Raw genomic sequence first — 60,948 nt, forward strand, 5'->3', positions numbered from 1 at the left:
AAAAACTCACGTCCAACAACATAAAGCATATATTTAAATGTTTCCTTCTTTCTCTTGCTAACATAGACTTTTCTTGAACACCAAGCATATCAAGATAGAATCACAAGTACCTTGGTTAACATTTCTACTAAAAAGAACCTCTAATTTTAACTTGTTGACAGCTTAACCCGAGATAAGAGCTAAAACAATATCCTTAATATTGGCGCGTTCTTTGATTGAAGCCCTATCAAAGAAAAGACAATCATAGATGATAAGGTGCTCCCTAATTTTTTTTAACTCCATGTATATCCTATCCACCTTCATCTTTTCTAATCATAGATGATAGACCTTATGCAAAAATGATCAAGAGATACAGAGAGAGGGTCCCTATAATGTAACCTTGTCTCAAGCTTAATAGTGCCCACCTATTTACTATTCATAAGACCAAAATAGTTAACAATGTTGAAGCAGGACCCTTTATAAGCAAAATGTTTTAATAACAACAAACTTTTAAGAAGAAAATTCTAAGTTCTTTAGACCTATGCTACTAATGGTTTTCCTTGAGTGCTTCCAAAGAATCAAGACTTAGTCAAAAAGCATGGATAAAAGGTGTGAAGCATTGACCAACGATAAAGGTTTCTTAATTCTAAAGCTTGTCCAACTACAAAAGCAAAAAACCAAAAGCAGTAGGACATTAGAAGCTACACATGACTTAAAAGCATGATCTAGAGGTAGCATTAGTCAAGGGGTAGACATTAGAAGCTACACATGACTTAAAATTCATCAGAAGATGCAATGTAAAAACAACAATGAAGACATTTGTGTCTACATAGTCAAGAAGCACACACCAGAAGTTGTGAGGAACAAAGTCATGCACTAGTGTACTAATGCAATATCATGACAAACTCCTCTAAAATCAATGATCAAATATGAAGAAAAGAGCTAGTCACGTACTACTATTCCTATATTAATAAGTTAACCGTGAGAAACAAAAATGAGTCTCTAACATCTGCAATGTTAACAAAAGGATCTACACCATTATGTAGAAGACTCACTTTTCTAAAAGAGTAGCAAAACTCATGACTATGCTGGAGAAAGGACGAGTCATGAGTCACTAACAACAGTAAACACAAACTTTAATATTTCAACATTCAAGTTGTGTGCAAGTTATTTCAACTAAGGAAGAAGGAGTCATTTGTGTGATGGTGATGACTCATAACTGATCTCCTTGGCCTCCAAGCCTCTCTAGACAAGAAGTAACAAATCTCTTTGATCTCTAAGACAAGGTGCAATAAGTCCTCTTTAAGGCTCTATATAAGGATATTGAAGTACAACTAAAGTTCTTTGCTATGAAGGAAAATAGTATAGAAGTGGTATAGTTCAGGATCCTTATTACAAATATATATCATTAGCTTTTGATGTAATACTTCCTTAGCCTAGACTCTCTAGAAGTTTAGAGCCAAATCTATCTAGCCATAGAGAGTCTGTAAACAACTTAAAAAAAGCTTACTAATAAGTTTTCCCTGAGTGATGTATTTGGTACTTGTCCATAAATAGAACTCGTTTAGGATTGGGAACCTCAGAAAAGAAATCAGTGGATTCTTACTTTTAAAGGTGATAGAGAGTTATTCAAAGAGCATAAGGACCTAGAAGCACTTCATGAGTTGAAGGGTCCAATGACAAGGTCTAGAGCCAAGCTTCTACAAGAAGAGATGACCAAGAGGATCAAGGATGGACTACTCATCAAAGGCAAGGAAAGAGAAAATCACAAGGAGCTAAATTGGAGCACATTGCAGATTGTTGAATAGCTTGCTTAGTCGCACCAGCTCGCTAAGTGCAATTCCACAATTAGGCTTAGCGCGAATGTCTAGCTTAGTGCAATTCCAACCCAAGGAGAAATTACGCATAGCCCGAGATATTCAGCTTAGTGCAATTCCAACCCGAGGAGAATTGGGCTTAGCACAAGATGTCTAGCTTAGCCCAATTCTAGCCTGAGGAGAATTGGGCTTAGCGCGAAGTGTTCAGTGTGAATTTATGAAAATTCTTAACTCTTGTTTATTTGTGTAATGGGTTTGACTTGATGTAAATAGGCCTTATTAGAAGCTTAGTTATCTTCTTAAGCCTAGTTCTATAAATACTCAGAAACTCTTAATTGTCGGAACATTTTACGTAATTGAAATTAAGCTTGTTCTTAGAGAGAGCTTACCCTCTTTTTTGGCTTTTGACTGGAAACCAAATTGATTCTTATCAAGGAAGCTATTCCTTTGTGGTGAATCTTCCTTCAACTTATCAATTCTTTGCAGATAGTGGTGTCATTTTGTTTATCTTCTTCGTCTTCTCCATCTTTTTGGATTTTCTATTCTTGTGTTCTTTGAAGGCCAACAATGGTGATCTTGAATTTGCATCCGGAACGATCTGAACCGAGTGTCCATGGCTTGGATTGCATCACGTGGTATCAAAGCTTGAATCTGAAGAGCAGTTCGAAAATATATCCATCAATTAGGTGCAGCTTATCATTTTTGTTTTTGAGTTTTTCTGAAAAATGAGAAATTGATTTTCATTTAATTCTTGTTTGTTTGTGTTTAATTGTGTGTTTCTTGTGTGTTTTTTAGTTAATCTGGCATGTTCCTTCAATTTCCCTATCTTTTTTTGAATTTGGAGTTGATTTGGTCATAATCTGAGTTTGGGTTGTTCTTCATGAAATTCATAGCACTGCTGGAAAAAATTGTGACTTTTATCCAAAAAAAATTATGTTGGAGAGCATCGGGACATTTGTGAAAATATAAAAAAGTTTCTGGTCCTTAAAGAGAAAAATACGAGGGAACAAAGTGCAAAAAGGATAACATATTTTGGGTCAAAATTAAGGACCCAAGTGCAAAAAAAAGTTAAAAAAGAATTACAAAAAAAATTTAACGATCCTCTGTGTGCTTATTGTTGTTTTTTAATACTTTCATTTGTTTTGCATAATTGCAGTGGTTTATACTCAGCCAAAAAAAATATTTTTTTTACAACATTAGAGAAGAAAATTTTTTAATTCTTATATCTTCCTATTTATTTTTTCTTTGGCATTCCATTTTGAGCTTTTACTGCTTGTCTTCTAAACTTCCAAGATTTTGTCTTAGAGTTTTCTTTCTTCTTTGACCTCTTAAGTCAAGTTTGGATTTGTTTCATCTTTCACTTTGGATACTCCTTGAATTGAAGTCTTTGGTTGATCTCAAGGACTAAAAAAGAGTAAAATAGTGGAAAAAGACAAGAGTGAACATTATAGAAAAAGTCTTATAAGTGTGAAACACGAGTGTTGAAGAGTGTAAACACTTAGTGAGTGGTAAGGTCCAATATTTGTTTTTACTAACCTTTTTCTTGTAGCAATGGTTTCTGAAAGTGATAGTGATTCACCTTCCCCTAGATCCGCTAAGCTAATGGCTTCATTGGCTAAGCAAATGGATAAGTTGCAAATAAATATTGAGAGGAGAATGGGAAAGAGGTTTGATGAGATACAAAAAAGCACTCAAGAGTTGAGTGGAAAAATGGAAGACATAGAGAGGAGGAGGCATCATTGATCACCTTATTCTTCTCAAGGGACTAATGATGGCTATGAAGAAGGTAGAAGGCATAAGCATAGGAGGAATATGGATGTCATGGATGATGTAAAGGTTAAAATTCCCAAGTTCCTAGGTACTTATGATCTGCAGGCTTACCTTGATTGGGAAATGAAAGTGGACCAAATTTTCAATTGCAACAATTTTAGTGAAGAAAAGAAAATGCAGTTGGCTAGCTTAGAATTTGAAGGTATTCATTGGTGTGGTGGAATCAAATCCAAGTGGATAGAGAAAGATTGAGAAGACATAGAATGGACATTTGGGTGGTCATGAAGAGAATCATGAGGGAGAGATTTGTCCCACCTCACTATGTAAGGAAAATGCATAACAAATTATAAAGGCTCTATCAAGGAAGTAAAAATGTTGATGATTATTACAAGGAGATGGAGATTTCTTTGATAAGAGCTAACATTGAAGAGGCTAATGAGGCTACAATGGCTAGATTTTTGAATGGCTTGAATAGGGACATTCAAGATGTTGTAAAGCTTCAAAGCTACAACAATATTGATGAACTTATACATAAGGTTGTGAAAGTGGATCAACAATTGAAGAGGAAACAAACCTACAAGAAGACTTCTTACACTTATTCATCTTGGAAGGATAAAGACACCTCCAAGAAGGAGGGTTCTTTTTCACAATATCTTGAAAAGAAGTCTTCAAGAGATAATCCTACTTCTCCTACTTAACCCCCTCCCAATAAAACTAGTTCCATTAAATGTTTTAAGTGTTTGAGAAAGGGTCATATTACATCCCAATGTCCTAACAAAAGGACCATGATTGTGTTAGAGAAAATAAAGGTGGATAGTGAGTCTTCTAGGAGTACTCCTAGTTCCTCTAGTGAAGGGAAGGATGTTGGTTTTCTTCCACCGGAAGAGAGAGATCTTTTGATGGTAAGGAGACTCATGGGAAGCTTATACAAAGATCGAGATGTTACACAAAGAGAAAACATGTTTCATTCTAGATGTTTGCTGAATGGAAAGGTTTGTTCTTTAATCATTGATGGTGGAAGTTGTACCAATGTTGCAAGCACTAGATTAGTGGAGAAGCTTGGTTTAAAAACTACCCCTCACCCTAAGCCTTATAAGTTGCAATGGTTGAGTAACAATGATGAGTTGGTTGTGGATAAGCAAGTGTTACTTAGATTCTTCATTGGAAAGTATGTTGATGACGTGCTTTATGATATAGTTCCCATGTAAGCCAGACATGTGTTGCTTGGGAGACCTTGACAATATGATAGAGATGTTGTCCATAATGGGGTCACCAATCATTATTCTTTCTTGCATAAAGGTAAAAAGACAGTTTTTTCACCTTTGCCTCTAAGTGAGGTGTGTGAGGATAAAATAAAAATGAGATTGAAAAGAGAAAGAGAAAAAAAAATCCAAGAAGGAAAAAGTCCTTTGAGAGAGAAGAGCCAACAAGAAAAAGAAGGCAAAAAGAGTGACAAGAAAGAACAAAAGAAAAGAGTAAAAAATAATTAGTGATAAAAGAGAGTTTGTTCATCAAACCTAAAGAGGTAAAAAGAGTGATGCTAACTAGACAACCTATGTATTTACTCATTCCAAATTACATGTGTTTGTCTTCTAGTGCCCTTGAGTTGCCTTAAGGTTTTGATAAACTCTTAAAGGAGTCTGAGGATGTCTTTCCACAAGACATTCCCCATGGCTTGTCTCCTTTAAGAGGAATTGAGTATCAAATAGATCTTGTTTCGAGAGCTTCACTTCCTAATAGGGTTACCTATAGGAGTAATCCGGAAGAGACAAAGAAGATCCAAAAGCAAGTTAAAGGGTTGATACAAAGAGGATGGGTGAAAGAATGCTTAAGCCCATATGCAATGTCGGTCATCCTAGTCCCCAAGAAAGATGGCATGTGGAGGATGTGCACAGATTATAGACCCATCAACAACATCACCGTGAGGTATAGACATCCTATCTCCAGACCTAATGATATGTTGGATGAACTTCATGGTTCTTGTGTTTTCTCTAAATAAATCTGAAAAGTGGTTACCATCAAATTAGAATGAGAGAAGGTGATGAATGAAAAACAGTTTTTAAAACTAAGTTTGGACTTTATGAGTGGTTGGTCATGCCTTTTGGCCTAACCAATGCACCAAGCACTTTTATGCGACTCATGAACCATGTTTTGAGGCACTTTATTGGCAAATTTGTGGTTGTTTACTTTGATGATATCTTGATTGATAGCTTAACAATGGATGACCACTTATACTATGTTAAGAGTGTCTTGAAAGTGCTTAGACATGAAAAGTTGTTTGGTAATAGGGATAAATGTGCGCATTTTGCACTAATCAAGTAGTGTTTCTAGGATTTGTTATGAGTGCTAAGGGAGTCTAAGTGTATAATGAGAAAATTAAAGCTATTAGAGATTGACCCATACCCAAAAATGTGAGTGATGTGAGGAGTTTCCATGGGTTGACTAGTTTCTATAGCAGATTTGTCAAAGATTTTAGCACCATAGCATCTCCATTGAATGACATTGTTATGAAAAATGTGGAATTTACATGGGAGAGTGAGCAAGAGAAAACCTTCAATACATTGTAGGAAAAGTTGACAAATGCATCCATTCTTGATTTGCCAAAATTTTCAAAATCTTTTGAAATTGAATGTGATGCATCCAATTTTGGCATAGGTGTTGTATTGTTACAAGAAGGTCATCCAATTTCTTATTTAAGTGATAAAATTAAGGGTGCCATCTTGAACTATTCCACCTATGGCAAGGAACTTTGTGCACTTATTAGATCTTTGCAAACTTGGCAACACTACCTCTTTCCTAAGGAGTTTGTGATTCATAGTGACCATGAGTCACTCAAACATTTGAAAAGACAAGGAAAACTTAATAAGAGGCATGTCAAATGGGTATAGTTCTTGGAACAATTTCCTTATGTGATTAAACACAAGCAAGGCAAGGCTAATGTTGTGGCTGATGCACTTTCAAGGAGATATGCTCTAATTTCCATGCTTGAAAAAAAAGATGTTTGGATTTGATCACATAAAAGATTTGTATTCTCAAGACCATGACTTATCTAAATTGTTTGATTTTTTTGAAAAGGGTTCTCATCAAGGTTTCTTTAGGCATGAAGGATAATTGTTTAAAAATAACAGATTGTGTTTGCCTTAAAGTTCCTTGCGTGAACTCATGATTTGTAAAGCTCATAAAGGGGGGTTAATGGGACATTTTGAAGTTGAAAAGACTTTGAACATTTTGCATGAACATTTATTTTGGCCTAAAATGAAACATGATGTTATCAAGTTTTGTTCTAATTGCATTGTATGACATAAGGCAAAGTCCAAAGTCATGCATCATGGTTTGTATACTCCATTGCCAATTCCTACCTCCCCTTGGACCAACATTTCCATGGATTTTGTACTTGGTATTCCAAGGTCCGAGAGGGCCAAGGATTTGATTTTTGTGGTTGTTGATAGGTTTTCCAATATGGCACACTTCATTCCATGTCACAAGGTGGACGACGCTTGTCATGTGGTAGATCTTTTCTTCAAAGAGGTAGTGCGTCTTCATGGATTGCCTAGGAGCATTGTGTCTAATAGGGATTCCAAGTTTTTGAGCCATTTTTGGAAAACATTGTAAGGAAAACTTGGAACCAAACTTTTTTTCTCCACCACTTGCCATCCTCAAACTGATGGGAAAATCGACGTAGTGAATAGAACACTCTTACAACTCCTAAGATGTTTCGTCAAAGGTAATTTGAAAACTTGGGAAGAGTGGTTACCTCATGTTGAATTTGCCTATAACAGGGTAACCGACTCTACCACTTCTTTTTTTCCTTTTGAGGTTACTTATGGTTTTAATCCTTTATCTCCTCTTAATTTAATTCCCTTACCTAATGATTCTTCTATTTTGAGTAAGGATGGGCTTTCTAGAGCCACTTTTGTTAAGGACCTTCACGAAAGGGTGAGAAATCAAATTGAGAAGAGGATGGAGCAATATGCATGTCAAGCAAACAAAGGGAGAAAGTCCATCGTATTTAAACCCGAAGATTGAGTTTGGGTACATCTAAGGAAGGATAGGTTTCCTTCACAGAGGAAATCTAAACTCCAACCTAGGGGTGATGAACCTTTCAAGGTCCTTGAGAGGATTAATGACAATGCCTACATGATTGACTTGCCAAGTGAGTATGGGGTGAGTTCCACTTTCAACGTCATTGATCTTTCTTCTTGTGATGTAGGTGTTTTAGATGCACATCCGAGGATGGATTCTTCTCAAGAAAGAGGGGATGATAGGGGACTATCCCAAGAGCATAATTCAAGGATGGATTATTTTCAAGAAGGAGGGGATGATAGAGGGTTATCCAAAGAGCATAAGGACCTAGAATCACTACATAAGTTGAAAGGTCCAATGACAAGGTCTAGAGCCAAGTTTTTATAAGAAGAGATGGCCAAAAGGATCAAGGATGGACTATTCATCAAAGGAAAGGAAAGAGAAAATCACAAGCAACTAAATTGGAGCACCTTGAAGATTGTTGAACAGCTCGCTTAGCCACACCAACTTGCTAAGCATAATTCTAGCAATAGGGCTTAGCGCGAATGTCTGGCTTAGCACAATTCTAACCCGAGGAGAAATTGGGCTTAGCACGTGATGTCTGGCTTAGCACTATTCTAACCCGAGGAGAATTGGGCTTAGCACGAAATGTCTGGCTTAACGCAAACCTTCAACGTGAATTTATGAAAATTCTTAATTCTTGTTTATTTGTGTAATGGGCTTAAGCTTGATGTAATTAGGCCTTATTAGAGGCTTAGTTATCTTCTTAAGCCTAATTCTATAAATACTCAGAAACTCTTAATTGTAGGAACTTTTTACATAATTGAAATTAAGTTTGTGCTTAGAGAAAACTTAGCCTCTTCTTTGGTTTTTGACTGAAAACAAAATTGATTCTTATCAAGGAAGCTATTCCTTTGTGAGGAATCCTCCTTCGACTTATCGATTCTTTGTGGATCGTGGTGTCGTTCTGTTCACCTTCTTCATCTTCTCCATCTTTTTTTTATTTTTTGTTCTTATGTTCTTTGAAGGCCAACAATGATGATCTTGAATTTGCATCTGGAACGATTTGTACCGAGCATCCATGGCTTGGATTGCATAAGAAGGTTGTGAGTGACCATGACAGGTTATTGTGAGAGTCAAATAGTAGGTTTTATTATGGGTTGGAAGCCTGGAGATGCTTTTCAAAAGAATACATGGGTAGAGGTTTTAACAATGATATATCTTTGATATAAAATTATTAGAAATTTTTGCAAACAACTCTTCAAGTCCAAAAAAAATTCCTACTCACATACAAAAAAGATATATAAAATAGATTCTACCTCCCTAACTCTAAATTTTCTTGAGTAGTTTCTAAATTAGTATACGATACTATCTTTGTGTGATATTTACTAGAAAAACTATTTTAAACAAAGTGCTATCAAAGGATAATGATTGCTCCTAACAAAGCTTCTTGAAGTTAGAACTCTAATATATCTTGAAAACTTCAAAAGTGCATGTTATTATGCAAAAAATCATAATTGGTTAGGTGTCACTATTCAACCCCCTACTAGTGACCTTCTGATTCACTTAAAAAAATTGTCACACAAAGAATGACCAAATTAATTTGTTGTTGGTCATATCCTAACTTACACATCATGGCTTCTAAAAACTCCTAATCAACTATGAATGCCTTGCTAATATCAATTTTAAAAGTAATCTCCCCTTACTTCCTACACGTCTTACATGTCAAATAATGAATGATCTTTGTAGCAACCAAAGAGTTATCAAGATAGATTTATATTCTGTAAAAGCATATTACTCCTTATAAACACATTTGGAGATGACTATTATGAGCATACTAGCTAAATCCTTTGATTAATTTTTGTAAACAACATTATAAATAGCTATAGGTTTCATATCTTTCATTGAACTAGGATTGTCACATTTGGGATTAAGTACTAGATTTGTATCATTTATTGTAGCAGACAAAACTTCCCTCTCTCAAGCCATTGAGAACATGCATTTGATACATTTGTGCCACAAATATCCCAAAAGTGTTGATAGAATGCAGAATTCAACCCATCTAGACCCAAAGATTGGTTGGATGCATGCTAAAAAAAGCCTTATTGAACTTTGCATGTGTAAAAGGAACTAATAGTCCAACATTTTCTAAAATAGTAAGTCAAACATGCATTGTATTGATAACTAGCTCATAAACACCTGTACAATTAGATTTCTAGCTTCAAGAGATGTGGCACCAAGGGGTGGTGACTACCACCATGTGATGATAAGCCCCTCTTCAATATTTTTTCATGTCTTTCCATATTGCTTATACTAAAATGGCTTATGCGTCTTCCAATGTAGATGTTTGAGCTTTTATGCCCATTAAATCTTTCCATAAGCTTTTAAGTCTTTAAGGACTCATTACCACCACAAAATTAGCCTATGCGAAACCTTCCTACAACAAAAAAAAACACATAAAAAAGTCCTAGATAGAAAAACTAAGGGGGTGTTTGGTTTGACTGTTTTCTGTTTTCATTTTCAGTGAAAACAAAAAATGGTGATGAAGAAGTGTTTGGTTGGATTTTTGAAAACATTTTCAATGAAAATGAAAACAGGAAACAACCAGAAAATGAAAACAATAAAATTTTGTTTTCAGTGTTTTCAGTTCAAAACAGAAACCTCATTTTGGATAAAATGAAAATGCGATGGCAAGGAATGTAATTTTAAGCAAATCTAAAAATACAAAAAGACAAGAAGTTAACATATCATAAATTTTTAGTATTTTTATTTCCTGAAAACAGAAAACAAGAAGTCAAACCAAACATATTTTCAGAATTCTAATCTTTTGAAAATGAAAACAGTTTTTAGAAAATGAAAACATAAAATGAAAATGCAAACCAAACACAGCCTAAAGAAATCTCATATGAGAACCTCAATTAGTAGTATAGTATGTAATGCATTGTACATGTTTGTACAATGAGATGTTATGGTATGTAAGATATAATGATAATAATGAGGACCTAACCTATGAGAGGTAGGATCCTCCACATGAAATGTAAAGTGAAGCCACATGCATCTGTGTGAACCATGCATCATAACATGAACTATATGTGTTTTTCGAAAGTAAGGAAATGGGTCTATTTGAGGAGGTCAGGAAGATTTATTGAACTCTGGCCTTAAGGGTGGTAATACTTTGTGTGGAAACCATGTAAGCCTATGTTAATCCTATGGGTTGTGATCTACTTGCAAATTAGCTAGGTACCTTGACAAGTCATTGAGGGTATCATCCTGGCTAAGTGCTAGTGTTAGATGCTTATAGTGTAGCGATTTGTTGACTAGATATACCTCCTAGGCTACTTTTACAAAAGAGTTTTGAATGGTATCACATGCATATAAAGCTAAGAACATAGAACACATTACATTGCATGAATACTTGAATGTAATTGTGCTTGAAAAATGTGAATGCTAAGAGATAAATGGTGTATATGTTTGTGTTGCTACCTTGTTAACTTTTATACCACAAGCATGTGGTGAGATTTATCTCACTTCATTTGTTTTTGTGTTTTCTTTTCATACCATGTTTTTGTCATTTATTTCAAGTTTTGTCATGAGAATGTATGACTTTGATAGCTTTTGACATTGAGGCTTGAACTAGTTATAGCTTTTTGTTTTGAGTTTCATAATTTCGAACTCTAGGACTTATTGCTTTTGTAAGGTCAAATGTGAATCAATATCTTTTATTGATTATTAAAATATTTATTTATGTTTGAATTGCTTATGAGTAACACGAATGATGTTCTTTACCTTTGAGAAAGAAAAGTTTTCAATTCAATATTTATTTTGCAACGAAAAACTATACCATATTTTGCAATATTTTATTTCATAGTTAGCTAAGGAGTAAAATATGTCTCACATGGGTCATTACTGTAAGGCCCAGATTCAATCCATGCTTGCTTGGACTAGGCCCACCTTTGCTCCACTTTTTCTCCCTATAATTGATATCATTTTGTCTTTCTTCATTCTATTTCATGAAACCGTCATAAATTATTAATTGCATAAATTCTTGAATTTTTAGACTCATTGATTGGCTCCTTTCCGAAATCCTTCCTCGTTTAGAACCTGATCATTAATAACACAATTTCTCTTAGGAAATTAATAACACAATTAATGCTCCCATTATTGGCCTCCAAATTGTTATTAGAATTTGAATTGTTTCTTTACTCTGAATTTCAATCATCATCACCTCCATTCTGCAACCCCTAATTGCCATCATTCCTTCCCCTTTGTCCCTAGTATGCTCTTAGAGTAACTCTATCCCGAACCTTGTCATTCTCTTCTTTCTCAAACTGTTTTTCGCAAAAATGCTCATTGTGGCCAAAATGTACCTTACAAAACAGAATGTTCCAAGTCTTTCATACTTAAAACTCACAATCTGTTACTCTACCTTCTTTTTTTTCCTTTTTGAGAGGCTCTTTAACATTAACTCGAACTGTTACTCTCAAAAAGTTCTCCATCCTCTAGAATTATTACTTGAATCATACTCCATGAATTTCTCAATAAAGTTCCCCTAATGCTTGCCAACTATTGGCCTGCAAGAATACCATTAACCTTTTATATAAAATTATTATTTACATATTTGAGAAGAAAATAATAATTTAAAAGCTTTAGTAAAAAAATTGACAACATCATCACACATGTATTTAATTTATAAATAGTGAGATCTAATTAATTTACAAGATCAATAAGATTAAAACTACATATATTTTAAATCAAAGAAACTAAAAATGTAATTAAATTCAAATTTAGTTCAAAAGTAATTATGTGTAAATGTTTTAATTTCTTTTATGTTAATTTACTTTGAAAAATCAGATTTAATTTTTTTAAAAATAAATAAGATTAAAAATGAATTTTAATTTACAGCTTTGCAATAAATACTTTTATTGTTGTAATATCAATTTATATTTGAATAATCCAAATTAGAAAATATGTGAAGAATATATGAGATATTTTGTGAAAAATGTTAATTCATGAGTATATCTTAAATATTTAGTAAATTGCATCATTTACTCATGAGACTTTGTGAAATTACATCAAGTCTTCATATTTTTTTAACCTCCACAAAAACCTCTTAATTATTTGAAAAATACTACCCATATACTCTTTATACGTTACATTGATCCCTTAATTGTTTAGAAAAATATTACATTGTGTTTTGTTACAAGGGAGATTGTCGTAAATATTTAAAAAACACGAAGAATTCGTGTAATTTATTTTCACGAAATCTCAAAAGTATTTAATATAATTTACTCTAAAATATTTAGATTTGAATTTTCAAGTTTATGTTAGAATACATTGCTCCCTTGAAATAATATATGCTTTTTACATGTTTTAAACTTTTGGCATGTGGTTTGCGTCATTACCTAGGATGTATAATTTAACAATATAGAGGCTTATTTAGTTTTAATTATTGTGAGTGCACAATTTATTTTAGAATTTACATTTCAAGTATTGATGTTTAATTCAATGTTTATAATGTTGAATTCATAATTGAAATTTCCACATTGTAAATCAGCACTTGTTATTGTTCATCAAAGACATGCAAGCATAACAACTTAAGAAGTAATAATTTTTCAAAAAAGGACAATAAAAATTTAGTATACTTACAGTACAATTGAACAAACATTGATACTCTTTTTTAAAGAGATAATCAAACACAACTGACCATGAATTTTAAAAACTCCTAATTAGAAATAACATTTGCTCATTCTTTTTTTAAGTTTAAATATCTTTTTAGTTCTTATTATTTAATTTTTTTTATTTTTCATTCTTGTAAAATTATTTTTTTAAGTCATTAAAAATTATGTTTCTTTTAATTTATTTTTGGTCCTTAAAATACTTCAAATAATATTTTGGATAGTGAAAAAAAATAGTAACAAAAAATAAAAATAAACATAATTTAGAAGGATTAAAAATAAAAATAATTTTACAAAAACAAAAAATAAAGAACACTAAATTACAAGCAATACAAGAAATAAAAAGTATTTCAGCCTTATTTTCAAAATGAAATTCCAATCATTGAAACGATTTTACACATTAGAGATCATACACAATCAATATTATTTTAATTCATATTTTGTCAACAAATTCAAATGATTGGCAAACCAAACACACCAATAAAACATAAAAACAATCATTAAACGCGGCAAAAATTGTCCCACAAGCAAAATAGGGAATTGCAAAGTGAAGGCCACAGTCGGAAAAGAAAATATAATAGACATACAAAAAAAACTCAAAATGAATAAAAACAAATGAAGAAAAGAAAAATAAAAATGTTAATTTAGAATAAAATAATAATAAAACTAAGAATAGTAAGAAATTTATCTTCGATTGTATAAGTTATAATTATAGATTAAAAAATAATTAATTTTTATCATAAAGTTATCAGTTTAACTGATTTAAGATTTAATTCTTAGTTAAAACAAAAGCTTAAGTAAGCTTTACATGCATAGATTCTACAGCTAGCTTGTTCCCACACCCAAAAAAGAAAAAAAGAAGATATTAACCACACCGGGGGAAAAAAGATTCTACTTGTTCACTAGATTGTGGTCGTTTATCAAATATATATTAGATAATTAGATAATAGTTAAATATATCAATTTCATTTTGAAAATTTAATAAATAATACATATACATCATATTATTTATAGAGCTTAATTAATTTTGATAAACTGTCAATGTAAGGATTATTTTATATTTTCAATTAATTAAAATATTTTATATTAATAATGTTTAGAAAATGAATTTAAATACAATGATATAATATTATTTTTTCAATGTCAGAAGAATTACAATAATTCACACACCTTCTTCAACCAATTAAATTAGATCTATTTGCTGATACATTATGTTCAATCATAATTAAAGTGTCATATAATTAAAAATTATTAACTTTATAATATATTTTTTAAAAAACAATATCAAAATATTTTATAATTGATTGACGATATAAAAATGCTTATAGTAATAGTGTATGAAAATTAAAGTCATTTTTAATTATATAAAATTAAACTATGATGTAAAATATTAAGTTTTCAATACATTCTAATTAAATTTAATTTAATTCGTGATGTTTTAAACAATTATGATAACTTACTTTCTTTTCTTTTTATTATAATATATAACTTTGAATTTAATTTCTTTATTCTCTGAGGCTTTTTTATTATTGAAGAATATACTAATCATATAAAAATAGATATTAGTATCTAATAAGAGAAATTTTATTTTTACAACACTATACTTTTGTACAATTTTGTTTTACAAGTAAACGGTAAAAAAACGAGTAATATTTCTTTCGATAACAGAAAAACGAGTAATATTATGGAGAGAAATGGAAGAAAAAAAGTTATAAATAAGTTATAAAAGGTAAGTACTAGTATTTGGAATAATGTAACTCATTCAATAAATGTGAACGTCATAGACTCGTGGTTACATTCATGTTCTTGCTTTCCTTTATTTTCTTCTTTTTATGGCGAACAAACCATTCAGTGACGAATAGCTGCAACTTTATGCGCAGAGTATTTGACAAACTAACTAGTAGAAGCTAATGGCCACATTAAATTGTTTTTTGTAGATTTCTTTATATTGATTCTAAGCCAGCATTTTGCCTTACGATCGAAGGCATAAGTAACTGTAAGAGTCATATTAAATGAAGGCACTTAATTGTTCAAAGACTTTAAGCGTAAAAAAAAGTTTTAAATATATTTGTATTTCTAATAAATATTTTATTTGTGTTTGCTTTTTTAATAAACTTTTATTTTCTGTTGAATTTTTAATAAAATAAAGTTTTTATTGTTGTCTATAATATTTTGTTTTAGTTCCTGATAAATTAATGATTTTTGTGTTTGTTTCCTAATAAATTAAAATTTTATTTAGTCCCAATTAATAATAACTAAAAAATATTAAAAAACAAATATAAAATTCATCAATTTGCCATAGACTAAAAAAAAGTATAAAGGATTAAAAATAATTTTTATTTTATTAGAGAGACTTAATGGAAGGCACAAATTTATTTGGCAACAAACAAGACAAATCCAATACTTAGAGATCATGAAAAAAAATTGATACTTTCAATTTTCAAACTAAAGATACTTACACTATTCAATATTATAGCCAAGTATGCGTCATCCCATATTTGAATACTTCTTGTTTGCAAAATAGACATTGCGCACGCAGTAGTGCTCTTAATTAGTACTACCTCAATCTCAGTAATTATTGCGTAAAAAGAAAAAAATTATTTCAAAATAATAGTTATTTTAGTTGTTTAATATAATATATATATTTTTTTACTTATATTCTTTATAACATTAATAATATGGGTTATAAAAGTAAAAAGAAAAATAAATTAATTAATGATGATAAAATTAATTTTGTAAAATTTTTATTTTTTTTATCTATTTATTGATATTTTTTAGTATATATAAAACAACTTAGGATAGCAATTATAATGGCACAGACAAAGTAGAAATCAATATTTGACTCTTTTAAAATATGGAGATATATTTTATATAGGAAATATATAAAGTATAATTATAATTAAATTTACGATTATTGGTCCTTTAGAAAATTGAAATCCATAGTGACTAACTAATATTTGGTTTATCATTTTGATGCGCATATAGTAATACTCACATAGTAATTACCCAAAATAACTTTCTTAATTACACTCAATAAATTAATCTAGTTCTACTTTTTCATAATTAAATAAATCTCAATTTCTGTTTTGTCCTGTGGAACACTGATAAGTGAAATTAAATTTGCTCTAAAACTAAAGGCAGCGTACGCTAGAATATGGTGTAGTAGAAGTGACAATACAAATATACATATATTAATTACTACAATAACCAAGAATAGTTAACAGGTTCATCAGAGTCAAATCCTAATTAATCTTTCAATATGAAACAAATTTTGTGAAAAATAAAATATGGTTTTGTAAGCACATACTGTTCTACTACTGGTACAAAATGAAACCGTAGTAGTATATATATTAATTAATTATAAATAATAAGGCAATTAGTGGGAGTTAATAGTGTCATTAAATGGGTTTCTCAAAAGCACCTGTGCATGGTGACCAGGTGGAGTCTGGAGCGAGTTTGGGAATCCACATATGACCTCAGAAATGAAGCAACTGTACTAGTACAAGTAAAGGAACAGCAATTATACTCTGCAGCGCGCCCCACAGGACGCCAAAAAATTAAAAGAACAATCACGTGGCTCATATCATATCTCCATCACACTACCACCAAAGAATCCAAATCAAATCACCATGTGCTACTCTTGTCACACTCCGCGCCACGTGGCGCGCTCTCAGTGCCCGAGTCCAGCATGCACTAATCAACACCCAACACACAATATTATTACAACACTCACTGGGTTTTTTTTTTTTCATTCATTGTGCTTGTGCCCCATGCAATGCAACCAGTTTTTTTTTTTTTTGTTCAACTTTGAAATACAATACATAGCACCTTCCCCAAACTCCTCCTCCTTAATTTAAGCAAGAAAGATAAATAGAGAGTGTGTGTGGGGGGTTTTATTTAAAAGATGAAAGAGAGTGAGTGTGAGAGTAGTAGTAGTCCAATGCAAATCCAAAAAACGGCATTGATTTCTGTTGTAAGTTTCAGAACTTTAGCAACAGGTGGAGGGTGTTATCGATCACCATGTTTCCTGTGTCTTTACCATCCATCCGTCACTCACTGCTTGGGCAATCTCTAACCACCACCACCACCCCGCAGCACCAAACCCTATGCCACAAACTTAACCCTGGTTTGCACCACACCCCCTATTCACACGCAGCCACATTATCATCGATCATATCATAATGTAGCCAGCAGAAAGTGCCAAATCCAAAACCAACCCATGAATCCAATCCTCACATTTGGTCACCAAAACTCATTAACCCATATCATTTAGATAAAGGGAGAGAGAGAGAGAGAGAGAGAGAGAAAGAGAGTGTGTGTGAATGTGAGTGGGGGGTGGTGTTTCAATTCATTTATGTTATGGTAAAAGTAAAAGGAAGCAAAGGGAGAGGATGGGGAGAGGAGTGAATGCAGGATGCACAAATGTCATAAAAACCAGACCCTTATAATCACAAAAAACCTTGCTAAAAATAGAAAAAATCCAAAAAAAAAAGAAGAAGAGAGAGAGAGAGAATTTGGATTGAGTTGGGTTGGGGGAAGAGAAGAGTGAATGAGAGTTCCACCATTGATCTCTTAAACACCAAACCCCACACCCATTTCGTGAGTGCCGAGCGTCGTTCTATCTATTTTTTCTCTGCCTACACACACTGATACTGAGAGAAAGAGAACCAACTACTACAGTCACAGAAAACCAAAAAAACACTGTGTTGTGTGTGTGTCAAAAAAAAAACCCTAAGCTAATGATGATGGATCAGCGACAGCGAGAGAAGCTGCTTCACAAAACCGAGGCCTGTGCTTTCGTGGCAGGTGTTGTTCCGGAGCTTTCCCTTGTCACCGTTCCAGGGAACAACACCAACAACGTTAACAACAACAACAACGTTGTTTCTCATTCTCAATCTAACGGGTCGGGTCGGATCCAGGAAAACAACCACCACCTTGGACTCGTTGCTGCTGTCACCTCCGCCTTCGGTACCGTTCAAAGGAAGAAAAGGATGGCGAGACAAAGAAGATCCACTAAACCCACTTCGTTGATGAACCATCTCAACAACCATAAGCACAACAAGCCTCGTTCTCTTCCTTCTCCCAGTGCATCCTCCTCGTACGTGCCACTCTCCTCCGCAACTCTCCAGCCCGCACGTGTGAGTTCCCCCTTTTAAATGTGTTTCTTTCTCTAAATCTCTCATCTTATATACAGTCATACATAGCTTGATTCTCAATTTTGTTGTTGCTATATCTTCGGATATTGTCTTTTCCATAAATTTTCTGCCCCCATTTTTTTTTCAATCTCTTATTTTTTGGATCTTTCATAAATTAAGTGTTTTTCGCAATCTTATTAAAATTTGGAGTTTTTTTTTTTCATGGACAAATGTTAATTGTTACTTTTAGGAGAGATCTGATCCATGATCTTTTTTTTCTTTCTTAACTACCTCATCAATCTTATATCTTCAAGTTTCGTCATCTTCATAATTCGCGTAATAAATGGAGTTTCATCTATGTAATTTATATTAATCTTTAATTCTATTCTTTATACGTTAATTATCGAGATAAAATTCTAATTCTGATTAGAAACTTAAAGAATTGTATTTAAGATTTATCCTTTTGGGTTTTCTTTCTTTTATATGGTTGTGTTTATTTGTCTCGTGATTCTCATACTTATTTAAATAGTTTTTACGATAATCTTTTCCGATGCTAAATGTAAAGTTCTTTAATTCTATACATATATCTTTATTGTTGAGTTACTTTAGTACCATACCTGTTTAAACAAAGCATAATTTAATTGTTTGATCTTCAATTTTGGTATTTCTACGTGTGAAAGGTGGGAAGGGTGAGAACGGAGGGCAAAAGTGGCACTCTGGTAAAGAAATGAACTAAAAAAAAAATTTATATTAAATTCCCCACCGAAGAAAAAAAAGACTAAAAGGAAACACAATATATGAAGAACTACATCTAGAAGAGAATCTCTTTCGAAAACAAGTTTTTCTTTTTATGTGGGTTTCGAAAACAAGTTAAATGAAATGAAGTGAAGACGTCATGGGCTATTATTTTCTTTTAAAATTTTTTCGTAACTCAATTTGTGTTGTATATTAAGTCGCTAAACACAAGTCAGACATACTTTGATTCCCTAGCTAGCTTGCAAATCTTGGAACCTCGTGTCTGATTGTGCAACCAAAAAATATATACGCTTACACGTAAAAAGGGGAAGAATTTTATCGCGCTGCTAAAAGGGGCATGATCAATATAAGTACGGAATTAGCCTCATAATGGATATGTGTATGTGTGTATATATATATATATATATATATATTTATATATACAACTTTTACATATATTAAAAACAAATTATGTGGAGTTACCTAAGTTTCTATCTTCAAACTTAGTAGGACATTCACTTTTTTTGTTTTACTTTACTGGGGTGGGAAAGAGTTACAAGAGGAGTTAAATTTTGGTTATTAATTGCAAAATTGCCAAATATAGTACTACTACATAATACATGGTTACTCTTATTACTGGTATATTATCTATAATGTTAATGTCCATCCTTTTGTGTAGAGAAATAAAATAAAATAAAAAGAAAAAGAAAACTGATGATTAGTGGTTATTGACGGCTTCATATTTGGGAAATTGTGTATTCAAGACATCCATAAAGCATGCTGGACATGGCAGCATTGATGTCTTAGTTATACAAAATTAGCATGTTTTGCCACAATTAATTATATTTTGCTCCCCCTTTTAGGTGAATGCCTTAGTTCCATGTTTTTATAATGAGATTGATAACAGAAATTGCCTAATTTCATTTACTTTGCTTTTAGGAAATCGATCAAAGAAGGTTGAGATTCCTTTTCCAGAAGGAGTTAAAGAACAGTGATGTTAGCTCCCTTAGGAGAATGATATTGCCAAAGGTTTGGCCTATGTCAATAACTCTTTACAGTAATATTGTCTCTACTTGATTTCTATTCCTTCGTGAGCCTAGCTATAATAATGAATTGTGCGACAAATTACAAACTTGCAGAAAGCAGCAGAGGCTTTCCTTCCAGCTCTTGAATCCAAAGAAGGAATTGTAATCAGCATGGATGATATAGATGGTCTTCATGTATGGAGTTTCAAGTACAGGTCTGTTATACATATAGTTGGTTTATATGCATGGATGGCCACAAAATAAACAAAAAATTGAATACATAGTCACATTATTTTACCACGACGAAAATTGATACTAGTTGAGAATATGATTTAAGTTTATTTTTAGTTAATTGATACTAACAATTCAAATTTATAGGTTATTGTGTTTGTATTTGAATAATGCAGGTTTTGGCCTAACAACAACAGTCGGATGTATGTACTTGAAAATACTGGTAACTAACTCCTTCATTTGCTAAAAGTAATGGTCTAACTATTGGGAAAGGTTATATTTTGGTTATGAAATATTCTTATGCTGAATGTTTTCAGGAGATTTTGTCAACACACATGGCCTTCGCTTTGGAGATTCCATTATGGTTTACCAAGATAGTGAAAACAACAATTATGTATGTCTCGCCAGAAAGTTCATTTTTTTAAAACAGTTTTGAATTAATTTCAAAATACTGTTATGCACATTTTTTTTTCTGTACATTCTGTTAAGCCTTTTTAATTGTGCTAACTTTCTAATTTTATATCGGTACATTCTGTTAAGTGTTTTTAATTGTGCAAACTTTCTAATTTTGTATCGACTGCGCGCGTTACATTTCTGCAGGTTATTCAGGCCAAAAAGGCTTCTGATCAAGATGAATTTATGGAAGAAACTAGTGATACCATCAATGATATCTTCCTTAATGATTATGAGGTGAACAAACCTGGTTGCTTCAATGTAACTAATCCTGCAGTGAATGATACAGGCATGTCATTCATATATGAGACTACCTTCTCAAATGACTCCCCTCTTGATTTTTTGGGTGGATCAATGACCAATTTTTCAAGGATTGGGCCAGTTGAAACCTTTGGCTCTGTTGAGAATTTGTCACTTGATGACTTCTATTAAAGGCATCAAATCACAAAGGAAGCACTAACGTGGTACCAAGACTAGCACTGTTAAGTGTGTGCTTCTTTATTTTGGTACTAAAGAAACATATAAAGTGTGCTTTTTGTTGTTGTTGTCATGACCATGAGAGGATTTATGTAGAATAAAAGAGTAGCCATGCCAGGTGGGCATGTTTTGTGTTCCTCTCTCTTGAACAAGTGGGACTGCTCTATGATGTATTCCTTATATTTTTAATTTGTTGAACAGCATCTATATAAATTATTTTCAAAGTTCATACAGTATTATGCAAGTAAATCATTTAGGAGGGAATTGTTTTGCATGTGTGGAATACCAAAGTGATCAATAGAAGTGTTTTGTGTGTTCCTTTGCCTTGGAAAGCACTATGATTTATTTTGTTTTTTTGATACAAGAACAGCTCTATGATATATTACTTACAATTTTAGTTGGATGGAATCTATATATATGATTTCGATTTATGTTCGTTATAATCGACACATAGAATAATGTGTAAGTAAATTTTCTTAAGAGAGACTCCTAAATCCTAATTGCAGTAACACTTGAGTTAATTTTAAAGTAATATCATGGGTATAGTATTGAAAAAAGAAGGAAGGGAGGATTGGATAAAACCTAAACAAAGGTAAAATTTTAATTCTAATTGGAAATCAATACTAAAAGGTCTTATAGAACTGTATTCAAGTTTTGTTTTGTATGAAATGGAATTTGAGAAATATGAGAAATTTATACTACTTTTTGTCACACTTTTTTTGGGGTGGGGATACTACTTTTTAACACATTTTTACTACAAGAAAATTATGTATTTGTGACGGATCATACCATGGACCTGAAGTCGATATTTGGAAATGTGACTGTTACCAATGGTTTTAGTCATAGCAACTTTGGACCTTGGATAAGTAATCAGGTAGCCACTTGTTCCTGATATAGTAGTCAATAAGTTTGCATGTTTTGGGAGGGAATGAAATCTATGTGCAAAATTACTAAGAATGTGTTTGAATAGAGTAATTTAACTAGGTAATGTATTTTTTTATAGGGAATTAAATTCTTTTTTTATTAAAAGTAACTGTTTAGATATTTTAATAAAAAGAATTTAAAATTTTAGAATTTTAAAAGAGATTTTAATTAATTGAAAGAATAGAATTTCAAATTCTATTTTCAAGGAAGTGACTCTTGAACTTTTCTCTCTCTGGTTCGTTTTCTCTCTTCTCTCTTAAACTTTTTCTCTCTCTCTCTCTGGTTCGTCATTCTTCGCAGCGGTAGCAACTGTTTGGAATCAACCGCGAAAGCCACGACGGCGAGCCGATTAGCCGCGCCGAGAGAAGATATAACCAACTGCATCGCACACTTTAGCATGTGAAGTTTCGTGCCGCTCATGTTGTTGCCAACGTCAAGCACCGTCACGAGATCCATCAGAGGCCGTCGCTGATGTCCAGAAGCGGTAGCCGTGCATAATAGAGAACACGAGCGTGGTGAAGAGGATCGCGAGAACTTGGAAAGATTGCGAGAACTCGAGCCACATGAAAGACATGAAAGCGGAAATCGCATGGTAGAAGAGCTGAAAGAAAACGAGCTTACAACGTCGTAGGACGACGAGGACGATTCTCAACATGTGAAGGAAACGCGAGAGGTAGAAAAGGTAGGACCAGAAGAAAACACGACCAGAGGGACTCGTCCCAAGGGGGAAACATAGCAGCCACTGGAGCGGGTCTTGTAGCGCTGCCAGAGCCACCGCGTCTCTTTGATTTCAGTGGCGGCGGAGACCAAGAGGTCGGCGAATATGGTGACGGAGATGACGGACATCGAGAGGCTGTGGAGCACGGGAATGGGTCCCAGCGGAACGGGTCTGCCACATCGAAGAAACAAGGCTAATGTCAGGTGGAGGAAAATCTGAAACTGTCATTTGGTGATAATTCTGTGATTGTTGAAGAGGTTCTATCCAAATACAAAATTTTAAAAATAAAAAAATTTAAATTAAAGTATTTGAAATTCTCAGAATTTAAAATTCTTTAAAATTTTAAATTGTCTCATTCAAGCACACCTTAATGGATTTCTCATTAGTAATTTTGGTGCCTATTCAAACAAAAACTTTACGTAAAAATTTAGTGATGACTTTGTTGATGATCTGACTATCGATAATGATATTTTTCCTTATGATAAGTAAGTTGTCAATAAGTGACTGTTAGATTATTGATGTTGTTTTTAATTAGCTTTCAATAAGGGTATTTTTTGGATAAAATTATTTTTCTTTTTGGCGGTTAGTTATAGTAAGTTTTGCCTAGATGAGACACACAACTTAACTTCTTCCTCATTATTATCTCATCCAGCGCTCGCCTTTTCTTTCTGCCATAGCCAACAGTAGCTAGCAGCTCCACTAGCAAGGACCACCACTGCCACCAGCCGCTGCCAGCGACTCCGTTACCCGCGAGAACCACCACCGCTACTTGCGAGCATTGCCACATTAATCTTTTCTCTCTTCCAACAACACCATAATCCTCTCTTTCCCTCTCCAGGTCAGATTTTTTTCACACACGCTTTGTATATAATTGTTGGTGATAATCTTGTTTGCATTCTTCAAATTTGAACTTGCTGGTGATGGTTTTTTTTTTTTGTTTGTTGTATCAAACTTTATCTTGTTTGTGTGATATGATATTCATTAAGTTAGTCATGTTAATTTATAGAAATGTTTAATATTTTTTTAACTATCATGCTTAATTTATAAAAAAACTTGACGAATTATATTTTTTTACATTCACGAGACTTCAACGAGACATTGTTTAAGAATATAAAGTCTAGTTCTACTGGTACCACTGATATTGATTAAATGTTAATTTTAGTTTGCTGTAATGTTTAATTAGTAATCTTAATTTACAGAAATGTTACATTTAAGTGGAATAAATTTAATAATTTTGTAGCTTTTATTTTTATCAGCTATTGAGATGATAAAAAGGTTTAATTCATATACGAAGAAAATGTAGCAGGGATTCTATATATTACGAAAACAAAATATTTTTGAATTTGATTTTTATATTTTTTTTATTCTTTTGCTTTCATAAACATATCTCTTTTCTATCGTTTAATTCGATCGGTTTCTTTTTAGTTTCATTTTTTCAAGTTTTTTGTTTTATTTATTATACTTCTCTAGAGTAAATTTCTATATATTTTCATGTTATATTTAATATTTGAAGTTTTCTGATTGATATTATTTTGTAACTTTTATGTTTTCAGTTATCGAAATTATGTAAATACTTAAATTATTGGTTTTTTAAAGGGGGAAAAAAGAAAGAGAGAATTCGTACTATCTATACATATAACCTTACTCAAGTTATTTATACCTTATTAGTTTACTATTTCAGAACCCAAGTCTTACATTTGATTTGTGAAATAATTTTGTTTAATCCTCCTGTTCTTCAAGAAAAAAGATTTTAATTAATTCAAAGCTTAATAAAAAAAATAAGTAAAATTTGATAAAAAAAATTATTTTCGTCAAGAATTAAATTTAAATACGATCTGAACGATTTAATATTGATTTCAGCATAATAATTACATGTGTTTGTGAAATAATTTGGTTAATGTTTCTAAATTTCTATACATCTTATAAAGAATCGGCTAATTGACCAGCACAAGTATAAAATAAAATAATTACTATCAGCTCAACCTGGATTATGGTTTGCTTGGTGCAACACCATGTTAATGGTCTCAGTTCAAGACCTAACAAACCCTTAAACAAATAAAATAAAAACTATTATCATAAGTAGTATAAACAAAAATTACCTTCGCGCAGAATTGTTTTTGCCACGCAGGTCGCCGGAGGAAGCACCAATCTAAAGGGAGACTCCAGGTGATGTTTTGCCACGATGTCGGAGGCGCCATTTGTGTGCTGCAACTTGTCAAAAATGGCAGAATGTGTTGACCCGTTGGGAGGGGTTCAACATATAACACAACCTTTAGTTTATCATTCATTAAGAGGAACCTGAATAGAAGAAACAGTGCTTGAATGAGCAACTCAATGCATGCAAGAGTGTGTGAGTGCGAGTCTTCAATGTTTTTAAACCCATCTTTGGTTTAGTTTTTCTTGTTTTTTTTTTTCGTTTTTTCTTTTATCACAACGCTTCTAGGATAGGAAATCACGCACGAAATTGCCAATAACAATTAAGTAACACTAGTCGACAACAAGTGGAGCCCGTGAGGTATACGCAAATATTTATTCATCTTTTTATGTTATTTTTTGTTTTTTTAGGTTATATCTCTTTCTTTTTACGGCTTTACCTCATAACGGGTGAAAGTTTATGTTTTTTTCTTTTGGAAAAAAGTAAATTATAGCTTTAAATATAGACATGAATGTCATATATATGATATTTTAAGTATACTAATACTACCATTTTTATATTATCATAATTATAAAATTCCGTATATAGAAAGATTGTTAATTTTTATAAAAATTATTTTACAATTTATCTTCAAAACAAAATCTAATTATTAATTATTTATATAGTATGTGAAAAACATTTAAATAAAATCTAATAAAAAATTAGGTTGCAATCCCATAATAGATGCACTATTATGTCATTAAATTTGGCCCTTTTTTCACTTGAATCAAGAGAATCATCTTAGAATCTTCTTTTCAACTTTGGTCTTGAGCTTGTAAATTTTTATCTCCTTTGCTTTCCTAGCTTTTTCCCTTGCTATTTGGCTTCATGGCCTAATTAGGCTCTTACTTCCCTTAGCTTTTCATTTTTCCTCGTAAAGGCCTTCCTTGATTTGCATCTAGATTAATAGTATAAATCCTAGCTTACACCAGTGAATTTATCTAAAAAAAAGTTTAACCTTCAACGGAAACTTCATGCAAAATCTTCAACAGGAAGAGAAAATTGAAACAAGAAAGAGAAATCCCAAACAGGGGAAACCCCTTGCAGTGATTCTTTCTTATTTTTCCTACATATATGTATTTATAAAGTCTCCTTTAGGTTAACCAAATCTTCTACCTAAAATGTTGGCCCACCAAATGTTAATTAGCCCAATTACACAATTTAATCCCACAAAAGTAAGTTGAGTTGTAAAGTAAAATACTCTATCTTTGTCCATGATTTACTCAACCCTCAATGTCTTCATTAAATTGTAAATAAATTTGACCTTGAAATTTTAGCATTGGTCTCATGTCTAGATTTCAATAGCTTAAGATATGCTTGAAACACTAAATATGTTAGGTTATCAAGATGGAACAATGATTTCAAATTCATGATTCGGGCTAAATTTAGTCAACCTCTTTTTGAAAAATATAAATTTTTCTTTAATATTTTCATAGGCACAAATATAACCTCAATCACATTACCATATCTCAAGTTATGATCCAAACAAGGATGAAAGGTAAAAAAGGCTTTAAAATCCAAATATGGATCAAGATTTACATTAAAGCCTAATTAAAATCCAAATATTGATCAAGATTTACATTAAAGCCTAATTAAAATCCAAAAACATAAAGCTTAGCTAAAATACTAATAGTACACACAATAAACATGCAATAAAGCCAAATGCACATCTATAACAAGAGCCTTAAAATTCATGACCTTGTAACTATAGTTTGTTGCCCATTTATGAAAGTTGTCTTCTTTTCTTTTAAAGGATGCATCAATATTTGGTTGTACATTGAGTATGTGTCCATGAAGCTTAATAACTCCTATGTTGAGCATTTATCTACTAAATCATTGATATTAGGCTATGGGTAGGAATCATTCAAGCATGTTCTATTTAAATCAATGAAGTCGATACACATTTTCTATTTTTCACTCAACTTTTTTTACCATCACTGCATTTGACAACCACATAAGGTGTTTACCTCTTTAAGCCTCACATAACTTCTCATCATTCTCCATGGTAGCTTTCCTCTTCCCTTCTCTAAACCTCATATTCTCCCAAGCAATTGTCTTTGCCCATGGGTCTAAAGCTAGCTTATGACAAAGAAGTATGGACCAACACCGAGCATGGTAGTTGAACCCACGCAAAGACATTGACATTTTGCTTCAGCAATCTTACTAAATCGTGTTCCATGTCCTCAATAAAGTTAGACTGATATTAGCTTTTCTTATAGTATCATCTTCAATAACAACCTCCTTAAGGTCTTTATTAGGTCATAGCCAATATAATCAATAAAAGTGTCTCTAGGTTAAATATGAGAGATAAGTAAAGGTGTCTCGAGATTGGGTTGTCATAAGTGTTAACATAATCAATTTGTAATTTTATCTTCATATTCACTAGGGTGTGTGGTTCTTAGGGGCTAGGTCAAGTGTTCAAAAAAAGGTGTTCATAGGTGTTGACATAATCAGCTCACTACTTTATTATATATTGAATTAGTGGAAAATCTCAGGTGTCACTTGAGGACTAGATGTAGGTCAAGTTAACCAAACTAGTATAAAATATTGATGTACTATTTTTTTTACCCTAAACTCATTTTATTTTCTTATTTGCTTATATTTGTGGTTTGTATTGAATTTGGGTTTAGGTTTAAATTTACTCTCTTTATCTACTATTCGAGCAATTGAATTTTCAGGCATGAAAGGTTAAGCACAAAAAACATTTGGTTGAAACACATCTTTGTTCCCCTCCATTTTCCCACTTTGCAATTTCTCATTTGAAAATAAAAATATTTAGTCCCTCAATTTTTGAAAATTTGTAATTTTGATCACATTCTCAACTTTACCTATATTTATTGCTTTTATTTCATACATTTTAATTAATTAAATTATTTCTTGATATACCTTAAATGATTATATTAAGACTAGGGTTGAATTATTTGAATCAACTACCTGCACCATAGTGTCACTAAAACATGCCAAATAATCATTGCGGGGATCTAATTCAGTTGGTGTGCATGAATTATTATAAATTCTCTTACACCATCTTTAATTCTTACAAATAAAAAAAGATGTCAAATAATCTAATGTCTCTCTAACTCATTGTCGCATGTTAAATAAGTTAGTCAAAGTAATTAACTTGTTCTTGTTAATTTGTCGCAAAGTAAGTAAAAAAATTCTAGAGAAATCATTGAAAGACATGATAGATTAGTAAGGTTGCCTTGTAAGAAATGTCAATATTATATCTTTTAGTGTGTCTTTAAATATCTTACAAATAGGACATCATTTCCTTCACTTTTTTTAATTTTTAGTAAATTTTAATTAATGAAAGAGAATATATTACAAGGTGTGTTTCATTCCAATCACTCTTCTATTTTTTATAAAATAAACTTATTTAATATGTGAGAAATGATTTTTGGATACCCTATTAATTAAAGTCTAAAATATGTTTTATGTAACTAATATATTAGCCAATTTTATTTTGGATCCTTAATAAATAATTTTTTTATATTGAATCCCTAATAAAATAGAAATTTTGTTTTTGATCCTTCATAATTGATTTTAGTCATCGATAAACAAATTTTTTTCATTTTATATTAGTCCTTTGAAAAATACTTGATATGGACTAATAACAAATGAACAAAAATTATTAGGGACCTAAAACAAAATTCACTAATTTATCATGGGCTAAAATAATTTTTTTGTCTTATTAGGGACTCAATGAAAAAAATAATATATTAGTAAGTAAAAAAAATCCACTAATTTAATATGCGCCTAAAATATATTTTAGTCTTAATTAAAATATCTCATCAACACCTTTTATTTTTTTTCTTATCTTTTTTTTTTATCACATTATATCATCTACTATATTTATATTTTTTCTTCTTTTTTATTGCTATTGCTAATTGTAAAAAAGTGTCAATAATATTGGGGTGTCCAAGTATGTTGTTCCTTAATATACAATAAAACGTGAAAATAAGTAAACTATATATATTAAAAGTGTAAAGTAAATCCAATCCTAACATTTGTCAGACAAAAGTGTTTATTAATTTTTATAATAATTATTTTAAATGCTACCAATAATTATTTATAACTGAACAACATAATAATTGTAATAATAAGTGGGTGTTGTAATTATTAAAAAATAGAAGGAAAATTGTAGTAACTTGATTTTACTAGATCCAATAATGAACATTGAGGCGTGTTAATAAGGGAAGATGAGACGGTAGTAGGCCAAGTGTTTTGCATAGGCCGTGACTGATCATCAGAGGCAATGGCGAGCAGGTACTGGGCAGTGTCTCTTCCCGTCCACAACTCGGCATCATCTCAGCTCTGGAACCAATTGCAGGAACGAATCTCCAAGCATTCCTTCGACACACCTCTCTACAGAGTAATTACTAATATATAACAATAATAATAATAATTACTTTCTCTGCTATTCGCTCGTTGATCTTCTTCTCTTCTGGCTCGCAGTTCAACATTCCCAACCTCCGCGTCGGAACCCTAGACTCTCTCCTCTCCCTCAGCGATGACCTCGCCAAGGTGAATCCTCATTCCGCCAAATTACACTTTTCTCTGATCTTGCGTCTCTATCCATTTATTTATTCACCTGCTTCCTCTGTAATGCATTATTAGTCCAACAATTTCGTCGAAGGAGTCACGCACAAGATCAGGCGCCAGATTGAGGAGCTCGAGAGAGTTTCCGGCATCGACAGCGGCGCCCTCACCGTCGATGGTGTCCCCGTCGATTCCTACTTGACCAGGTTTGCCTTCCGTTTCATTCACCACATCCAATCAATCTCTGATCTTCGATTTATATATATATATATATATATATATATATATATATATATATATATATATATATATATATATATATATATATATTACCATGTTATTGGCTTTGCCGATCACTAATTTCCGTTGGAAAACCTGATTGGCTACTTTGGTGTGTCTCCCCTCCAAGCCATTTATTTATCTGTTTTTTTTTTTTATTGGTCCAGGTTTGTTTGGGATGAGGCAAAGTACCCGACCATGTCGCCTTTGAAGGAGATCGTGGATGGTATTCACAGTCAAGTGGCAAAGATCGAGGATGATCTCAAGGTATTCATTTTCTTGCAGCTTTCTCTTAGATTTAGGAGATGGGTAGTTGTAGCAATATGTTGTAGTGCTGAATCATTCGTTTATAGTGGGATCGCGGCTAGCTAGTTATAGTAACTTTTTTATGATTGCATGTGTTCTGCATGCTTGTAATCAACTGAGGTGAAGTGGAGTTGATAATTTAGTTAGTGTAGACTGGTTTTTTCTATTTATCTAATTTTAGGCTTAGAGGGAGGGGAGGAGGGATGCTACATGCTTGAATTCAGAATTGATGTCGGAGCAGAGTAATTTTGGCTCCTTTAAATTGAAAGGGGTTCACTTTGGAAGGAAAAGTGAGGGATCTCAACCATTTATTAGTCGACAGTTGAAATTATGTTAAAATATATGCACATCCATAACAAAGTATGGATTTTTTGTAATCTATCCCTTCTATTTGCTCATCAATATTTGAGATTCCTCGCTTTTCCTCCCAAAGTGACCCCTCACTTTAGATGGGTTGAATCCTAGAGGAACATGCAATTTAAATTGTATGTTTTGTTTAAGTCAATATGCTAAAAGTTTTTCAACTTTGATCCATGCACTTTAGGCTCCCCTGGACTTCAATTGCAAATTAAAACTCAACATTTGATTGGGCAACCTTTTCTTTGATGCCACTAAACTGTCAACTATGGTCAGTTTGGTGCTGGTGTAACTCAATCTAAGGATGGTTTTGTAGTCATGCAAGAAAAAGGAATAAGCAAGGTTTTAAATTGCAGTCACGGTTGTGGTTTTGTTGTGTTTCATTATATTGCAAGAAATTGTGGACAAATGAAGCCTCTGTGAATGCGACAGTCGTGGACACTCCAAAATCCTTCATGTTGCAGCCAAAATCATGGTCATGGACCTTTTTTAAAACCTTGGGAATAAGACTGAAGCTGGTTTCATGCAAAAATATAAATGACAAAGGATTCACCTTTCTCTCTCTGTTTTAGCTTGCAGAGTCACAGATAGATAGTGCCTGTTCTCATGCTAACATGTTCCGTGATGACCTCTTAGAGTTATGGACCCTTTATATTTTGTTTGAATTATAGTTAGAGGACCTCAGTTTGTCCGATATCATATAGAAGGTTCATTGATAAATTAATCCAGAAGATAAGGAGAACTGTACTTTTGTTTTTTGGGTCAATCCTCAAATACCATGGGCCACTTTATCCTGTGGATTTTGCTTTGATACTGTTCTGGTCATCATCTGTGATATTAATTTCAGCCTGCTCTCTCACTTTTAAAGGACTTCATTTTAGATCCTTAAGTTACATAACATTTTATTGTGATCCACCTTAGCCATGAATTATGAGAGACACCTCTAAAGTTGTTTTCCACTTTTCCCTCACCCCCAATTGTGAATTTTGTTTTCTGAATAATCTATTGAAGAACAACATCCCTGCTTATTTTGCATGTTGATTAATTTTCCCATTTGGCCCTTTAAACTTTGTCTTCCATGCCAGGTTCGTGTTTCTGAGTATAACAATATCCGCAGTCAGCTTAATGCTATCAACCGAAAGCAAACAGGAAGGTTTGTGGATGTTGTTATGACTGGTCTAGTTTTCTAATATAGTATATTCTTTTTCTTTGCTGACCTACTTGACTATTTCAGCTTAGCAGTCCGTGATCTTTCCAACTTGGTAAAACCTGAAGACATTGTAACTTCAGAAAATTTAACTACCCTCCTTGCAATTGTTTCCAAGTATTCACAGAAGGATTGGCTCTCAAGCTACGAAACATTGACAAACTATGTGGTAAGTAGTACCATGTTCCCTTGCCATTTTGAATTTCTTTTGCTACTTCCCTTGAATTATTGTTAATGGATCTTAGTTGTAAAATCCCTATAATCTATCTAAATATTCCAATGATGTTTTTGACACTATTGAATAATTATGAGCATGCTGTTTTTTCTAGCTTTATTCCTTATTCTGATTCTTATTAGGATAAATGTTTTAGGTCCCCAGGTCTTCTAAGAAGTTGTATGAGGATAATGAATATGCTCTTTATACTGTAACACTCTTCAGTCGTGTTGCGGATAATTTTAGAACTAGTGCACGCGAAAAAGGATTCCAAGTAAGTATTTATGTATATTTCTATTTGTTAATATTGGTAATATAGGTATTCTGTGATTTTAATCCTGCCACTTTTTAATGAAAAGTTGTGGGATGAAGGAATGCATGAGACACCTAATGGCAAGTGTTAGTTAGTATCAATGCATGAGTTGATGAAAGGTGTTTAATTGAACTTTATGTCATTTTATTCAGATTCGTGACTTTGAATACAGTCCAGAAACACATGAGAACCGAAAGCAGGAATTAGATAAATTGGTACAAGATCAGGAAAGATTGAGGACTTCTCTGTTGCAATGGTGCTATACCAGCTATGGAGAGGTATTATTTACTCATTTATTTATTACTTAATTTAATTTAATTTGTAGAAGCACCCTAGAATATTATAAGGCAGAATTTACAGGTAGTAGCGGTAGACAACCAAGGAGATTATAGAAACATGTTAAGTTGAAGGACTATTTTCAAGCTGGATTTCTTATACCTTGATGTGTCTGTTTCTGTACTGGCCTATCTGGGACTGGCATTACAGAGTGGTCCTTAGTTTCTCTGTGCTAATTTAGTAGCATATGTTGACCTTAATTTTTTACTTTTCTCGCGTTTTTATCACTCACCACATATTCTTGTCTTGTTATCCTAAAATGCTATGGTCCTTATTCACTACTTTTTACTTTATATTTTTCCAAAGGTTTTCAGTTCCTGGATGCACTTTTGTGCTGTGCGTTTATTTGCTGAGAGCATTCTGAGATATGGTCTGCCTCCATCCTTCTTGGTAATATACTCTTCTAAAATCAAAGTTCAGTCTAATGGCCCCTGGGATTTTCAAATACTGTTCACTGACCATTGGGTATTCCAGGCATGCGTTTTAGCTCCTTCTGTAAAATCCGAGAAGAAAGTACGTTCTATCCTTGAAGGGTTGAGTGATAGCACAAACAGGCAAGTCTATGATGTCCGGTTTAGAATATATGGCCCTTGGTAATTTTACATGTTGCTGAGTCTAATTTACAGAGGCACATGGCAGATGGATTCAAGATCCATGTTTTTTTTGGTGGGGTGGGGGGGAAATAGGGCACACACTAACAGTAGCAGCTAAGATCCATGTCTGGTTTTTTTATTTTGAAGAGTCTGTCAATGAACATGATGTACCGTGTTGGATAGTACTTAACCTAAGTTTCATGCAACATATTTACATAATTCTTTCAAAGACTTGAGGCTGCATATTTGGTGATTTTTCTTTATGTATCATCACAATCCTGAATCCTTGACTAATTTAAACACATTTGAGATGTTGACATGCTTTACAGCTACATGAAAGAGGAGTGGAAGTAAACAAAAGAAATTTGTTTGCGCTTTACTCAATTTATACTATACTAATTTAAAATGACAAAATACGATACTGGTCTCTTTGCAGTTTCTAATATTCAGCAGTTTAAGACAATAGGAAGTTGTTGGTAGTAGATAGTTATTTCAAATTTTAAAGCTCTTCTATTCTCTTGAGATTCTCTAAATAAATAAAATAGTTTGAGATGGTAGAAAACCTTGTGAGCTTCCCTATGAATTCGAGATCTTTCTAATTATGGGACCAAGAGTAGCAATTTCTTCTTCTTAGTGTATGAGTGAGCCTCTACGTGTGTGTCTGTGGGGAAGGGGAGGAAAGTGATTCATGTGAGAGAGTCAATCTTATGTAAGAAATAAAAAGGGTGTATTTTGATCATTGTTAGTATGAATGATTAAGAATAAAATATCAAGTCGTGTGATTTCATTAAAAGATCACGTGACATGTGTATCTTAAAGTCACACAACTTGAAAAATATTTGACTATTTTTCTGATTATGTCTACTCAAAAACTGAATTTGGGTACTTCTGTTCCTGTAGTATCATGCATTCATGTCATGCATTAGCAGAACTTGCCTTCCTCGCATATCTTGATACACACTGACGGTGTTTGTTTGTTCAGTGTATCCTTTTTGCCTCTTAATTTACTTGACTATTTTACATGCTAATATTGTACCTTTAAAATTGTGTGCAGTGCATACTGGAAGAATGAGGATGAAGTAGGTGCCGGTATGGCTGGCCTAGCAGGTGATGCCGATGGCCACCCGTACGTTTCTTTCACTATCAATCTTGCTTGAGCACTCTCAGAAACCGGCCCGATACTTAATTTAGAGTCCGTTAAGGGCTCCTTTGGACAGCAATAATGCCAATGCAAACAGGATTTGAAGAAGATATTGTACATTACGATCATATTTCATTCTTTGTTATTATCTATATAATTGAAGCAATCGAAGATTCAAGAGGATTTAATGAATTTAAGGGTAGCATCTGATGCCAGGATTTCTTGTTTCCTGTACATTAGCAACTTGTATGGTTTCCTGTAAGATTTCTTGTTGGCGATTATGTGAACTTGGAGATGTGACATACTCTTGCTCATCCCTTCAGAGAATAATGCAGCCCTGGAGAGTGTAATAATAAACTGTTATCTGTACGCAATAAAATGTACTTCTCAATTAATCAATATTTAAAGTTTTGCTATGAATCTTTTTTCAGTCAAAATTATTTGAATATGAAAAAAATTATCATTTTTTGCTGTCAAAAAATACATCTTAAAAATCAAGAGGTCAATTTTTTGTTCTGTATTGACGTTTGCAAATATTTTTCATCTATCTATAACTACTCACTAATGTTAGTTATTGCAGATTGCTTGATTAACTATGCACGTATATTTTTATTAATGAATTATACTAGCGTCGTAGTGCATGTTTAGATACTAATAGGGAGGATTCAAAATTATTTCTATTCTCAAAGCATTAAATTCTTCATTCTGTTTTTTGAAATTCAAAAATATGCATTAAAATTTTTAGGTTAAATTAACTCTCTATAGATTTAGTTCCTATAGATTGAAAGTGATTTTTTTAGTCCCTATAGTTTATATTTTAATTCTCTTTTAATTCCTATAATTTAAAAGTAATTTTTTTAGTCAAAATTATTTAAAATGTAAATTATAAGGACTAAAAAAATAACTTTCAAATTACAAGGATTAAAAGAGAATTAAAATATAAACTATAGAGACTAAAAAATTATTTTAAAACTATAAGGACTAAAATATACAAATGATCAAACTATAGGGACCAAATGAGAAATTAAACCAAATTTCTAACATGTATTAAAAACATATTCTTCATTTGCATAATTTCAACACCATCAAATATAAGGTAAAGGCAAATTGTTGACCAATGACATGAAGACATTGATTAAGAAATTTTTTTTATTGAAATACACATAATTATGTTGTCTATTTTTATGATCTTTATAATAAATACTTTATCATTTTAATTCCTTAATTAATATCGTAAGGGCACTGATTAGCATGACCCTAGAATGAATATATGCAATTAGTTCATTAACTTTATATACATTGCTATAAAAGCTACAGATTGTGTACTTGTATTATAAAACTTTTTTTTTTAGCTAATTCACTATGTTTAAGAAAATTAATTATTTTGTTAGTGGCATTAAATTTGTGAATCAAGTAGTTGTATTGTTCTTCCAAAATTATCATTGATATTTTTTTAATCAATTATCTCTCTTTTCACTTTATTGTTTGTCCCCTAATTAATGAATGTTCTGGCCTATTTGGATACAAGTCTGAAAATTCTTGAGTTTCTCTAGTGAAAATATAAGGCTTTTTTCCGGTAGAAAAGCTCTCAATAGCATATTCAGTGTCCAAACAGAGACTTCTATCTTTATGTAATCTGTGGCTACTCATCTTCTTCAATCATAATAAAAGAAGATAAAGAGTATTTCTATTTAATGTTGAGCAGTTATTAGCTTTTGGCTTAAAAAATTGTTAGTTAAGGATATTTTGAAAAAATTAATTAATTCAAAAGAACTAAAAATGATCTTATAAAAATGAACAAGTAATTTTCTGGGGGAAAAAACCTTATATATAAAAACAAAGGTAGTATTATTGATCTAACTTATTGTTATTGTAAGTGGTAAAAAAAGGAATGGATATGAAATCAGTTAAGAGACCGATGCATAATTAGGAGTGATTGAACTTTTTGAGTCTCTTTAGAAACTCATTATCAAAATGGGTCTGTTTTTTATCAAGGACCAGATGAACCTGCAATTTTTACTTGTTTTATTTTCACGTAATTCTTTGCAAAAAAAAAAAAAAAAAGGAGAATGGGGATGTGGCATCCACGTAAACCAGGGGAGTGTTTGAAACAGCAAAATGTATGTGCCGATTTGTGTAGCTACTGGCACGGGTATTGTATGGTGTGAAACAGAAAAATGAAATTGTTAGTTACTGTTCCTGCGCAGCCCAAGGAACCACCAAATTGAAATTGCTGGTGCATAAGTTAGAAAACTAATTGTTGAACACGTTAAATTGCTGATTGCAACAAAATTAAAGTATAGATTTAAAATTTGAAAAATACAAATACACAATAAAGTTACAAATAACAAAAAAAAATCTCACTTGCATAATAACTTAAAAAAAATATATGCTAACAAATATAAAGATATAAATATCACATAATATATAAAAAGAAAACACTTTTACTAAAAAACCATTAAAAAATATTGCATAATTTTTCACAAAATAGATACAATCATATAACAAAAAAACATATATTACATATACATCTAATTATACAAATACATAACATATATCTAGTAGCATATAAAAAATAAGCATCAATCACAAATTATTATTTCAATCCTGATGTAACCACAATGTGTGTTGAAATAACAATTAGCAATTGTTGGTTCCTTTTTAGTGATGGACAAACAAAATTGTTTTGCTATTTCCTTATTAGGATGGAACTATTTGCAATTTCATACTTGTTGTTAACTTGGAATGCCACATCTTCAAATTTGAGTGCAGCTAGGTGCACCCAGCAAAATTTATAAATGGCAAAAATGCCCCTGGCCTTTTTTTTTCTTATAAAAGCTTTTTTTTCCTGCGCTTCACACAGCATCCATTTTTGTTCACTGTTTTTGTGGTTTTCGTGCGGCATTGTCTCGGGTTCGTTGGTTCGTTGTGAACGGTTAGGTGCGGTGAAGGTGAAGGTGCGTTGCGGTGGTTGGCGGCGGCAAATGAGGTACGCAGAAGGTGGTGGCTGTGTCGCAAACGTACGAATTACTTACGAATCAAGTTGATCCGTAAGTCTTTTACGAATCAACTTGATCCGTAAGTTGGTGTGTTACAGTTACGGATCAAGTTGATCTGTAAGTAACTTATGGATCAACTTGATCCGTATGTGGCTTACGGATCAAGTTGATCCGTAAGAAGAGTAACTATTTTTAAAATGTGATGTTTTTTGAATTCTGTTTCCATTTTTTAAAATTATTAATTTGTTTGTATGAACATTTTTTTTTTGAGTTGGATAGATGGACGAAGATGAGTGGATGTATGAAATAATGTCTGAACAAGCGGATATGGATTATGAAAATGAAGAAGCATGTGGTGCGAATGAACCCCATGTTGATTGTTCCGATGTGTTCAATACTTCTCAGGTTATAATGTCAATGTTTGTCACAGATTTAATAAAATGAATACTGGTAGAAAACTTAAATTATGTGGATTACTTTGTAGGTGTTTGAGTGCCGAGAGGATGTTTTACGGTGGGTTCGATCTGTTGCTCATGAAAACGGATTTGTGGCGGTGATTTTAAGGTCAGACACAAACACAGGTAGTAGAGGTAGGACTACATTTGTGTTAATTGACTGTGAAAGGAGTGACAAGTATAGGTGTAGGAAAAAAGAATTTATAAGAAGAGACACTGGAATTAGGAAATGTAGGTGTCCCTTCAAGCTTCGTTGCAAGCCAGTGGTTGGAGGAGAAGGCTGGATGGTGAAGTTGATTTGTGGAGTGTATAATCATGAATTGACCAAGTCATTAGTTGGACATCCATATGCGGGGCGATTGACTAAAGCTGAAAAAACACTTATTGCTGATATGACGAAGTCCATGGTGAAGCCAAGAAACATTCTGCTAACTCTGAAGGAACACAATGTCAATAGCTATATGACCATTAAACAAATATACAATGCAAAAAGTACATTCCATTCTTCCATAAGAGGAAGCGATCTAGAAATGCAACATCTGATGAAGCTTCTTGAACGTGATCAGTATATTCATTGGCACAAAATAAAGGATGAAGACGTGGTTCGTGATATCTTTTGGTGTCACCCTGATGCAGTGAAGTTAGTCAACGGATGTAATTTGGTGTTTTTGATAGACAACACCTACAAAACAAACCGGTACAGACTCTCATTGCTCGATTTTGTTGGGGTGACACCGACTGGGATGACATTCTCTGCCGGTTTTGCATGTCTGGAGGGTGAACGCGTTAATAATTTGGTCTGGACTTTACAATACTTTCGAGGCCTTTTTTTAAAGCGTGATGCCCTCCCTAGAGTTATTGTCACTAACAGAGACCAAGCATTGATGAATGCAGTGAAGGATGTATTCCCTGAATGTACAAATTTGTTGTGCAGCTTTCACATAAACAAGAATGTGAAGGTCAAATGTAAATCACTAATTGTGCAAAAAAATGCTTGGGATTATGTCATGGATTGTTGGGGATGTCTGACTGATTGTCCTTCAGAACAGTAGTTTGATGAATGTCTGAAGAAGTTCGAAATGGCTTGCGCACCTTGGCCAATGTTTGTTAACTATGTCAAGGAAACATGGATAATACCACACAAGGAAAAATTTGTTTCTGCTTGCACTAATAAGGTGATGCACTTAGGAAACACAAAAATAAACAGGTATGAAATTGTTCAACTATTTATATTAACGTTGATGAATTAATGGAATTGTATTATTGTATATTTTTATTTTTATTTGTGTATTTGAAATATAGGGTTGAATCTACTCACTCGTCTTTAAAAAGACTGTTACAAAATAGCCTTGGAAACTTATGCAGTGTGTGGGATGCCATGAACAACATGATTACGTTGCAGCACACGGAGATTAAAGCATCATTTGAAACAAGTACACATGTTGTTGGACATGTGTTCAAAAAAACCTTATACAGGAGGCTTCTTGGAATGGTTTCAAGATATGCTTTAAATCAGATTACTGCTGAATTAGAGCGTGTTGACTATGCTGGCAAGAATCCCTCAAGTTGTGGTTGTGTGGTGACAACCACGCTTGGTCTTCCTTGTGCTTGTGAGCTATCCAAATATGTTAGTGGTTGCATCCCACTGAATTCAATCCATATGTTCTGGAGGAGACTCAGTTTTTCAGACCAAGGGTTATCTGAGCCCGAGGTGAGCATCAAGGAAGTAATGGAAACAATATCCAAAAGATTCGAAGAACTTGATGTTTGTGGCAAGTTTACTCTGAAGACTAAACTTTGGGAAATTGCATACCCTGATCAGAATTCGATGTGTCCTCCTCCAGCAAAGGTTAACACAAAAGGGGCACCGAAGAAAGCTATGAGCAGGAACCCAAGGTCAACAAAGTGTGATCCATCTTACTGTGAGTATATAAATGCCTTTGAATCTATGCAAAATAGCAATTCGTCGGAGAGACGTATTGCATCATCCTCTGAGCAACTGAATTGAAGAACGATGATGTCCAAGTTGGACCAATTTTAGCCATTTATGCACGACTTCATTGATAAGATTGTTGATGTCAAAGCTGATGGTAACTATGGATATTGGTCGGTTGCCGATTTATTAGGTATGGATAAAGACTCTTGGTCGGTGGTCTGCAACCATCTACTTAAAGAACTTGCCAAATTCTCAGAAGACTATATCAAGCTCTTTGGTGGCACGAAGAGATTTGAGGAATTAAGGATGTCACTACTTGTTGATGGGTTAACCAAGGTATGTAATTTATGTATTTGATTTTTAAGACTTAACTTTGAAATTAAGTTTGACGTGTATATTTGTTTCATTCAGGTGACTACGGATAAGTGGATTAATATAATGGACATGGGACATGTCATTGCATCAAGGTTTAACGTAATCATTGTATCCTTGTCTAAACAACAAAGCACGACATTCTTTTCTCTTAGAAGTCAATCGCTGGCAAATTCTTCATTGCATCGTATAATTTGTATCGATCATGTGTATGACCATCATTTTGTTGAGGTACATTGTAGATATGAAGTGTTTTTTTTATATTTATGCAATGAGTTTTGTAGGATTGAGTTAACACTTTTTTCGCATGTACAACAGGTTTATTTAAAAGAACGTTATCCCTTACCGCCTGTAGCATTGTTATGGTCTAGCAATTGTCATCCTCAGGCGAAGCCGTGGCCAAATCCATATATTAGCATAATGCAGCATTACAAGAGCTTCGTGATGTTCAAGAGAGACTGTGTTGACATAAATGATGATTGAACATGTAATTTATAATGACTAATCGTTTTGAATTGGATATTCACATTTATTTGTTACGTCCACAACAAAATTATTACTTAATTCTAAAAAAGCATGTATGATATATTGTTGTCTGAGTTGACAACACATTGTGAAAAAATGTGTATGATAAATTGTTGTCTGCATTAACATAAAGTGCGTGAAAGGACCTTGCACAGCATGACTACACATGTAGATCTGATGCAAGCTAAAGCATGTCACGTCATTGGTGTAGTTGACAACACATACAGAAAGCATGTGCATGTGTATTGTTAATCTTTAAAAAATGCAGCACTAATATTAAAACTCATCTATATATATGACACAACCTAACACTATAAAAAACCACAAGTTTCAGTCTCAACCCAAATGGATCCATTGTTCACAACGACAGTGGTGTTTCCTTTCAAGCTTCCACTCCAGTTCTCATTCGAGTACCTAACGGGTGTGATTTTCAAACGTTAAAAACCAGAATACACAATACCCTTAAGCTAATCGACAAGTAATTTTTGGATGAAATTTACTACCGGCAGCCTTTCACATATGCAGGTAATCAATTTCGGTTTCAATGTATGCAATTGAAAGATGATGTTGATGTTAACACAATGTTAATGTGTAATCATGAATTTTCGTTTGTTGGTCCGATTAAGTTATTGTGTAGCATTGCTAGAACCCCAAATGGTATTTTAAACTTACTTCAAGTCACTATGACCCATACTCATGATGTCCTGCTATATTACAATGGGAGGTGGGACATGTCACGCCAAAATGAGTTAGTTGGTTACTCGTTCATAGGAAAAAAATCCCAAAAAGTTTGGCATTCCCACCGGATGAACCGAAGGATTTGATCAAGCAAGTTGTGCTTCCTGGGATTCCCCCTTATGGTATTGATGAAACACAAATGGTAAGACGATTGTTTTTTTGGAAACCAAATCACCATGAGTATTCAAAAAAAGTTATAAAATTCGAAATAATAGAACTCAAAACCAACGATGACGTGATGAAGGTGTTGATTGAGTCTAACTACTGGAAAAAGATAGGACCAATAGAAAATTTAGCTTTTTTCAGTAAACTTGTATCGGAAATGGAAGACAAATTGTCCTTGTCGCAAAATTAACATGAGTTAGTTATAGTATTTGATGCAAATTTAATTTCATTCGACTATGTTGAAGTTAATGTACTGTTTGAATTCATGTATCGCATAATCGTTTTTTTTTTCTGGAAATGGAATATGACTTCTCGTTCTCTGTTAAATTTGATTTTTACTACTTTTACTTTTTTTGTCAGTCTTGCAATTTTATTTTAAATTAAAAAAAAACAACTACAACAACCGAAAAATAACAATTAATTATTTATAATCAAGTAGTTCATTTTTTTTAAAGAAACTACTATAAAATTAAAATTTAATTAAAATATATTTTGTCATCAATTTAAAATAATTTAATGTTGAACTAACTAAAAATATTTAACAAAGTACATTTAACTCTGATGCAAAATATGGAAATGAAGAAAATAAATAAATTATATGAGTCAATTAGTAATTTAATATGATGTATAATGCTTCAAATGAGAAGGTTTTATTTTTTAGTCTCTTAGGAGAGAAATTAAAAAAAAAACATTTTTTTTAATTTGATAGAATAAAATTATAAAATATTTTAATTACAAGTTTTTTAATTAGAAGGTTTTATTTTTTAGTCTCTTAGGAGAGAAATTAAAAAAAAAACATTTTTTTTAATTTGATAGAGTAAAATTATAAAATATTTTTAATTACAAGTTTTTTAAGCATGTGTGTCCACAAATAATTCAAAATTAGATTCATTAAATTAGTTGTAAGGCTCAAGATTTTGTGGTTCTTAATAAATTTAATCCAATCAAAAAGTTGTGTTTAAAAGTGTGTGTTATAAAATTTTCTAACTAGAAATATCTAGTTTTTACTCTTTAAACATCTTAAATAAATCTCACTATAACCCGTCATTATTTTTACTCTTGACAACTTGAACAAATTACCACTCTTAGCCAATAATTTTCAAAAAGGTTATTAATACAAACCCCACACATAATCTCTCAACCTTATGTTTTGATATCGTAGCATTTCTTAAAGGTACAAATATATTGACCCACATAAAATATTTAAGCATTGATACTTAGATAACTACATCATGCTTCCCACACTCTAATTAAACATTCTCCCTTAGCACCACATATTTTATTAAAATAAAATATTTTTTAGTCTCGTAAAATAAAATATAAATGTTACGCCTAATTATAAAATTATAAAATATAAATATGGATTTTTATCTGAGGAGAGAAATTAAAAAAAACTTTTTTTTTTAATTTGATAGAATAAAATTATAAAAATTTAGAAGCTAGATTACGCAAAGGGAATACACAATCAATGGAAATAAATAAAACTAATATTACTAATGGAAATAAATAAAACCAACATTACTAATGAAATGGGTTCAAGTACAATATCTGTATATACATCGAATATCAATATAAAATGTAAATAATCTACGCTTGGTCCGTGCGCCGCCTGCGTCGAGACCTAATATATACTAGATGGTCTTGTGTAACACTCCTGGTCATCCTGAGGCATTCTTCGATCACCTCATGTGTCGATGAGCCTGGCTTGACCACCCCTAAGCTCAGATGGCGCTCCAACCTCTCAACAATCCCATGGCAAACTTCTTGTTAAATATAAAACAAACAGATCACACATATTATTATGAAAATATTGACGTAAATGATGTAAATTATTAGTATTACTTACCACTGCATGTTTAGGCTCCTCCACAACGGGCCTCGCAGATGTCGACGGTGCTCCTGGCTCTGGCACGTGAGGGATATCTGTCTGTGGGGCCTGAGGGATGACTCGGGGTTGCGGAGCATGACCATCTGGCAGAGGATCTGATGCCTGGTCTGATGTCATGAAAGGATGCGAGATGCGAAAGAACCAGTCCATGTAGTCACTGACACACTGACCTGACACAGTGCAAACCTCACCAGCTGGAACCATATGATCCGAGTAGTGAATCCACCTGTCGTGTATATCATCATATGACACCCATGAATCGACAGGCGGAGCAGGAATGGTCTGGGTGTATCCAACCTGCCGCACGACCCTCTCTGGTCGATAATACACAGCAACGGGCCCCCAGCCCAGGAGACCGGAATAGAATGAAATCAAATGGAAGTCCCAGACTAGTCGGTGCTCCCCATATGGGATCCAACAGACATCCAAAATCCAGAGTTGGTCCAGGCGCTCCCTGTACGCCGGTGTACATATGCTCTTCATGGTCTTCTTCGTCGCAATCCACCTACAGGCACGCGGTGAATCCTCGTAGTAGTCCTGATCAGCAGTGGACTCCGCGACTGAGGGAAAGTGCTCGTATATCCAACACTACAGAGGTAACATCAAAATGATAAACATTAATAATGAAAGTCTAACAAAATTTAAAGTTAAACATTGTTGAACCTCAACGAATGAAAAACATGTTTGTTACCTGCAGCAATGTGATGTAACTGTCAAGCTGTCGGCTGCTGCTGATAGAGGCATCGTTCATCTGGTCGTACATATGCACCAGCGCAGCTACTCCCCAAGCGTACCTCCCGGTCTAACTGAGGTCACGAAGGGCCTCCAAATATACAACATGCACATTGGTTGCACTCTTGTTAGCAAACAGAGTGCAACCCAGAAGATGAAGAAGATATGCGCGAGCCGCAGTTGTCCAATGACCTGCCTGGCATCGGCGCTCGTAGATATCATATACCCATTGCAGGCGTACGTACGGTCCACGACACTGCCTTGTCTCAGCCCTGACAGCCTCTGCAGAGACCATCAATAAGTCCACCAACATCTGAATTGCATCATCTACATGCAAGGGCTGAAAGGCGTGCAAGTCGCCAACCACGGGCAGATGCAGAAGTGATGAGACGTCGTCCAGCATGATCGTCACCTCTCTCACAGGGAGATGGAAACTAGACATCTCCCGGTGCCACCGCTCGACAAACGAGGACAAAATTGTCCTATCGCCAGTATCTACCGAACATGCGATCAGAGGACTTAGTCCTGTCCCAGCAACTAGTCCCTCAATGGCAGGGACAGACCTGCCTAAAGTATGGACCTTCCTCCCGTGAGAGGATAACTTCAACTCAGGACGCTCCTGAATTGAAGTATAAAAGAACGCAAAATTTGTTAAAATCATCATTTAAAGGAAAATTAATTTCAATCATAAAGTATAATTAACAAGTAACTAAAAATAAATATTATAAATACCTCTCTCGTCCATACGCTACAAGCAACGTGATCCGCATACTGGGTCAACACGAATAGGTCGTTCGGACCACCCGGAAATCCCTCATGCTCATTCTCAGCAGCCTGCGCACCTGTGTCTAGAGGAATGTCTGCACCAGTGTCCTCTACATCAGCTGGTGCCATCAGGTCATCCGAAAATACATCAGCCTCTACATCTGGCGCAGGGACCACTGGCTCATCGTGCGCAGCAGTCATAAGTACTCGCTGCCTTCGTGCAGATGCGGTAGGTCGTCGACGCTGCAGAGCATCATCATAATCATCACGATTTCCTCTACCCACACCTCTGCAAGTAACGTGACCTAAGGCACAACCTAATCCTCTGGCCCTAACCATGATCTGCAAATCAGTACCGTAAATTTCATCACTGATTTCATTCACTCAAATTTCATTGCTCTAACGCAAATTTCATCTACTCAAACTCACACAAGTTGTCGGGATTGCATTGAGGAATGTGTATGCAAAGCTGCTTGGAACAAGGTCAAAACTTCCATAGACACTCTCATAACTTCCATGGACACTCTGGAATGTATTTTCTTTTTGGCTTTCGGAATGATTAATTTGAAAGGTCAAAAAAATTCTAGAAAGAGTACAGAAAACAATTGGGAAGTGCAAGAAGCAACAACCCTTGACATGGGACGAGTGAGGACATTTCTACCTAGGCCATTCTTAGTTAACCTAAATACCTAGCAAAATTGATTAGTCCAACCCAATCTTAACTTTCATCCTACGGTTGTCAATATTGCCCAAAACAAAAAACCATCATGCAATGTATCATTGTATTGAACAAACATGTTTCTATTGGATTGTGATTGTTTCAAAGAATTAAGCAACAAGTATTTTTACTCTTTTTCATCAATAATTAGCTTAAACTTATACCTATAATATGTGGTTAAAATTTTGATTGAGTCATTATCCACTGCTCACAAATCTCTAGTCATGTGGAAACCAACGATTATCTTGGTGCGTAGATTGATTTTCCATATCTTAAACCATTCTCTACCATGCCATTGCCATTATCAGAGAATCAATGTTGATATATATCATTTTAACATATATATTTTTTGTTGCACAGATCCTGTGAGAATGATTGCTAGAACGAACATTTGGTCATACATAGCGTAGAAGAATTATTATTATTGGGAAGCAATTGCAATAGCCGTAGCGAACATGGAGATGTCTTTGCAACTAAACTGCAAAATGACATTCGTCAATAAAATAACTTTTTTGGGGTTTAGAGCTGGATTGTTCTTCCCTACCACTAGCCAATGCCACCCGACTAGTTACTCTCCCAATTCATCCTACAATTGTTTTCTTTTTCATTTATTTTTAAACTTGATGTTGTATTTCACCTTCATCAAGTAACGATCATAATTTCATTCAGGCAACTGTTAATCAATATCCTATATTCTTATTAAAAAAATGTTATTAACATACTCTCAACTGTAATTTTTAATATATTTTCAACATGATGCTTACACCATAATTATGGGTTATGTTAATGTGCTTATGCTTTTAGACATCTTAATTAATATAACAGAATTAATCTTTCTTTTTTTACCATGGCGATGTCAATTCAAGGCTGGTTGGCGCTCTATTTGCATCAATGCTAGTGCAGGTTTATTAGCTATCCTTGTTCTAATTTTTTATACTTGTTATGCCATATGATTGATCCTGTCCACCTCGCTCTGTTCAAGTTTGTATAATTGAGCTATATCTTTTGGTTTAAAAAAAATAGAACACATTAAATTCCTTCTATCAGTATGTACTTTAACTTCCATAGACACTCTCGTAGCTTTTCCAATAGCTGATACATAAATCCATTCTGGATTCAAGAAATAAATTCATTTCATTTTACATTCCTATTTTCTTCTATGAATATTTATAAAATACATTATCTGAATAGTGCTTAACTAGTTTTTTTTAGTCACCAATTCAGCATTCAATCCTGAATTCAAGTTCAAGGGGTATAAGGTTAGACAAATGAAACTATAGCTAAGGGTATAAGGTTCATCCAAAGTAATGGCACCTTGGATGAAACCTATGAACCATACATAAACAAAGCCAAGAATTCAAGTTCAAGGGGTGATGTCATTTTGGCAGTAGGTGCATTAGGTAGTCCCCAACTTATGATGCTAAGTGACAATTATGTAAGGCAATTACATTTTTGCATTAAATCCAATTGAAACAATTGATATTCTCCAAAATGACACTATTTATCAAATATTTAGCATAGATTCAAAGGTGATCCTAATAACCAAAATTCCTAATTTCAAAAAAAAAAAACTCACTATTTATCAAATATTCAGCAATTTTTAAAATTAAGATTGAAGTTTCCTGATCAACATGATCCGTAAACTATCTTCGAGTAATTTACGAATCATGTTGATCCGAAAGCATCATCCAGATCAACTTGATTCGGAAGATGCTTACGGATCAACATGATCCGTAAACTACTCGAAACATCCCTACTCCGACAACAATGGCGGAAACATGGTTACGACGCTTACCTCGACAGTGGACGGTGACGACGCTCCCTCGACGGTGGACAGTGGTGTTGCTCTTCACGAAAACCTCCTCAATGCACCTCGCAACCTCTTCATGACAAGCTCCTCTTCACGGCAACAATGGTTCGTGGCTGAAGAAGAAGAACAACCTTTCCCGACAATGGTGACAAATGGAGACGCCGGTGAGGTCAGCAAAAAAATACGAAAATGACTGAGGTGAGGAAGAAGAAGAACGAAACGGTCTGAGGAAGAAGAAGAAGGAATCGGTCTGAGGAAGAAGAAGAAGGAAACAGTGTGAGGAAGAAGAAACCGAAATGCAGCAAGAGAAACAAAATAGCGGGAGAGAAAGTCATGCATTTTTTAAAAAAAATTAAGTCAAGGATATTACGGGCTTTTCACCTCAAGTATTGGGTGCACCAACAAAAATGCTAGGTGCACCTAGCAACACTCTTCAAATTTTCTGTTTGATCCAATCTTTGGTCAAAACAGACTTATGCCTGCCATATATTTTAAAACAAGCCTATTTCGATAATAAATTTCTAAAAGAATCACTCGCATTGAGATTTTAAAATTAAATATTTTGTATATATATATATATATATATATATATATATATATATATATATTACAATTACAACGATTATAACACGTGTAGAAGACTTGCAAAGAAATGAGAAAATGAAAACCAAATCAAATGTTGGTGAAGGGAAAAGGAGAAAAGATAAAACCGTTCTAACTTCTAAGTTGTAACCTCTTTTTTATAGAAAAATAAGATCTCCCATCCAACCAACACGATCATGCCATCAGTAGATGCATCCAATGGCAAGAAATCAAACATCACGGCCACAGAGACCAATGGACATAATCAAGCTGTCAGTAGAAGCCTGTGCAATTTAAATCCAATGGCTCTCACTAGCAGCATATGATTATTTATAAAAAAATTATAAAACAAACTTTAGCCTTAAGGGCCAAGATGCATACAGTTTGAAAAGTAATTGCAGAGGATCTTAAACCATCAAAATCATAAATTCATAAATAGTAGCATATACATCCCACAAGTATTAATGGTGAGAAATGATGACCATCGAAATATTTTCTCTAGCTAAGAAATATTCAGCGCCCACGTTAACACACCATTTAAGCGTGAGACACTCCATATTTGACAAAATTAGTTAAAAATTACTTAAAGTGGAAGTTGGAAAGATAATTGATAGTTGAAAACTGAAAAATCATATTATTGAATCATAAATATGTAATCATAAATGTTTGATAAAATTACATAAAAGATAAAAATAGTTAAATTTTATATTAAATAAAAAATATTAAAAAGAAAAACTAATAAATACTTGAGAACAAAAAAGATAAATATAAAAAAATTAAAAACTAATGTTTTAAAAAAAGCACTTCCAAAAAAGCTAAAAGCTATTAAAAAAAATTTCTCTGTAAAATAAATTTTGCAAGTTAATGAAAAAAACTGAATTCCTCGCTTCCGATATTCATAATCAAATTCATTCGTAGTCCTAATTAAAGTCAACTGAGAACCCACCCGATGGCCTCTTCTCGGAATTGGTTATTTACAAATCCCAGCTCAATGAGCTTGAATCATGTTCTTACCTTCTTAGGGCAGCCAGACCCTTAACCTAAATCTTTTTTTAAAAAAAAAAAAAAAAAAAAAAAGCAAACTGTCAAACGTGTGAATCACACTAACTAAAATTGAAACGCGACCCACAAGCTATCATAAACAGTAATAGAGCTTTGAGTTACCTCGTGGCTTTTGGTGTGCAATCTTAATATATGCATCAGCTCAAAATCATTCAAGACCCAAAAGGAGAAGTCCAGCATATCGATAGGTGACTGGATTCTGTATCGCTTGTAATGGCGGCGCAACAAACTATATTCTCATCATTTTTGCATTTGTCCCAGGAACCAAGGGATGAAATGTCTGGCAGTTCACTCATGAATCTGGCATGATAACAGTCGTTGAAGAGAGCTGATGATAGCAATACAATAAAACGTAATGCAACAAAAAAGATGTATATTTTCCAAACGACAAATAATCAAGTAAAACTAGCGAGTATAAATGATCTCAATCTAGGCATTGCATATGTGTCGGTGCTTATGCACAGACAAGAAAACAAATGTGTTCCCGTTTGACAATTGGCATGTAGAGAACCTAACATGCAAAATTATATCATTCCTACCTACAAAGTTTTCAGCAAGTGGAAGGATGAGAGCAAAACCATCCTCCCAAAAATTCAAAATACTTAAATATAAGAAAAATGGAAACAATGTCTGAACTTTAAAAGAATATTATCCAACCAAGCTTGAGTTCCACTCAAGCAACTTCATTCAGCAGTCCTCTATTTATTTATGGTCCCTATTCACTGGCTTTCTAAGTTTCGTACAACATTGTTGCTTGTCATCATTGGACATTCTATGCCTTTGCTAGCTCAGAACCAGGAGCTGGAGCAGCTGCAGGAGCAGGACCACCAGTGGTTGGCCTGGGAAGGGGGAAAAAATCTCATTAGCACGTCCATGATGAAGGAATGAAAGAATGGAACCCTATCATTGACTAGCAATTGTGTAAACTTACAATCCGACGAAGACTTTGAATGCATCATATATTCCCCATTGGGCTCCAGTAAGAGTTCCAATCATAACAATTCGGAGGGGGAGACCACGCGTAAAGAGACCCCACAAACCAAGCTTCTTCACCGCCTGCATTATATAGTATATAAAATCAAAGAAACTCGTCAAAAACAGATGTAATACAAAACAATGACACTAAACATGCACCAAGTCTGAAACTCACATCACCAACTGTTGCTCCTTTTGCATTGTTCAGAAAAGAGACAAGATTATCAGCAGGATGAGACACAATTGCACAAAGTACACCAGCAACATATCCACCAGCAAAACTGACACCAAGTTGCAGGCTTTTGGTGCACTCATTCTTTGGTGTTGGGATGGCATGCTTATAGATCAGCTCAACAATGGTCTCAAAAGAAGCAAACTTCATCATTGTGTCTGCAAGAAAGAACATTTTTATGTCATACAGGTTTTATTATCAGGTACCAGGACCTTTTATATATCAAGTTATAAGATGTAAATGAAACAAAGCTCAAACTAATACAGCACAAAACATCAAATTTCACCACCAATATTCACAATGACACAGCATCATTTCTCAACAGACAAAATTAAATTTTTAAACTGAGTAAAGAGCACAGAACAAAAATAACAATTCCATATAATGATAAATGCAGCATAAATAAGATTTAAAAAAAACTAAGAAAAACAAACAACTCAAACCAACCATACTTTGCAATATGGAAATGCTGAGTACCAATAATGTGGTATCAATATCATAATATAGTGTAAATAATCAGGGTTTTATAGGCATATGCATCCAAAGTCTACAATAAATGACAACTAATTCCAAGGGAGGAAAAAAAAGGCAACTAATCAGCAACTTCATAAAGAAATTGATAAAGCAGAAACACGATAAGATCATTGAAAAATTTGTACAAAGACAGCAAACAGAATTAAACAACTTATACCCTTCAATCCTAAGCAAGCAAGATTTTGAACTACTCTACAAGGAATTTTCTAAATTTCAACCAAGAAATTAATCTATAGTCATGTTGGTAAATAGAAATCATTGCTAATACTAAATAATAATAAATTTTAACAAAGCAAATAAGCAGACAGGAATATTCAGTTTTTAAATGTGAATTGTAATGCAACAAGGAAGTGCCACACTGGCTCAATCATCAGGGTATGAGAATTTAGTAAACTGAAATATCTAAAAGTTGGAGTACAAACTAAAACACCTCATCTATTCTGGTAACCCAAATGATACTGAACAATGCACAAACATCCAATTCAGTAAGAGGGCACTAAACAGTATAATGAAAACTACAAACTATATGAATGGTCAACTTACATGGAATTTGTCGTCCCCAGAGAGGCACTAACCCCTTGTACAGCCTGAAATCATAAGACACTGCATAAGATGGCATCCTAATCTTAATTCTCAGCATAGATCAACAAAGAAAGATTATAGTACATCCTCTACCAAAAACAATGTAAGAGTTAACAGCATTTGTAAGCATACCCTAAGGTTCCTTCAGATCTGACAAATTTTGGGAGCCCATCAGACAAACCCCTTGCAAAACCAGGCTGAGTTTGGACACGGACCTTCACAGCCTCAAATGGGCAAAGAGCAATATCAGCAATAACCTCAGCAGATGCTGAACCAGCAAGGTAGATCAAGGTCTTGTACTTGCTTGCATACTCTGGGCCAGCAATATCAGAATAGTACTTCTTAAAGAACTCGTAAAATCCAAATTTGCAAGCACCCTGAGCACTATAACCAAGCAAGGTAGGCACCCAGCCACGAAAAAAGCCCCTGAATCCCTGCTCCTTAAGCAAAACTCCAAAACCAGACGAGATGCTCTTGTACTTAGCAGGGTCAATCTGAAATCAATAACCAATTCAAACACAAATCCTAGTAACAACCCCAATTCCAATGCCATGCGCTAGAAATTAACATTAGGATTTGACTCCTCTAAAGTACTTATAAAGTAAGTAATATTCCAACACAACCATAATTCTATGCATGCGCATGTAATATCAAAAGTTGACTTTCTTATCAACACAAACTAAGATTACTTACTTTAGAAGAGTCGGATCCATAACATTACATCACAAATCACAACTAATCATTACAGGTTCAGCACTTCAAGACGGCTCTAATGTAACAATGTGTCAGATGAAGTTTCTCACGCAGAATCACACTCAGCACCTCAACGGATTAAAACTACTGAGGAGCTGAATCCTTAACATTACAACTTACAACACAAATCACGACTATTCACAATTACAGATTCAGCACTTGAACAAAAACAAACTTCCATCTCCTCTAATGTAACGATGAGCCTAACGAAGATTCTCTCGCGGAATCGTGAAACTAGATAATCTAACAGATTTAATCGGAAAAAAAAAACTGCAAAATCATGAAACTAGAAAGACAAGGATAGCACACGTCCGAAACTAGAAATGAAAAATAAAAAAATTGAAATCGAGCTAGAAACGTCAGGAAATACGAGGCGAACGATGCTTCAACTAAACACAACTTCCAAGCGTACCAGATCTAATTAACGAAGACGCGAGAATCACGTCCAAGCCGCAGATCTAAACCATCACGAAGCAAAATAGTAACAAACACAGCACAATCGAGCGGAACGAGAGTTAAATCTAAGCACAGTATGTCAGATCGATATATATATATATATATATATATATATATATATATATATATATATATATATATATAGAGAGAGAGAGAGAGAGAGAGAGAGAGAGAGGACCTGCATATTACACTTGACTAGGTCAAGAGGAGTGACGGTCATGTGAGTGAGGCCACAGCTGAGGATTCCACCGGCGGTGCAGGCGGCGTAGAAGGCGGGGGAGTACAACTCGATCTTGCGTGACTCGCTGGGAGAGGGAATCATGAGGCCACGCGATCCGGCGTCGAGATTGGCCGGCGGCGGGGAGGGAGCGGCGGCGGCGGCAGCGGAGGCGGTGTTGAGCATGTGGTGGAGAGGGAGCGTTTTGGAGGAAGAGGAGTAGATGAAGGAGGGGATCAGGGAGTTGCGACGGGAAGAAGAGTCTGGGAGAGCCATTACGACACACAGAGAAAGAAAGAAAGAAAGAAGGAAGACGCAGACAAAGCAAGGGTCAGAAGCGTCAAAGGAAAGCGAGCGATAGAGAAGGGTAAGGGTCTTTCTCTCTCTCTCTTTCTCTCTCTCTTTCTATCTCCCAATGCTGCGTTTGCTTCCGAGATTTGTGCGCCATTGGCTGCACGTTCGTGCTACTTTATATTGGTTTGGTGGTGCCAATTGTTTTGCGGACAATATGCCCCCGCTAACGTGTCTGAATTACCGTCTTGACACTAGATAATAGGAGAAATGGAAATCTGCTTGCTACTCAACTACTTTGCTTTTGATTTAAAAATCAGAAAGAAAATCCAGAATAAAGTTTGAGAAATACTACAAGCAAATGCTAATTAGGTTATTCGTTAAGAAATTAAATTGAAAAATATTATTAAAATATATAAAATTATACTGATCAGTGATGTTTTTGGTGCTTTCCAAGGAATCTCATAATAAATATTTTATCTTTTAATTGTTTAACCAATTTTCTTAACACATTCATTAATAAAACTCATATTAATGTTCAATTAAGCCCTTTTTATTTTCTTTAAATTTTAACTAATCAAATTATTTGTTGATGATACTTTAAAAAAATTATGTTAGATCTAGTGTTTAATTGTAATGAAATAAAAGAAATGAAATATATATACAAAATTAAGAATTAAATAAAAAAAATTATGATTTAAAAAATGAAGACTAAAATCATAAAAAAATAAAGTGATTAAAATCATAATTCAAAAATTAAAAAAAATATTTTTGACACAAATTTTTGCACTTGAGTCTCTTCTCCATGAATTCTGAACTTGGGCTGCAAACTGCAAATTCCAAAGAATATGTTCCACAGAAGGCCTTTCAGTTGGGTCACCAGAGAGACACCTTACACATATCTCCATTATGGTCATTAAGGATTTGTTTGACGAATGTCACTAGCATCAGAAGAGTAACTAAAACATGTCCCTGTAGGAGTGGAAAGCCTTGAAAGTGCAAAAGAATGTGATTACAAAGCCCATTTAATCTTGACATCTACATAGCTAATAGAAATGATAGTAGAATGGAAGAATTTAAAAATGAAATCATAATAGAAAGAAGAAAAGTATAAACATATTTTTTCCCATGAATACTTCAATTATAATGCAGACCAACCTTTAAACAAGAGAAACATTAAAGCATCAAATTGGTTTTCAGCCTTGATGATAAATTTTATTTTCATCTCATTTCCAAATCCCAAAGAAATAAGATAAACCGGGGTGTACAGTCATTCTCATTTTTAAGACCAATATAATTTTTTCTTTTAAAGTCATTCTCAATTAGCAAAACACTCTAGGTTGTCCTTAATGGTAAAAAAAAATATGAAAAAGTTAACAGGTAATCTATCATGAGGGAGCAGCACTTAGAACAGAAAACTTGAAAGGAAGGATAGACAAAAAGAGGATGTAGATAGTGATCGCAGTAAATCATGAAAGGATAGGCTTTTGGAAATTATACAACCTTTCTGATGACCTGCTGATCGAGCCACTTTAATCGATCCTGCAAGCAGAGAACAACACCCTCAGGCTCGGATCCACCTAACTTGCTACTTCCAGACTCATTAACATCTACAACATCTGCAGCAGAACCGGATGGCTGACTATCCATTTCTGTTGTCCAACTGCCCACATTACATGATGCTTTTACTTGGTTCTTACCTCTACAGATAAGCAGTGCCAAATCAAATTAACATGACAGACTAACCATTGATATTCATCCACCTAAAAGAAACATTACATTATATACTTACCTGTTAGGTGACTTTTGGACTTTGTAATTTAAAAAAGAGTTCCCCTTGTAGTGGTCATTCATCACCATTGAAAACTCAAATTCACCCTCCACCTTAGGGGGCAGAGGAGGGTATTATAGATATGCAATAAAGAACAGCTAAGCTAGCATAGGGAGTGCTCTAACCAAAAGCTAAAGCAAACAAGGCAACAAATAGTAGCAAAAGTTCAAAACACGATCACCATACCATCTGGCCTTGTTTGGCACTTTTCTTTATCTCCAAAATCAGTTTCTTCTCCTGTGACTGCAAATCTTGTCTCTCTCATTCTATTTCTCTAACTGATTTGTCCAACATTCTCTTATTTTCCCGCAAAAGTTCTGAAAGCCACAACTTTATTACAATGACGTACAATGATATCAACAGAGAGTGCATCAGTATATGAACATTACATTGAATACCATCATGTCAACCTAAAAGTGTACACAATGAAGGCTATGTAAAGGTGTTCATCATTTGCACAACTCCTCAACGTGTTACTTTTCATGCTGTCAAAAATACATTGTACTCACACATGATTAAAATTGACGAGTAACTTGAGCAAACTTGATATTATGCCAAAGAAAATGTTAAAATATTAGATGCAAACTTTAATGACATAAGTAAAATTTAAGCAACAGAATCGAAAGAAAAAACACGAAAAAATTAGAATTTTTTATTTTATTTTTCTGAATGAATGTAATGAAATAGTTGAATTATAGGAGGAAACAAAAGAACCTGCGAGAGTTTTCCTCTTTCCAAAGATGAAACTCATGATGCCTTAATCAAAAGAATCAAAAGATGAAACTCAAAGCACGCGAGAAGACGCAAATTGAAATCCGTGTACCTTGAAAATCGAGAGAGGAGGCAGCGATAGGATTTGAGAATGTGGTGTTGGTGGGGGTGGGGGTGGGGGTGGTGCTGGTGCTGTCACACTTGTCCTCACCACCCCATTGGCCTGAAAAAAAGGAAGAAGAAGAAGAAGAAGAAGAAGAAGAAGAAGAAGAATGTTTGTGCTTTCGGTAAGTGTTGTTAAGATTCTTGGGTTTTGGCTTTGGGTGGAATATGCGACACAGGTTTGGTCTTCTGCAGGTGCCGCAACCTAGTTTCATGGGCACGGTGTTCAGAAGAAGCTTCTTTCTGGAGCCAGACATTGCTGTGGTGTCTGTGTTTCCGTGAGTACTTGCTAACATGAAAAAGAAAGAAAGGGAACAGATTGAACAATGAGCTTAGTGTGGCTTTTTTATTTATGGTGATGGCTTGCTAAATGCTAGAAATGAGAGGAGGAGGGTCTTATTGGAAAAGTATGGATGGGCATCCAACATCCAATGAGTCATTATACACATAGTAATAGATAAACGAGAATAAAATATATTATAGATATTATGATGTGATATAATAATAATAATAATAAAATCATGAGTATTTGATTAAGTGTTTAAAAAGTGATACTTATGTATCATGCTTGGTCTTATTAATTGGGTTTGCATGTGACTTAGAGTTAAAAGGTCCTTACAATATGAAGGTTTAATTTATCTCTTTTTAATACTATTTTCTTTAATTGGAATATTCTCATTTCATCATATGAAAGAGGACTGATTGGCAATCCAAAATATCGTTACATTGGAATGAAAGAGATTAGAAAGTTTTGAAGGAAGAGATTACTTTACAAATGATCACTTTTTGATTTTTGGCTTGATTTTGACTTTATATAAACTCTAATATATCATCCTTATTTATAGTAATAATTTTTCCTAAACAAATGGTTAGAATTTTGCCAACTATCACTTAATCCAATGGCTACAAATAATTCTTTAAAATTTTCCTTATAAATACAAACTTACTTACTCATTCTAAAATATTTTATAAGTTACTTTAGGATTATCTTCTACAATAGATCTCTGTATAGAACATTCTTTTAGAATCTTATCTTAACATGTCTTTTAGAATCTTTTAGAACTTGAACTTTTTGATAAAAACCCCAAATCAAGTTTATATTTCAGTATGCTCAAGGTTTAATTTGGCCAATTTTTTTCTTGACATAAAAATTTAGGGAGTAACATGGTGCTTTAATTCAAGGGGAAAAAACTTCCAAATTCAAACAATATTTATAAAAGAACTTATATTATCCTCCTTCTACTTTATTCATCACAATCAATAACCAGACTTTCGCTTAATATATCAGTGAACAAATTAAAAGGAAACTTTTATTATTTAACTTTCTTTAACAGATCCAAAGAATTGTCTGAAGAAGCTAACTTGATTCGAGCAGAGTACAAAAGCATGAGGAACTTTGAAATTAATTTACGTGTCACTTGCAAACTAAAATCTCAAAATTCAGAATTTAGCTAAAGGCTAATTAAGAGATTTTTTTTTCCTAATAAATATGTCCTTACCATCCATAAGGAAATTGATGACTGACTCCACTTATTCAAGTGCCTTTGTCCAAATGTTGTGTCCTTTGCAAGCCTGAACCTCTTAGGAACTGCAATACGGAGATGGCCAAGGACGGAGTTAGATACAAAAAAAGAAATATAGAAAGTAGAAAAGTATATTTGCCCCAATTTTCAAAGTTGTCTGCTCTACTTACGCATCAAACTTTATTAATTGTCTAGCTGACTTTTCTACCCAAACTTACATATATATATAAATATGAGTCTCAAGTATGAAATCTCTCTCTTTCCTCTCAATCACTGATAAGTATTCCATTACAATTAATTGTGCTCTGCACGGGATATATCTACCTAATATCCACCCAATAATGCCTATAAAAGGACAATCCAATGACTGTCTTTGAGTTTATAAGTATATTTTATATTGAAGATTTCAGCTACTCGGATAAAAAAAGGTTCTTAATTAGGTATGTGCTATAACTTAATTTTCAGTATTTAACATTCAAACTCAAATCTTTTTTATCAAACTAAACAATTTTACGCCAATTACTCCTAACTCAAATTCTAAAACCTTCTTCCTATTTCTTTTCACTCCATTTCTACCCAAATAAACAAACATCAATAAAATAACGATTTTCTTAACATGTGAGTGTTTTAAATAGACATAATAATTTGTGGACATTAAAAATTGGTCGTAGTAGTTTTGTTTTTTGGTACAAGAGTTATGAAATACTCTGATATTATTGTTGCATTATAACTGCTAGAATTTTTTAAAATAAAAAAACTAAATTATACACTAACAAATTCCTGAAAAAGGAATATCCTTAACCATCATGTCAAGTAACTCAGCAACATCTTGTACTCTATAAGCCATGAAATATTCAATTTAAGAACTCCAATGGAAGGTTTCACAGCTATTTAAAAATCTAACCTGTCATCAGAACTTGACAATGTCATATCAGAGCCACTGGATGTCCTATAATTAGAACTCAATTCAGCTCTATTGATGATTGCTTTGGAAGAGACATCCTGTGAAACAACAAAAGAAATGGATGAATGATGTACTTAGAAACTAGAAAGTACATAAATATCCTATCATTGGATTTCAAAGACACTCTTTATATACGAGAGGATGTCTTGGCTTTGATTTTCTGCCCCTCTGAGATCTTGAAAGTTATTTACAATTAGTCATAAATATCTTCTAACTAAATCCAGTGATTAAATACGAGTAAATTGTTAGTTGTGCAAGTGTCTTTTACAGCTGATTGAAGATAAACTGGTGTGTATATATGTCTAATTAAGGAGTAGGAAATAATATTATTGAATTATTTACATGAATTATGGAGCAGTTAGTTACCTAGTTTTTCCAAATTAAAATAAAAATAAATAACACTATGGCAGAGAGACTGACAAGTATGTAGCATACCACTAAAGGAGGTATATCTTCTCCATCTTTAAACTTCGACTGTTGCTCAGTAATCTGTTGTTCACACCAGAGAAAGACAGGTACATAGTAATGATAAATCCTAGCCTTTTGAGGCTCTGTAAGGAACAATTCATTAAGCTGAAACAGTCTGCATAGGTACCAGCCATATAACAACCCATTCCTGTACTCATGCCAGAAACAAAGGAACTGTTCTGCAGCCCTGAACTTCCACTAACTACAGGAAGGAAGTGTTGCAATTGCAAATTAAAGATTTAAATAACAGCAGCATCAAAAAAATGTAGTTGATGAAGATGAAAATACAACTCCTAATAAAGTTCATTTCATTTTTCATGCTCTTCTCCTACATCTTCCATCATGAAAATCAATATGTTCTTGCAAGTGGACTCCATTCTTAGCAGTACTATTTGGTGCATCTTCATCTTCATCAGAACCAGTCCCAGGCTGATATCTATCCAAAGCTTCTATTTTGTCATTCTGTTCAACATTCTTAGCATTACTACTCATTAAATTGTGCCATGTTCATCACCTAGAGCTCTTGATGACGCATTTGCCTTTTGACCATGACCCTTGGGAACCCATGAACTTGCAATATGTTAAGGAACTCAAAGGTTTCCTGTAAGTGAAGTAAAATCTCAAAAAATAGCATCCTTATTATATAAAAACTAATGCTGAACCAAACTTCAAGAAAATCACACAGTAGCACCTCGACATGAGAACAAACACATTCACAAACCTGTCATCATTCAAAACTAACTCATCATTTCGAAACCATAACTTCCATCGTTAAGAAGAAGTGTTAGATCGGCAAACTTCACGGCATCTATCATGCCATTGATATCATTCGGACATTCCACAAACTGCAAATTGCACCCGCCTTTGCTTCCCTGACATATGTGATACACAACAATCATCGTTAACCAAGTCCAGAGAAATTCTGAAATACACACATGCATTGATAAACAAATAAAAGCATGGGTATAGAAAAAACAATCACAGACCTGATACGATGGTAATTAGACCTCTCACATCGGGCAAATTATGCTTCATGTAATGCTTAACCAAAAACTTTATCAATAGTGACTTCCCAACCTGAAATCAGAGCAAGATTAGCAACTAATTGCGTTGTGTTGAGTTGAATTCGAGAGAAAGAAAAGAGAATAGAATAATATGCACCTGAGGAGGGCCCTGCACGACAACGACGTAGGGAGCAGGCTCGCCGTAGGAGCGGTCGATGACGGGAGCGTGGAGGCGGCGCTGCTCTTTCTCGACGGCGCGTGATTGCAAGCACTTGGCTTTGTTGGAGGAAGAAAAGGCGAATGCCTTAGGGTTTTGCTTCCTCGGATCCTCAGACGTTATCAGGATTCTACTTCTGCTTCTTCTTAGTCTTCTTCTTTGCTGCTCAGAAAAAAATTGGTTTTCATGTGAATAAAATTTATTTATTATGGCCTTATAGAGACTTGAATTCTTTTATCATTTCCTGAAAACCTTATCTTATTTTTTTTTTACTTTTACCTACATTATGATAAATAATTGTGGGTATAAGTATTTTTTTTTTTACTTTTACCTACACTAATTTATGTGTGTAGACAAAAGTTTCTGTAGGTATATGTCATTTTTTTTTGTAGTGAAGTCTGATTCCCGTCATATGTTTTGATAGCCATGGCAATAGTTGCTTCCATTCTCCATAATCATGAGTATGATTCCTTTCCAAATTCTTGAAGAACCACTGGTTGAAATCAAGGCTCCTAAAATCTGGGAGCAAGTTAATTGTCACCGCAATCATCTCCGAGACCTCCAACACTTTCCTTCAATCTCTAAGTGTAATCAAGTGTAAGGGTTTTTCTTTTACGTTAAAAAACCAAAGGTAGCTAAATTAAAAGCGTCAACTGATGGAGCTTAGTGGATAATGACTTCCTGTGTTCGAGGTCAGGAAATACCTCCAGAAAGAAAGGTGAGAAGATAGTGTTTTAGCTTGCAAATTCTTGTCCCCTTTTCATTGATATCTCACTATTTATAGGCTTACATTAGCTAATAGGATAAGGACAACAATAACAGAATAATAAAAATGAAACA

At 33.6% G+C, this 60,948-nt stretch overlaps 4 protein-coding genes across 7 annotated transcripts; 2 read left to right on the forward strand and 2 right to left on the reverse strand.

Moving 5' to 3' along the window:
- The first annotated feature begins 17,164 nt into the window (after positions 1–17,164).
- On the forward strand, positions 17,165–21,635 carry LOC100813055 (B3 domain-containing transcription factor FUS3). The gene is made up of 6 exons (XM_003553925.5): positions 17,165–18,402; positions 20,074–20,163; positions 20,274–20,374; positions 20,567–20,613; positions 20,708–20,784; positions 20,991–21,635. Exons 1-6 carry the CDS (start codon positions 18,004–18,006, stop codon positions 21,273–21,275), a joined length of 999 nt encoding a protein of 332 aa, XP_003553973.1. The 5' UTR covers positions 17,165–18,003; the 3' UTR covers positions 21,276–21,635.
- Positions 21,636–29,314: 7,679 nt separating this feature from the next.
- Positions 29,315–34,836, forward strand: LOC100813963 (V-type proton ATPase subunit C). The gene is made up of 11 exons (XM_003553926.5): positions 29,315–29,528; positions 29,612–29,680; positions 29,774–29,901; positions 30,142–30,241; positions 31,723–31,790; positions 31,872–32,013; positions 32,216–32,332; positions 32,524–32,649; positions 33,014–33,097; positions 33,182–33,261; positions 34,355–34,836. Exons 1-11 carry the CDS (start codon positions 29,412–29,414, stop codon positions 34,455–34,457), a joined length of 1,134 nt encoding a protein of 377 aa, XP_003553974.1. The 5' UTR covers positions 29,315–29,411; the 3' UTR covers positions 34,458–34,836.
- An 8,298-nt stretch (positions 34,837–43,134) lies between these two features.
- LOC102661106 (protein MAINTENANCE OF MERISTEMS) lies at positions 43,135–49,455 on the reverse strand. Of its 4 annotated transcripts, none has more exons than XM_041012470.1 (6): positions 49,291–49,455; positions 47,530–49,172; positions 44,984–45,358; positions 44,211–44,870; positions 43,478–44,107; positions 43,135–43,369 (listed from the first exon to the last, which is right to left on the reverse strand). In XM_041012470.1, exons 4-6 carry the CDS (start codon positions 44,280–44,282, stop codon positions 43,316–43,318), a joined length of 756 nt encoding a protein of 251 aa, XP_040868404.1. In that variant the 5' UTR covers positions 44,283–44,870; positions 44,984–45,358; positions 47,530–49,172; positions 49,291–49,455; the 3' UTR covers positions 43,135–43,315. The 4 variants fall into 4 exon arrangements, 3 of the variants coding, with proteins under 3 accessions (XP_040868404.1, XP_040868406.1, XP_040868405.1); XM_041012472.1 differs by having other exon boundaries at positions 43,135–43,391; XM_041012471.1 differs by having other exon boundaries at positions 43,135–43,394.
- A 147-nt stretch (positions 49,456–49,602) lies between these two features.
- On the reverse strand, positions 49,603–53,367 carry LOC548006 (mitochondrial phosphate transporter). Its single transcript, NM_001250375.1, is given in 6 exon segments — positions 49,603–50,027; positions 50,120–50,244; positions 50,339–50,553; positions 51,473–51,516; positions 51,644–52,005; positions 52,899–53,367. Coding segments are annotated over 6 exon segments (1,128 nt in total). The 5' UTR covers positions 53,214–53,367; the 3' UTR covers positions 49,603–49,960.
- Positions 53,368–60,948: the final 7,581 nt, after the last annotated feature.

This window comes from Glycine max, chromosome 19 (assembly GCF_000004515.6).
Source record: "Glycine max cultivar Williams 82 chromosome 19, Glycine_max_v4.0, whole genome shotgun sequence".
NCBI classification, from domain to species: Eukaryota; Viridiplantae; Streptophyta; class Magnoliopsida; order Fabales; family Fabaceae; genus Glycine; species Glycine max.

Excerpts from the sequence above, each read along its gene's own strand:
- LOC100813055 (XM_003553925.5), top strand. The coding sequence starts at position 18,004 with ATGATGATGGATCAGCGACAGCGAGAGAAGCTGCTTCACAAAACCGAG. Across the intron at positions 20,375-20,566 it reads GTATGGAGTTTCAAGTACAG|GTTTTGGCCTAACAACAACA; the intron begins GTCTGTTATACA and ends TGAATAATGCAG. Across the intron at positions 20,785-20,990 it reads ATAGTGAAAACAACAATTAT|GTTATTCAGGCCAAAAAGGC; the intron begins GTATGTCTCGCC and ends ACATTTCTGCAG.
- LOC100813963 (XM_003553926.5), top strand. The coding sequence starts at position 29,412 with ATGGCGAGCAGGTACTGGGCAGTGTCTCTTCCCGTCCACAACTCGGCA. Across the intron at positions 32,650-33,013 it reads GCTATACCAGCTATGGAGAG|GTTTTCAGTTCCTGGATGCA; the intron begins GTATTATTTACT and ends ATTTTTCCAAAG. Across the intron at positions 33,098-33,181 it reads GTCTGCCTCCATCCTTCTTG|GCATGCGTTTTAGCTCCTTC; the intron begins GTAATATACTCT and ends TGGGTATTCCAG.
- LOC102661106 (XM_041012470.1), bottom strand. The coding sequence starts at position 44,282 with ATGTACGACCAGATGAACGATGCCTCTATCAGCAGCAGCCGACAGCTT. Across the intron at positions 44,108-44,210 it reads GTTACATCACATTGCTGCAG|TGTTGGATATACGAGCACTT; the intron begins GTAACAAACATG and ends TTACCTCTGTAG. Across the intron at positions 43,370-43,477 it reads AGGAGCCTAAACATGCAGTG|GTTGGAGCGCCATCTGAGCT; the intron begins GTAAGTAATACT and ends GATTGTTGAGAG.